Genomic DNA, 72,089 nt, shown 5'->3' with positions numbered 1-72,089 from the left:
TGAAGAGCTCTGACATTCGGAAGTTCCCAGCAGGTGGGGACAGAGAACTGCTTTTTATTAATAGCACAAATAGCTACCTATCTTCCAGATCCCTTCATGAAGGTATGAAAGGATGATTTCAACTAACCTCAAACAAGCAGCATCTGGCTCTTATGTCTGAAATTTCCTCTTATTGTTCAGAGTAACACTCGAGATTGCTAGAATTGAAAGCAGTTACAGAGGGTGGAGGCGGGGAGACACTTTTGGTTGTTTGTTTACTCTGTGAATAGTCAGTTTGCCTCTTTCCCCTACATAGTCAACAAGGGAGAAAAACAATTAAGTAATAATATTACCTACCTCCTGTGGATCACTCTTCATCAATGGATCTCAAAGAGCTTCACGATCTCTATTTATCCTCACCATACTCCAGATGGGGAAGCAAGACACAGACAGTAAATGACTGGCCCAAGGGCCCACACACAATCTGTGGCAGATCAGGGAACTGAACCCAGGTTTCATGCCCAAACCACCCTCTCTCTAATTAAATGTGATGGTAAGACTACAAACTGGGAGGGGATTTGAGGACAGGTGCAGGACCCAAAACAGCTTAAATATATTTTTTAATTGACTAGATTTTGTATGGATGGTGTCCCCTTAAATAAAACCCAAAACAACACTATACTTGTGCTACCTTCCAGTAACTCTCCCCCCCAGTTTGATACACTGCTGGTAACCATTGCTCTCTGTTTAGTCTCTCAGCCGCATTTCAGTCTTCATGGCCATGCTCCGGTCAAATCCAGCTTGATTTAGTTTTTTTCCGGGAAGGTTTGGTGAGACACAATGTAAAGTATTTGATATATTTGGAATTGATTACACCCTCTGCTTCCCTTCCTCTCTTCTTCTACGGCTGTCAATCTACTACAGTTCCTCACGGATTATGAGGAGTCACACGCTGGCATAGTGCCTACAGTCACCTCTCTGGATTGACTCAGACCTGCCAGTAGAACAGCCTACCTCCAACTAACAGATGAGGGAGGTTTTTCAAAGGCACAAACTTCAGTGAGCCGCCTAATCTCCATTGGGTTTCAAACCGCCTTTTGTGATTCCGAGGATCAGATCTTCAGCTCATGTAAATGTATGTAAATTTACATCAATATGTAAATGTTGTACCTCAAGGAGCGATAACAACTTACCCCAGCTGCAGATCTGGCCCTGAAAATCTCTTCCTAAAGCAGGAGGACCACTGGACTCAATACCCACTTCTGACTGGGATACTGGCGCACGCAGCTAGTTTGTTATAATATTTCCTGCTCACAAGGTAGGAGGGATGCACCGATGCCTGGACAGTGATGGAAGTGGCTGAGAGATGGAGGGACTAATTGTACACCCACAGGGCCAGGTTGCTAACAGGGGGGTTGCAAATATAAAGAAAGGAAACCAAGCAGCAAGGCTGGATGGAAAATGAGAAGCCGTCTTTACCAAAAACCAGTTTCAAAATAAACCCATTTTTCATTTTTATTACTTTCAATTTTCCTGTAATTTTCTTAATCCAAGGGGTCATCAAAGCCTGGTTTGGGGTAAATTAAAAAGCTCTCTCCCCGGTTTGTTAACATTTTCATTGTTTTCTGTCAAAGTCTTGCGGGAGACCAGGGAGGGAAGGAACATGTCTCAGTTTCCACCAAAAAAAAAAAAAAAAAAAAAAGCCAATTCTCTTGGGGTGAGGGAGGGGAAGATACTGTTCATAGATTCATAGATATTTAGGTCAGAAGGGACCATTATGATCATCTAGTCTGACCTCCTGCACAATGCAGGCCACAGAATTTCACCCACCACTCCTAAAAAAGACCTCACACCTATATCTGTGCTATTGAAGTCCTCAAATTGTAGTTTGAAGACCTCAAGGAGCAGAGAATCCTCCAAAAACTGTTGCTCAGTATTATCAAACAGCTGTCATATAATGCACTCCCTGCCCCCCAAGTCTGGGCTACAGGGGGCACGTGACACGTTAAAAACATAAATCGGAAGGTATTAAACAGCCATGTTTCAAAAAGGGCCTTGCCAGCGGGTGCCCTGCCCAGGGCTCTCCTTCCCGGAGAAACCTCTGATTATAAAACCTTTGGCTACAAAGTCACCACAGGCTGGCTGAGGGGGTCTGGTAATAACAGGGCTTTGCTAACAGAATGTGAAACTGCACAGTCTGGGCCCTGTCCAAGGTGTCTGATGGTATCTTGAAAAGAAACTCTGCCCTACTGCACAAAGGGGTGTGTGTATAAGATACACAATCTGCCATACACACTTCTTCTCTCTCGCAGATCCTGCTTAAATTAAAAAAAACCCTCTCCTAATGGTGTGGAGTCACTTTATATCCCGGGATCTCAAAGGATTTTTACCAAAAATTAAGCCTCACAGCATCTCTGTGAGCTAGGGAATTATTACCCCGGTTTTCTAGGTGGAGAAACTAAGGTAAGGAAGTTCAGGGACTTATACAAGGCCACACTGTGAGTTAGTTGCAGAGATGGATGTGAATCTAGGAGTCTCCTGATTCTTGGATCCCTGTTCCAACCAAGTTTTGGTTGTTTCTGACTTGTAGCACGGTAGCACCTAGAGACCCCATTGTGTTTGGTGCTGTACATACAGTGGGACAGTCCCTCTTCCAAAGTGATCAGTCTCAGAAAAAAAGGAGGAGAAGGGGGTAGTAATAGTTCCTGTTTTGCAACCGGGGAACTGAATTGCAGAGAGATTAAGTGACGCGCCCAAGGTCACACAAGAACTCTGCAGCTGGAATCAAATCCACACTTGAATCCAGTATCTTAATTACAAGACCTTCTTTCCTCAGCCACATCAAGCTTTCTGCTTAACCCCCCACCCCCCGACTGAGCATCACTTGCCCTATATGTGACTCCCTATGGCTCTAAAACTCCTTTTGGAATGCCTGAGCCAGAATCCGTCAGAGGCCAGGCTACACACACACACAGCTCGTTGGCAGTGCCGAGCGTATGATCATCCACCTTGAAACCAAAGGATGCTGTAATTAATTACTTGGAAATGACTTCCTGGAAGAAAGCAAGTCATGCCTTAAATTAAACTCTTTCCACTTCAGCAGAGATCCCTCTGCCCAGTGCCGGGGAGGAAACACACTCTGTAGTGGCTCACAGGAGTGGCTTAAAGTGACTGAGGTGTCATTTGTATGGGCTGTGCATGAAGAGGTTATTTAAATCAGTGCCCAGGTGGCCCAGGCTCTGAGATCACTGAAAATGTAACAACTGGCTAGGACACAACCACAACTAAAAAGATGCATGAGGCACTCGACAAAGCATGAGGCAAATACTTTGGCCGGGTCTAAAACACCTCTGGAAACAAATCTGTATTAGATCTTTGATTTTATTAAAGCTAAAGCTGGTAAGATTTCCCCCCCCCCCCCCCAAACACAGGTTAAAGTTGCTTTCATTTCAAAGGGTTAGAAACAGGCCCACTTTGCTCTTTAAAAAATGTTCACTAAATCTTTTAATACCTTTTTTTCAGGTGGGTTTTTTTTTTTTAAATCAAAATGGTTATTGAAACTTTTCACCCACTGAACCCAGTTTTTGGTAAATCTTTAACATTTTTATATAAATATTGAAATTTTTTAAAATAAAGGCATGAAATTAAAAAAACCCACAACCCTAAAATTATATCAACTTTTTTTTCCAAAAAAACCCCTTCATTTTAAAGGATAAAACCACTTTTGAATGAATTGGTTTTATCCAAAAGGGCTTGACCAATTCAAATGGGAAGGTGGTGGAATCTCCATCCTTAGTGGTATTTAAGGCCCGGCTTGAGAAAGCCCTGGCTGGGATGATTTAGTTGGGGTTGGTCCTGCTTTGAGCTGGGGGTTGGACTAGATGACCTCCTGAGGTCTCTACCAACCCTAATCTTTTATGATTCTATGAAATGCACCTAATCTTGAGTGTGTGTGTGTGTGTGTGTAGACTGTTTCCAAATACTAACAGAAATGGCGGACACAGCCCATATGTCATATGGTCACTTGCAGCTATTTAGCCACTAGCAATTTACAAGCTTTACTTTATCCTCTTTAAAAGATAATTGTGCTTTCTTTTAAAATTACTTCTATTCCAGTAACCCCACAAAGCCCCAGTGACAATCCAGACCCTATTATATTGGGTACAGTTCAGATATATTGTAAGACAATCCCAGGCCCACACATATTTGAAGTCTAAATAGACAAGACAGACAAAGGGTGGGTGAAAGGAATATTACCCCCATTGTACAGATGGGGAAGTGAGGCACAGAGAGAGTGTAAGATCTTGGGGAAATCTCTCAGGCAATCTGTAAACGGAGTCAGGAACTGAACCCAGATGCACAACCCCTTGTCCTATACACAGTGACTGAAAGTGTTTTGCAAAATTAATTGTCCTGGGTTCTCTATTTATTATTATTTGCTTTTTCTACAACCCGGCACCAAAGATACGAAAACCACGTTAAGAGCCCGACTGAATATTGATGAGAGGATTTGTCTCAATGAACATGTATCTCAAATGGAATTATTAACCATAAATAAGCATGCTTTTAATAATCCATGGGCACTTCAATGATAGACACTAGCTGTCCAACTAAACCTCAAACGCTCAGCACATCTGACTGAAATGCTAATTCTGTGCTAATTAAATACCAATGGATTCTTAAAGCACTTGATGATTTTTAACAATTATGAACCAGATATGTATCTGTATAATGAAAGACTGATTCTTAAATGCACTGAAGGGTACGGTAGGCATATTTTGCTGTAGCTGCTAAAACTGGATAAAAAATACAAGACACTCTTAATTTTTTTTTCAAATAAAAATTAAATTCAAACTTAATAATGCAATGACTTACTTATTTGTATTGAGGTAGCAGCTAAAGACCTTTTTATGCCAGACACTGCCCACATTTATAAAAAAGACAGCCTTTGCCCCCCAAAGATACAATCTAAGCAAAGATCATACAGTCTCTTCCAAAGTCCAACAAAAAATGCTGGCAGACAAACAAGAGGGTTTCTACTGGGTTGATAGCAAGGCCAAACCATTTACTTCCTGTGGTTAAAGCACTTGGTGGACCTGGGTTTAAGCTTTGGCTCTGCCACAGACTCCCTGTGTAACCTTGAACAATTCACTTAATCTCTCTGGCTGGGATTTCCAAGGACTTGAGAAGTTATGCACCCAACTCTATTGAATTTCAGTGGGAGTTGGGCACCTAATTTTGTTAGGCTCTTAATCCCAGCCTCTGTCCCTCAGTTCCCCCTCTGTACAATGCGGACAATCATCCTTCCTTTCCTCAACCCTTTGCCTACTTAGATTGTAAGCTCTCTGAGGTATGGACGTCCTCTTGCTATGAGTATATACCGCACCTTCACAATCGGGCCCTGATCTTGACTGGGGCCTGTATGTGCTGTCGTACTAATCAAGTGTCCAGATGCCTGCTGCCCTAATCCCTCTGGCTGCCCAGTCGTGCTCATGCAGAAACTCTGCCTATTAGATGGGGAAGGGCACATGGTATTTTCACAGCAGTGTTGGTGCAAAGAACGGTTAATAGAGACGCAAAGGAAAGGCATGAAATCCTCCCTTTCGCACAAGTTAGCATGCTGTCCCTCATCACCTGCAGCCGGAGGGACTCTTGGAAAGTTTCCAGAGGGCAAGGTTGCCGCACCAACCACTGGTGATATGGGTGTCAATGTGACCTCACTACTATCTTGAGCAAACAGTCCGTTCACAACACCACTGAGCTTCTACTAGGGGAAGAGATAATTTTGGCTTTGATTTAAACTCTGTGCTGCTGGCAGGTGACATCATTGCCCAGCAAACAAATGAAATGTTCAGTGACCTTTAATGCTGCAATGCCATACACAACGTGCTTGGACCGCTGCACGTGAGTTCTGTGCGTGCAGGGGTTGGCTAGATGATTAGAACTCCCCTCCCAAGCCCATTGCACCAGCTAACCTCTGAATGGCCAGATGTCAAAGGAAAGACAGGGACAGGAATCCCAAGCCAAGTGAAGTCACTGGGTTGAAGAGGACTGGCTCCCCGACAAGGCCAAAAGCCACCCATCATAAACAGCAGCGGGAAGAATGCTGAGGTCATGTCTGACAACTGATACCCCACCGACATGCCTGCATAGGGACAGGGTTCAGATTAGTCCCGTTCCTGGGAAAGTCCTCACACATCCAGAAGGGGACTTTGCCATGGCCTGACAAGTTAGCAAGGACACCAGCTGGGACGAACCCGTCATACAAGATCCCATCACTTTCATAGCACGTTAACAGAGAGCCAACTGGCTAGGAGGTAGAACAAACCTCTCAGCAGGCCCAGAGTCTGCCTTGTCCTTTACTAAGGTTTGTAATTAGACCCTGTTGGGTTCTGTAGGGTGTCTAAACAGAGGTGTAATTTTCCACTCGGGTAGACACACCCACACCAGATCTAGAGAGCTAAAAATAGCAGCATAGCCTCGGCTGCTCGGACGGTGAGATGGGCTAGCTGCCTCGGTAGGTGGCCATCCCCTCTCACCTCCCCCGCAGCTACACTGCTACCTTTTGTGCACTAGGTTGATCAGAGCCAGCATAGGCACGTCTAGCTGAGCTGGAAATTACACCGCCAGCTCCTCCGCAGAAACACCTTGGGTGTTAATGTGCGTGAGTTTAACAAGGGAGGCGATATCCCGGCGAACACTGAAAGAGTTAATGTCATTGGGACCTCCACCAAGGATAGAACCAGAGAGCTGCAGAGCTGAAAGCAGGAGTTGCCACCCCTTGAGCCAAAGACCCAGCCAACGTAGCTGGAGGCAACCTCCGGGGCTCAGGCCCAGACGGGTCAGTGCACGCTGGCCTGGGGGTTACATTACTGCAGGTGTTTTTGAGACACCCGGGAGTAGTGGTGACTATGTTGCATCACTTCCAGGGTGTCCATTTGTCTGTGCAGATTGCAAACCCCTCTGGGCAGAGACTCTCTTTCAGCAGCTTAGTACAGAACCCAGCATGATGGGGCTCTGATCTCTGCTGGGGCTTCTGGCTGCTATTGTAATAAAAATGATTGAAAATAATGTATCTTGCAATCAAGGTAGATAATTATCTTCCTTTCCTTCATCTTTTGTCTCTTTCTTCCCTCAACTAGCACCATTAATGGGAATTAACCTCTTCCCTTATTCACCACAGAGCTGTTTCTAAAGCCAGGGGTGACCAAAGTTCAGCCTGTTATTCTTTGTACAACACCACCGATGAGCTGAGTGCTTTATGGAACAAGCAGGAGTCGAAGTCCCTGCCCTGAACAGCTCACAGTGGAAATTTTAGACCTGACACAAGAACATAACAACGGGCAAACTGGGTCAGACCAAAGGTCCATCTAGCCCAGTATCCTGTCTTCCAACAGTAGCCAAAGCCAGGTGCATCAGAGGGAATGAACAGAACAGGTAATCATCAAGTGATCCATCCCGTCACCCATTCCCAGCTTCTGGCAAACAGAGGCCAGAGACACCATCCCTGCCCATTCTGGCTAATAACCAGTGATGGACCTATCCTCTATGAATTTATCTAGTTCTTTTTTGAACTCTGTTATAGTCTTGGCCTTCACAACATCCTCTGGCAAAGAGTTCCACAGGTTGACTGTGCACTGTGTGAAGAAATACTTCCTTTCGTTTGTTTAGAACCTGCTGCCTATTAATTTCATTTGGTGACCCCTAGTTCTTGTGTTATGAGAAGGAGTAAATAACACTTCCTTATTTACTTTCTCCACACCACTCATGATTTTATAGACCTCTATCATATTCCCCTTAGTCATCTCTTTTCCAATCTGAAAAGTCCCAGTCTTATTCATCTCTCCTCATACAGAAGCCGTTCTATACTCCTAACATTTTTGTTGTCCTTTTCTGAACCTTTTCCAATTCCAATATATCTTTTTTGAGATGGGGCGACCACTGCACGCAATATTCAAGATGTGGGCGTACCATGGATTTATACAGGGGCAATATGATATTTTCTGTCTTATTATCTATCCCTTTCTTAATGATTTCCAACATTCTGTTCACTTTTTTGGCAGTCGTTGCACATTGAGTGGATGTTTTCAAAGAAAATCTACAATGACTCCAAGATCTCTTTCTTGAGTGGTCACAGCTAATTTAGACCCCATCATTTTATATGTATAGTTGGGATTTATGTTTTCTAATGTGCATTACTTTGCATTTATCAACATTGAATTTCATCGGCCATTTTGTTGCCCAGTCACCCAGTTTTGAGAGATCCTTTTGTAGCTCTTCGCAGTCTGCCTGGGACTTAACTATCTTGAGTAGTTTTGTTTCATCTGCAAATTTTGCCACCTCACTATTTACCCCTTTTTCAAATCATTTATGAATATGTTGAATAGGACCGGACCCAGTACAGACCCCTGGGGGACACCACTATTTACCTCTCTCCATTTTGAAAACTGACCATTTATTCCTACCCTTTGTTTCCTATCTTGTAACCTGTTACCAATCCATGAGAGAATCTTCCCTCTTATCCCATGACAGCTTACTTTGCTTAAGAGCCTTTGGTGAGGGGCCTTGTCAAAGGCTTTCTGAAAATCTAAATACACTATATCCATGGGATCCCCCTTGTCCACATGCTTGTTGACCCAATCAAAGAATTCTAGTGGATTGGTGAGTCATGACTTCCCTTTACAAAAACCATGTTGACTATTCCCCACCAAATTATGTTCATCTATGTGTCTGACAGTTTTGTTCTTTGCAATAGTTTCACCCAGTTTGCCTGGTACTGAAGTCAGGCTTACAGCCCTGTAATTGCCGGGGTCGCCTCTGGAGCCCTTTTTAAAAATTGGCGTCATATTAGCTATCCTCCAGTCATTTGGTACAGAAGCTGATTTAAATGATAGGTTACAGACTACAGTTAGGAGTCCTGCAATTTCACATTTGAGTTCCTTCAGAACTCTTGGGTGAATACCATCAGGTCCTGGGGACTTATTACTGTTTAGTTTATCATTTTGTTCCAAGACCTCCTCTCAGGACACCTCAATCTGGGACAGTTTCTCAGATTTGTCACCTAAAAAGAATGGCTTCCTGCTTCAGATGTACTTAAAATATTTTTTTGCTATTACTTTTTGAGTCTTTGGCTAGCTGTTCTTCAAATTCTTTTCTGGCCTTCCTAATTATATTTTTACACTTCATTTGCAGAAGTGAAGCTAATCAAATAAAAGGGGGGTAGGCCACAGCAGTCAGGCTACTCAGTCTAGGCAAGCAAGTGTCATGGTGGCTGTGTTATCTTAAGGATGGCGGCGGGGAGGTGAAGTCATTTTCTGGAGGCACTCCCGAAAGAGGTAACATTTTAGGAGAGCTCTTCATAAGGCCAGGGTAGTGGCTGGGGTGTGGGCAGATCGTTCTGTGTGTAGGGGTCAGCATGGATGAAAGCAGGAATGGGAATGGGAGAAGGAAGCCAAGGGGCCATGTACATTCCAACTCATCTGCAACTTTGTTAGCACTTTAAATTCAAAATCCCTGCTGTAGATTGGAGTGGGTTGGGCCATTCTCCTACAGAGAAATTCACAGCAAGCCAATTCCTAGAAACACTCCTGTCTTTCGGCAAACTCGTAGATGTTTAGTACAGCCTCCTACATGTTCTTGTCTATCTCGGAGATCCCAGCTGCTCTGTGTGGTGGGCTGGGACTCACCTGCTTTGCTCAGTGCACAGTAACAGGTTAAGCTTGTTGCCAGCCAGAAGTCAGACATGGCTCTAGCCAGCTGCCAGCACCTCTTCTTGCCCTGCCATGGCTGAACTAATTTCATCTCAATTCCAAAAATAATTGGGCGGGTTGGACTCTGCCAAAGTAAACTTGGTCACTGTGAGAGTTCATCAGCCATTTGCATCTCGCACCGAAGTGGTGCAAACTTTTCAAACAAACCGTTCTTTTTCGGGGGAAGAGAAGAGTTTTAAAAAGAGCCTTTTTTTCAAAGTTGTAAATTTTCACCCCAAGAATTAAAAAAAAAATTTGTTTTCTTTTTAGTAAAAATTAGAAAAAATGGAAAAATTTAGTTGCTTTGTTTGGTTTATTGTTTTTCCCTTCCTTCCTTCTGGCTCCTTTTTTCAGTGGCAAACTAGAGAAAGCAGGTGGGTAATTGGGCACAGTGCGGGAAAAGGGAAGCCAAAGGGAGGTAGGAAAAATTCAAAAATGCATATTTTTTATTTAAAAAATGCATTCCCATTTTGGAATAAACACAAATGTGTTCCTTTTCTAAACCTGCGGAATGAAAATACCATCAATCCCCTCCTTGATCCCATCTAATCAAACAGTTCTTGGATCCCAGGGTGAAGAGCTGCTCTATAGAAGACCCTGAGCAGAAACCACGGATTGAACATTTCATCAAAATTTGAAAACCGTTGATCTGCTGTATGTGTGGGGTTATAATGTAATCCCAGTATTTACAAACGGCCAGCACTACCCCGCACATTCAAAAATCACGAGTCATCGTGCCCCCAATATCATGAGATTTTAAAAAATAATAAATTTGGGTTTCTTTTTATTTGCCTTCAGATATTTGAGCATTTAGGGTTTATAATTGTTTTTCCATCTTTTCTCTGCAATGATGGGGGTTGAAACCTTACTAAAAAAAAAAAAAGAAAGTCAAGATTCTCATATAATCACGAGACTCCAGCAGCTGGGACTTTAAGACAAACACTAGATCCCCCATGACTTCCATAAAAGTTGGCAGCATTGATTATGCTATCAGAAATGTTGGTGAGTAGAGAAATGTTGACAGTTTGCTGGGACCTTGGCTGTTCCTCTCCTCTGATAAGGAATCTCCTAGTTTGTGCCATCCAGGACATTATTATTAATCAGGTTTATTAATCTAGGACCCAACCAAGATCAGGGCCCCACTGTGCTCAGCACTGTACAAACACAGGGGAGGAAGTCTCTGCCCAAAAAGCCTATGACATGCAGCAAGGCTCATCTCTGGCCCAAAATGATTAGCTGGCCAGGGACTTGTTTGCAATTTTTGCCTCTCATAGAGGTGAGCTCCATTTCCCCAGTCAAAAATCCAACCTTGAGATTCCTTTTCTGATGGAAAGTGACATAAAAGGATTCCTGGAACTCCTGCAACTGCCAGTCTGCCACTTGGGTCCACGAGACAATTTCCCGTGCTGTATTGATTTTGACAGGGAGACAGGCCCGTACATTCAGGCCTGCCAGGAGACCTAGACTGGAGGTGTGTGCTGCTGGAAACTCAGTCATTCATGCTTCCCAGAGTGAACTGCGAGCCTGGGAGGAACACTGTGCTGCTCTGCATGGCGAGAGGTAGAAGTGAAAGGGGGTGGGAATGGCAGGAGTGGAAGCAAAAAAACATTTCCCCATGCTCTGGGGGGGTCCCATGAAACTTGTCATCCCCTGGCACTCTGTGTGATTAGGATGCAGTGGCTCCTTCCCAGAAGCATGCATCAGCCACCCCGACCAGCACACTCCTCTCTGAAAGCATTGGTGACAGCAGGGGAATTCTTGCCGAAGGGGTGAATAGTGAAAGAGCAGCCAATAGGGGCCCAGGTCAGGCAATCCCCTCCCTTGGGGGGGGGCTGTCCTTCCCCACAGATCCCTGGGATCCCCAAGGGAGGGCAGGGTTGGGAGTCAACACCCCTGGTCCTCCATTCCTGAATCCTTTCCTCCCAAAGGCCAATGCGCGGGTGCTGTTTCCCATGCACAGAAGAGCAAGCCGTGCTCCTCACATGGCTTTTCTTGTAGATTCAGGAAGAGAAAGAATGGAAGTCGAGCCTGCAGGAGACAGCGCGGGGCACATGTCACTTCTACCAACAATGAGGCTGCTGTTTCTGTAGCCGGGCAGCATTCTTAGAAACGTTTACAGGTGCAGCAGACAGAAAACAAAAGCATCAGAATTTCATAGCTCCCTTCATCGCGATGGAGAGCTCTGCAAAGGAAGCCTTGCGGAGTTTCTCTATCCATCTACGATACCGAAGGCCCCTTTCCAAGTCCTTCCTCCTCCACCCTATGGGACGTAAGAGAATGGCTGTATATCCCAGCTCCAGAATGATTAAAAAACCTATCAGACACCACACACTACTTTATCTCACAGGATGCTGTGGAATTTCAACAGAATGCTACCGGATTCATCCCTATTCAAATTCTATAGGTCTTTTCCTGTAAGGATTCTGCAGGAGAGTTAATCAACGGATGCAACGTGCTTTGAGATCCTCCAATGAAAGGCACCAGGGAAGATCTATGTATTATTGTATCTGTCCAAAAGGAGAGTCCTGGCAGGGAAAATGCTTTTGGCTGCCAAACCAGCCACAAGAGGCCACCTGGATCAAGGAGCGTTCTCTGGTCAGAGGATGAAAGAACTAGCACTGGAGAGGGGGGGTTGTGGTTACTCAGTGATCTCTGGATCATCAAGCTACATGGCGCGCGCTCTGAAGGCATGGCGCACTCCTCACCACCTTCGCTATTCCTGAACCAGCTCGGACGATCCCACATGCGGGGGTAGAGTGCCCCTTAGTGGTCACTCCCATAAGAGATCCCATAAGAGATGAAACCAAACAATTACGGGTTAAAACTGCTGCACTGAGATGGGTCTAACAGATCTTTAAGGCAAAAGACTCAGCAAGTGTTGATCAGTTACTTACAAGTAGGAAGCTCATCAGGACGATCTCATCGCAGCCGCCTCCAGCACCGGACAAGGCAGCTTCTACCTCCTTTTGTTACACACACTTAGGGATAACTTTTTAATCTTTTCATATATGTACGTTGGTCTCTCATTTCCCTGTTAACTCTCCTCCGTCAGGACAGATTTAATGTTAATTCAGACTGGTCTTTTCTAGCTTTTTAGTTACATGATCTTCTCTTTTCCTCACAAACATGATACTCAGCAATTTCTGACGCATGAGCAGTCCTACTTATGTTTACGCTGTTAAACATTATCAGAACAGACTCTAAAACATCAGAGCAGGTCTCTATGGGCCCTCAATATGCCTTTGCTCCCAGCTCCCCACCATAAAGCCATAGGATCCTTTCTAAAGTTCATGGATGCCTGTATGTCATGTACATCTCTTGTCTTTCCCACTGCCTCGCCAAGCTCCTAACCTTCCAGAGCAATGCACTTACCACTACTAGTATGGCTTGCACAATTACAAAGCCCTCTGATATCATGCGTAGCCAGGGATGTTCCCCAATATTGTACACTAACCCCCACCAGGAGCATTTCCCATTGTATTTAGGTCACGTTGAGTATTTTGACTCTCCTGTTTTAAGGTCAACAAATGTTCTGGGTGTCTGCTCATTAAAGCCTGCACATTTAAATGCAATGGTGGCATGACTCAGCTTAGCTGTCCCACAGAGTCTTGGGCAGTGCCAGTGAGAAAGGCATCAACTAATACACTGTGGATCACATGCTGGGGAATTGGAAAAATTACCTCATCCCCTATTTGGATAACCGTGCTTAGAACTAAACAGAACATTGGCCAGTCACAATTGCATGTTTGCGTCCCATATTGGAAGTGTCTGATCCATGAGGTTACCCAATATTTGCCTTCTCCAGCCTTTGCAGCTTTGGCTTGACTTTGTCCCCATTGCCTCAGCTGTACTGTACAATTTTGGGTTTTATTCATCCAAGGTGAACCCACATGCCAGTAATGCACTTTGCAGCAGTCACAATGACGTAGCCAGGTGCCATGCCTCTTGGACCAACATGAAGTATCTGGGGCTCTCCAGACATTCCCCCTCTCCCCACCCCCATCCTTACCATGATCAGAGGATGAGTGACACATTCCTTTAAAATATAACCCATGATGCTAGGGTCCAACATGCCTGGATACTATACACTCTCATTGCCCCACTTAGTCCTGGTACTGCTAGGAAGAATCCATATTTCATCAAGCTTGCACCTTTTACCAGCATAACAGAGCCATGAGTAGTGCCCTGCACCAATCTACTCTTATTTTTGTCCATTGTGCAAGCATCTTATTGGTTATGAATCCAGGCATTTCCCTGCCTTGAATTTCCTTTAGTCCTACCAGTAGCTTCTGAATCAGGAAGCTGCCATACCACAAACAGGTAATTCACCTTTGCTATATTAGTGTAACACTTCAGCCAGGTGGAGCCAGGGTGGAGCCAGCAGCAACAAGGGCCGGGTTCAGTATCTAGGGTTCCTTTTCAACAATACAACACAAAACCAGCTCAAGCCCCAACCAGTGACTTGGGACAATTACACACCACTCCCTGGGTGCTTCTGAGAGGCAATACTTCCCCTCTGGCAAGCACAGAGTCTGAGTGTAGCAAAACCTTTTAACAAAAGGAAGGAAGTAACTCAGCATTAATTTGGGAAAACACCGCAACTAGGGTTCATAAACACAAACCATGAGCAAAAGACCCACCCCCAAGTAAGTTGGGCAGTGTCCTTTCCTCCTTAGGTTCTTAAGTCCAGTAACCCAAAAGTCCCTTTAATGTGCCTGTCCCTTCTCTGTACTCACAGTTGCTGTCCTTGGTTAGTGCAGCCCCAGAGTTCAGAGGTTCATCCGCAGAGTTCACCTCCCACCCTGTGTGGAGGAACCTTACATGCTGCACTGCTGGGGCACTCGCTCGTCACCCCAAAGGCTGATTACCACACCTCTGTGGGGCTCTGCTCTGGCCCTCTCCACCAGCTTCTCTGCTGGCCGCTTGCCACGCCTCTCCACCAGCCACCCTGCTGGCCACTTGCCATGCCTCTCCGCCAGCCACCCTGCTGGCCACTTGCTGTGCCTCTCTGCCAGGTGGCCACTCGCCGAGATGTCTTCAGGCCCCCCACACTTAATACAGCTCTTCATGATTGCAGCTGTTTGTGGGGAAGCCTCACTGCTGGTGCACACTGGGCAGTCTCTTGTAATAGAGACACTGTCCCAAAGTAGGTCTAAGTATTAGGTATCCATGATTTCAGCTCTGCAGTATGTAACAAGACTCTCAGTTGAGTCTAAACTAGCTTTTTTATTATACCATGGAGAAAGGAAGGGTCAAATGGTGTCTAAGACCCTTAATCCAGTCCCGTCCAGTCCAGTCCAGTACCACCCCACACCACCAGGTACAAGTACCTATCCCCACCCGCTCTCAACCCATATCCCCTGCCTAGCAAGTCCATTCGGTTGAGGGTGAGTCCCTCCATCGGGGTATGCAAGGTACCATTCTGCTGCCCTTGGTTCACACAACAAGGATAACAACCCTTTATTACTCCTGCCCCAGTAACATGGAGACTGGGGATCCAACACCAGCCACAAGTGATCATTTGGGCAAGCAATCCCATCATGCTGAGCACCTAGGCAGGGTGGGTGTGTCCATGCAAACAAGATCAGCTTTTGAAGTCTTTTTCCACAGCTCACCACTAGATGTCAGTGGAGAGCTCATTCAGATTCTGCTTACATTAGGATTGTTCATGAGTTTTCCCATTTCATTGATTCCCTACACAGCTGTTTTGTTATCCTCACATCCTGAACACCCTTTAAAACCTCTCCTATATCCTCATTCTGTTGCTTATTTAACTTTGTTAACAAGTTCCATAATTGATTTCTCATTTTTTTGGTTTTCCTCCCACAATACTGTGACATCCATATGATTCCATGCTGATGTTCCCAACACCCCAACTAGTACTGTTCCTACATCTCTTTTATCTCTCTTTCCCTTACTCTTTCCCTTCTCAGGCCACCAAATTTCCTCCAATTTGACCCCACCTACTGATTGTCTGAACTTCTACACCACTTTTGCTAACATTTGCATATAGAAATGCACACATTTTGCAAAACAGAGCTGCTGCGGTAATGTAAAACTGGTTAAATTCACTACTACAGGTATCATTTGGCCCTATACATTATTATACATAAACTGACATTCACAATTTATCACTAGTCCATTGTCAGGTCCTGCTTCCATTTCTTGGCATGGTTCATCATCTTGCTTCAATTCTGGAGCAGGAGGCATCATAGCTCCAACATGTTCAGGAGTGGGGGTACTCTGCCAGTCCTTAATTGCATTTAGAGAGAAGGTCCAAGTCTCAGGCACTTTCCTGGCATGATAGGTGGACTCATGGGCAATAGCTCAATGATATTCTAAAGTAATTGTAATATTTCCCTTGCTTTTATTTCATTTGACTGAATCTGACTTGTTATGCTTTGACTTATAATCACTTAAAATCTATCTTTGTAGTTAATAAATCTGTTTGTTTCTTCTACCTGAAGCAGTGCATTTGGTTTGAAGCATGACAGAGACTCCCCTTGGGATAACAAGCCCAGTACATATCAATTTTTTTGTTAAATTGACGAACTCATATAAGCTTGCAGTGTCCAGCGGGCATAATTGGACACTGCAAGATGAAGGTTCCTAAGGTTGTGTCTGGGACCAGACATATTGGCTAGTGCCATTTGGTTGCACAATCCAAGGAGCAGCTTACATGCCAGAGGCTGTGCGTGAACGGGCCGGGAGTGGGGGTTCTCTCTCACAGCAGAGCAGGGTAAGGCTGGCTCCCAGAGTCAAGGATTGGAATGACCTAGCAGATCGCTGGTCCAGATAACACCAGAGGAATGTCACACCCTAAACTAAGCTGTGGGGGAGATTTAGGTTAGATATTAGGAAAAACTTTTTCACTAGGAGGGTGGTGAAACACTGGAATGCGTTACCTAGGGAGGTGGTGAAATCTCCTTCCTTTGAGGTTTTTAAGGTCAGGCTTGACAAAGCCCTGGCTGGGATGATTTAATTGGGGATTGGTCCTGCTTTGAGCAGGGAGTTGGACTAGATGACCTCCTGAGGTCCCTTCCAACCCTGATATTCTATGATTCTATGATTCTAAGCTGCAATTTTATGTTCAATTTAAGCTCTGAATACATTTTTCACAGGTGAGAATTTATCTTATCTTATCTTATCTGATTGATTGCCTGGGCTCTGTTATATGCTGTATTTTAGCCATATTCCATGTTGCTGCTGCTTTCATTTCTTCATTCTTTTCTGAGGCCTGGTCTGTACTACAAACGTAGGTCTACAAAAGCCACCTTAAGTTGGCCTAATAATGTACACTACTTTTCGCTGACCTAAGCTGCCTGTAATGTCTACTCCTGTACTCCACCTCTATGAGAGGTGTAGTGCTTAATTCAATGTTGATGGGTCAACATAGAGGTAGTGTAGATGCAGCATTGTGTAATTTGACTTAATTGGTCTCCCAGAGGTGTCCCACAGTGCTCCACTGTGACCGCTCTGGAGATTGTTTTGCAACCTTGTACACCAGAAACAGCCCCTCCTCTGATAAAGCCCCAGGAATGTTTGAATTCCCATTTCCTGTTTGATCTACGTGGGGAACTCACCAGCACAGCTGATCATGGAAAAAATCCCTGCTTGCAGCTTTCTGAACAGACCTGTGTTCCTAAAGATGTGATCATCATGCACCTTTCCTGACCATCCCTTGTTGATGTCAGTGAATTGCCCCCTGTGATCCACCAGAGCTTGAAAAGTAATACTTATAGTTTATGTTGATAAATGTAAAGTAATGTACATTGGAAAACATAATCCCAACTATACATATAAAATTGTGGGGTCTAAATGTTACCACTCAAGAAAGAGATCTTGGAGTCATTGTGGATAGTTCTCTGAAAACATCCACTCAGTGTGCAGCAGCAGTCAAAAAAGTGAACAGAATGTTGGGAATCATTAGGAAAGGGATAGATAATAAGACAGAAAATATCTTATTGCCTCTATATAAATCCATGGTATACCCATATCTTGAATACTGTGTGCAGATGTGGTCACCCCATCTCAAAAAAGATATATTGGAACAGATACAGAAAAGGGCAACAAAAATAAAAGGGATATGGAACAGCTTCCATATGAGGATGCTGGGCTAGATGGACCTTTGGTCTGACCTAGTCTGGCTGTTCTTATGTCCCTTTGGGGCAGCCTTTATCCCCAGTATTGTCAAAGAGGCCAAGCTGGGGCTCTGTGTCTCACAGGCTCTGACAAGCAGTAAAAAGGACTGTCCATTCCTTAGGGTCAAGTCATGACTGTATATCATAGCACAGTTGAAACCTCATCAGAAGCAAAGACTTTTTCCTCTCCAACTAATGTCCTAATTTCTCCCTCCACTAGAAGAACAAATTCCCGGGTAGATTGTCAGTGCAGTGGCTTGAAGTTTGAAGGTTTGAGTGTGGGACTCTGGATGTGTGTAACCAGGTTGAGGGACAGGTAACAGCACCCTTACCCTAGAGAGGCGGTGGATGAGATAGATCTGTGTGGTTACTGACAGCCTGAGACAACAAAAAGCAGCTGTCCTTAACAGGTTGTATCTGGAGTACAGCTTTTACAGACCAGCTATGAAATGTGCTAAGCTGAAAAATGAGTATAAACGTCACAGAGATCAGCTTAAAGCTGCTGAGAACTGTGCCACTCTGGGCGAAAAAAGTTTATAATCTCAGAATTTAGTAGCTAGGGAGGCCTTGGGAACAGTCCTATTTGACTATGAAAAACAGAATGTGAGTGACGTAAGGCTAAGGAATGTGAAGTTAAAAGTAGTTTTGCACAGACTAAGGGTATGTCTACACTATGAAATTAGGTCAAATTTATAGAAGTCGGTTTGTAGAAAGCATTTTTATACAGTTGATTGTGTGTGTCCCCACACAAATGCTCTAAGTGCATGTAGTCGGCGGAGTGTGTCCACAGTACCGAGGCAACCGTCGACTTCCGGAGTGTTGCACTGTGGGTGGCTATCCCACAGTTCCTGCAGTCTCCGCTGCCCATTTGAATTCTGGGTAGAAATCCCCTTGCCTGATGGGGCTAAAACATTGTTGCGGGTGGTTCTGGGTACATATCGTCAGGCCCCCGTTTCCTCCCTCCCTCCATGAAAGCAAGGGCAGACAATCGTTTCGCGCCTTTTTTCTTGAGTTACCTGTGCAGATGCCATACCAAGGCAAGCATGGAGCCCGCTCAGCTCACCATCACCGTATGTCTCCTGGGTGCTGGCAGACGTGGTACTGCATTGCTACACAGCAGCAGTTAATTGCCTTTTGGCAGCGGAAAGTGCAGTATGACTGGTAGCTGTCATCAACGTAGTCCTGGGCGCTCTTTTAACCGGGAGCCTGGGCAAACATGGGAGTGACTCAGCCAGGTCATTTCTCTTGTTTTGTCTCGTGGCGATTCAGGCCTACCGGCAGTGCACTGTCTTTTAACCTGCAGCTAGCAGAAGATGATGGCTAGTCGTCATACTGCACTGTCTTCTGCTGATCACCCAGGTGTTGACGATGGCTAGCGGTCGTACTGCACAGTCTGCTGCCAGCAAGATGTATAAAGATAGATGAAGTGGCTCAAAACAAGAAATAGACCAGATTTGTTTTGCATTCATTTTCTCCTCCCTCCCTCCCTCTGTGAAATCAACGGCCTGCTAAACCCAGTTTTGAGTTCTATCCTTAAGGTTTTGAGTTCTATCCTTGAGGGGGCCATTCAGTTTCTCGCAAGCCACCCCCTTTGTTGATTTTAATTCCCTGTAAGCCAACCCTGTAAGCCATGTTGTCAGTCGCCCCTCCCTCCATCAGGGCAACGGCAGACAATCGTTCTGCACCTTTTTTCTGTGCAGACACAGTACCACGGCAAGCACGGAGCCCGCTCAGCTCACTTTGGCAATTAGGAGCACATTAAACACCACGCGCATTATCCAGCAGTATATGCAGCACCAGAACCTGGCAGAGCGATACCGGGCGAGTAGGTGACGTCAGCACGGTGACAAGAGTGATGAGGACATGGACACAGACTTCTCTCAAAGCACGGGCCCTGGCAATGTGGGCATCATGGTGCTAATGGGGCAGGTTCATGCGGTGGAACTCCAATTCTGGGGTCGGGAAACCAAACACAGACTGGTGGGACTGCATAGTGTTGCAGGTCTGGGACGATTCCCAGTGGCTGCGAAACTTTCGCATGCGTAAGGGCACTTTCATGGAACTTTGTGACTTGCTTTCCCCTGCCCTGAGGAGCAAGAATACCAAGATGAGAGCAGCCCTCACAGTTGAGAAGCGAGTGGCAATAGCCCTGTGGAAGCTTGCAACGCCAGACAGCTACCGGTCAGTCGGGAATCAATTTGGAGTGGGCAAATCTACTCTTGGGGCTGCTGTGATGCAAGTAGCCAACGCAATCAAAGATCTGCTGATAACAAGGGTAGTGACCCTAGAAAATGTGCAGGTCATAGTGGATGGCTTTGCTGCAATGGGATTCCCTAACTGTGGTGGGGCCATAGATGGAACCCATATCCCTATCTTGGCACCAGAGCACCAAGCCGGTGAGTACATAAACTGCAAGGGGTACTTTTCAATAGTGCTGCAAGCACAAGGGACGTTTCACCAACATCAACGTGGGATGGCCGGGAAAGGTGCATGACACTCGCATCTTCAGGAACTCTGGTCTGTTTCAAAAGCTGCAGGAAGGGACTTTATTCCCAGACCAGAAAATAACCGCTGGGGATGTTGAAATGCCTATAGTTATCCTTGGGGACTCAGCCTACCCCTTAATGCCATGGCTCATGAAGCTATACACAGACAGCCTGGACAGTGGTCAGGAGCTGTTCAACTACAGGCTGAGCAAGTGCAGAATGGTGGTAGAATGTGCATTTGGATGTTTAAAAGCACGCTGGTGCAGTTTACTGACTCGGTTAGACCTCAGCGAAACCAACATTCCCACTGTTATTACTGCTTGCTGTGCACTCCACAATATCTGTGAGAGTAAGGGGGAGACGTTTATGGTGGGGTGGGAGGTTGAGGCAAATTGCCTGGCTGTTGTTTACGCACAGCCAGACACCAGGGCAGTTAAAGAGCACAGGAGGGTGCAGGGCACATCAGAGAAGCTTTGAAAACCAGTTTCATGACTGGACAGGCTACGGTGTGAACCTTCTGTTTGTTTCTCCTTGATGAAACCCCCTGCCCCTTGGTTCACTCTACTTCCCTGTAAGCTAACCACCCTCCCCTCCTCCCTTCGATCACCACTTGCAGAGGCAATAAAGTCATTGTTGTTTCACATTCATGCATTCTTTATTCATTCATCACACAAATAGAGGGATAACTACCAAGGTAGCCCAGGAAGGGTGGTGGAGGAGAGAAGCACCAGGAGGGGTGGTGGAGGAGCGAAGGACAAGGCCACACAGCACTTTAAAAGTTTAAAACTTTAAAACTTATTGAATGCCAGCCTTCTGTTGCTTGGGCAATCCTCTGGGGTGGAGTGGCTGGGTGGCCGGAGGCCCCCCCACCACGTTCTTGGGTGTCTGGGTGAGGAGGCTATGGAACTTGGGGAGGAGGGCGGTTGGTTACACAGGGGCTGTAGCGGCGGTCTGTGCTCCTGCTGCCTTTCCTGCAGCTCAGCCATACATTGGAGCATATTGGTTTGATCCTCCAGCAGCCTCAGCATTGAATCCTGCCTCCTGTCATCATGCTGCCACCACCTTTCAGCTTCAGCCCTCTCTTCAGCCCGCCACTTACTCTCTTCAACCCAGCACCTCTTCTCCCAGTCATTTTGTGCTTTCCTGCACTCTGACATTGTCTGCTTCCACGTATTCATCTGTGCTCTGTCCGTGTGGGAGGACAGCAGGAGCTCCGGGAACATTTCATCACGAGTGCATTTTTTTTGCTTTCTAATCTTCGCTAGCCTCTGGGAAGGAGAAGACCCTGTGATCCTTGAAACACATGCAGCTGGTGGAGAGAAAAAAAGGGACAGCGGTATTTAAAAAGACACATGTCTACACTATAAAGCTAAGTCAACTTCATGTAAGTCGACATCAAGCCTCTGCATTAATTAAGTCCATCGTATGTGTCCACACTACATTCATTGTCCTCACTAGCAGTGCTTGCATCAATGCACAGAGCAGTGCACCATGGGTAGCTATCCCACAGTGCCATTATCCTCAGGGTGTTTTGGGACGGGCTTGCAATGCCTCATGGGACCAAAACATTGTTGCAGGCAGGAATGGGAACATGGCTTTGGCCTCCCATGGTGCATTTTCCTCCCTCCCTCCCCAATATCAATGGCAAATAACCCATCGTTTTTTGGCACCTTTTTTCAAAAGCCTGGCTTAGCCACGCATCCACCCGAGAAGCCTGGACCCTGCTCAGCTGTGCACTCTTGTTATGAGCATTACAAACACCACACGCCTTCTCCTGCGGTTTTCCCAGAGCTGAGACAGAAGCTGCGGCGCGGAACATTGCGATGTCATGCAAGCAGCCCTGCTGCAAGCCACAGAACGAAGCTACTCCCGGTTGCTGCTGGGAGTCGTGCATCAGCTGAACGCAGTGGAGTGCTGTTTCTGGTCCTGGGAAACAAGCACTGATGGGTGGGACCGCACCATCATGCATCTGTGGGCTGAAGAGCCGTGGTTGCAGACCTTTCGAATGCAGAAGACCACTTTCCAGGAACTTTGTGCAGAGCTTTCCCCAGCACTGAGGTGCAGCAACACTAAAATGAAAGCTGCTCTGACAGTGGAGAAGTGAGTGACGATCGCTCTGTGGAAGCTTGCAAAGGCAGACTGTTACCGGTCAGTGGGGAATCAATTCAGACTTGGTAAATACACTGTGGGAGCTGTTGTGTGCAGGGCCATTAATCGACTTCTGCTAAGAAGGGCAATGACACTGGAAAACGTGCAGGACATAGTGGATGGTTTTGCCACAATGGGGTTCCCTCACTGTGGTGGGGCGAGAGATGGCATGCATATCCCTATCTTGGCACCAGACCACCTTGCCAAAGAGTACATAAGAATGGCCATACTGGGTCAGACCATAGGTCCATTTAGCCCAGCATCCTGTAGCTCACAAAAGCTTATGCTCAAATAAATTGGTTAGTCTCTAAGGTGCCACAAGTACTCCTGTTCTTTTTGTGGATACAGACTAACACAGCTGCTACTCTGAAACCTGTCTTCTGACAGTGGCCAATGCCAGGTCCCTCAGAGGGAATGAACAGAACACGTAATCATCAGGTGTTCCATCCCCTGTTGCCCATTCCCAGCTTCTAGAAAACAGAGGTTAGGGACACCATCCCTGCCCATCCTGGCTAGTAGCCATTGATGGACCTATCCTCCATGAACTTATCTAGTTCTTTTTTGAACCCTGTTATAGTCTTGGCCTTCACAACATCCTCTGGCAAAAAGTTCCACAGGTTGACTCTGTGTTGTATGAAGAAATACTTCCTTTTGTTTGGTTAGAACCTGCTGCCTATTCATTTCATTTGGTGACCCCTAGTTCTTGTGTTATGACAAAGAGTAAATAAGACTTCCCTATTTCCTTTCTCCACACCACTCATGATTTTATAGACCTCTATCATATCCCCCCTTCGTCGTCTCTTTTCCAAGCTGAAAAGTCCCAGTCTTATTCATCTCTCCTCATACAGAAGCCATTCTATACCCCTAATCATTTTTGTTGTCCTTTTCTGAACCTTTTCCAATTCCAATATATCTTTTTTGAGATGGTGCGACCACATCTGCATGCAGTATTCAAGATGTGGGCGTACCATGGATTTATACAGAGGCAACGTGATAGTTTCTGTCTTATTATCGATCCCTTTCTTAATGATTCCCAACATTCTGTTCGCTGCTGAAGAGATGTGGGCCACAAATGCTAACGCAAGGTCCCCAGCCCGTAGAGGTCACAGGAGCAGGCTATGGAAGAGGGCAAAGCCTCAGTGAGAAAATCTAACCCTGGGGTGCCTAGCATGTGTTATTTGGCTTCAGCACAGCTGTCTGATTTAAAAGCAATTTGTCTCCACTTAATTTTTCTCTGTACCATATTCTCTTTAATAGCTGTGCAGAGACACTGAAATGGCAGAGATGAGCCAGAGCACCCTGACCAAAGATAATGTGACTTCCAGAGCATCTTACGGGCCTGTACCACAGGGATTATGTTTACATCGCCCTGTCAATAGTATACACAGAGAAGCCCCTTGTCTGGGAAATCCATTCCTCTATAAGTCTGGCTGCTGTAAAACACACATGTGGTGCATGGCCACTTGGAATTTCACAGCGAACAGCAGGGCTAGAACTCAGATCAGATTCTCATGCTACAGTAACAAGTTGGCAAAAGGAGAATCACTGTGTGCAGTGTAGATCCTGTGACACACAGCTGAGCAGACTGCATTGTCCCTGAGATCAAGGCACCAGCAGAGGGGATTGCACACAGATGTTCTGTTGATAGCTAGATCACCAAATAAATGCCAGAACGAACTGGTCAGTGTAGTCAGAGGGTGAGCACATGGCCAGGGTCTCCAGCCTGTGGATTTGCTTGCACTGATGAGATCTATGAAATGCTCAGCTGTGGCGTTCATGTAAAATCCCCCTTGTAACAACACTCCGCCTTTCACAGTAATGAGACACCGGTGCTGTGGCTTCCTCCTGGAAAGCCCTGCTGACAACAAGCCATTCGGAGCTCTCAGTGAGACACTGATGGGCAGCTGGGTGTCTTGGCTCGTGTGTGTTTCATGTTCCAGGTCAGGAGGGGCATTGAAGAGCTGTGGGAGGTGAGGGAGGTCAGGAATCGAGCGGGGCTGCTGCCACAGCACAGGAATGGGATCAGTTACCCAACCGCGGAACTGTCCTCAAATCGGAATGCTTTCCCCATCGGGCTGTGCTACCAGCAGACATGCTGTTTCCATCTTGGGCCCCGCTATTTCGTTCGGATCTGGAAAAGAATCTAAGCAGCATTCACTAATCAGCTTTTACTCTGCAGGGCATGCAAACAACACTTTGCCCAGGGGGTTTCAGACAAACAACATGAGAATAAAAACAGCCAAAACTGCCAATCCTGAGCTGATGGGCCCGGTGTCAAATAAAGGAGCAGTCTGACCCACCTTGCAAACATCTCTGCTCCGAGCTCCTTTTCTGAAAATAAAAACATCTCCAAGGGAAAATGTGCCTTAGGGGATTGCAAAGTCTCTGCAGAAAGACTAAACTCTGCAAATTGCACAGGGTTAATGGATGCATAGCAGCCCAGGTCCCAGCCTGATGGGCTCTCTTTAATAGCTCAGGAGGTGAATCACTGAAGGAGTAGGAATTAGGTGGGCTGGAAAGGGTGAAAAGTTTGCTGTCACCAGCCACATATTTCCCCCAAATCTGTCTGTAATCAACTCCCCGTGAAAGCCTCAGCTGTTTCCTGACCAGTTGTGGTGACAGAGAGTGTCATTCAAAAGCCAGTGACCTGGGGACATGTGTGCCTCTAAAGCTTGTCTCTCTCACCAACAGAAGTCGGTCCAATAAAAGACATTACCTCACCCACCTTGTCTCTTTCATATCCTGGGACCAATATGGCTACAACAACACTGCATAGACTGGGACAGTCTTTCGTAGCTTGACAGTAGTCCCTTGAGAGGTTACAAGCTGCCATACTTTGGCTACAAGGATGGTAAGAGTAGTAGTTAATAGTCAGTTTTAAACCTTAATTAGCTGGTCAATCTGCTGTAAGTTTGTGATTTTTGGAAGGACCTCATGTGTAATCAAGGAAGTGTAGATAAGAGACACATTCCAGGGCCAAAGGAGAGTAAAATAGCACCACCCAGCCTCTTCCCATTCCCAAAGTAACTCTTGGACGAGCCCTTTAAAGTTATCAATATAGCAAAGAATGAGCCCAAGTTTACAGAGATCAGCCGACTGATTGTCATGGCCACCTCCATATCAAACTTATGCTGATGTCATCTCTGAAAGGTGTGTGAAAAAAGAGGTGAAAGTTACTGCCACCAGCAGAGATGCAGAGCTCTTTTGCTGACTCACCCTGACAAACAATTCTAGAATCACACATACAGATGCAAGAGCTCTTCTCTTGGTGATCTTCGGATTTCCTACATCACCCATCACCCTAGCATCTCAGCCCTGTGCTAGACTAGGTAGCTCCTATTATCTCCAGGAATACATAAGGGGCTTAAGTGTCTGTCTAAAGCAGAGTTGAACTAGAGGGAAAATTGGGGGCCTGTAAACAAAAACTCAAGCAATGGCCAGGCGTAGATGAAATCTTAGTGAAAGGCTTCTGCTTTGTTATTTAAATTAAGGCAAAGGGATAAGCTTGGACCATATCCAGAGTGTGTGATGGTAAGCTGTGTTGAGGGCAGGATTTGAATGGCACCTGTTTGCAAACTACTTTATAACACCTCTGATCTACATTCTGTCTTTCCACACACTACATTTGAAATGTGTGAGATAAAACTCAAGCTGTTCTGATCACTGACAGAAATGCTGAAAATATTTTTCCACCATCCTCTTGGCAGGAGCCTCTTAAATAGCACTGGATGTACTAGTACATTATGAAATTAAACTGTACGTGCAATCATCTTAAACATGATCTATGCTTATGATTTAATGCATGCAGATGGAGGAAATAGTTTTGAAAGGATCCATTTCAAGTTATTATATGATATGAATGTGCTAAATCAGAAGCAGAAAAGGCCACTGTATAACAGGCATAAAAACAGTTACCTAGAAATTGATCAAATGGGTTGGATATTTGTTCCTCCAAGCTCATGTGATTTTTTTTTTAGAACCAATAATGCCCATGACTCCAGCTCCATCTGCAGTGACTTGTAAATATGCACCTTTCACAAAGAAACAGAGGAGTTCTGAAAGGATTATGGAGAAATGGCAGGGACACAAGAGTAGGCAGTCACGGGTCAGCCAGCTGAGCCTTATGTCCATGTATAACTGAGGCCCAACATGAACCCTGCAGCATGTGTGAGGGATTACCACCAGGTGGCTTAAGGGAAGGTCACCTAGATTGTTAGAATCTACCTGTAAGCATTTTGGGGGCAGGAGCTGTCTTTTTGTTCTGTGTTTGTACAGCACCTTGCACAATGGGGCCCTGATCCACAACTAGGGCTCCTAGGTACCTTGATAATACAAATAGTAAACAAAGTATTATAAATGTTATTTGGCTTGACTCTGTTCCCATTAACAGAGGAGCAGTTAGCCCCACTTCAATATCTATGGTATTTTTCACTTCCTGCCCTCAACTGCCAGAAGACGTTGCAGTGCCCCATTCAATCCAAAAGGTTGGCTGGGCTTCAGCAGCCAAACACCACAGGAAAAGTCTCATCCCCAGAAGTTAACTGACATCCTGCTAAGAAAACCATTATAATTTTGTATTATGTCAGACGTTGTCAGTAGTTTAACCACCACATCTTTACTCATCATACACATTTTGACAGGTTTCCACACCCCCTTTTTATCCCACCCTACATTTTCCGTTTTGGGCATGTACACTTTTGGCGCAATGGCCATTTTGAAAAAAAACTTTTTTTTTCATTACGGGGTGATGTAGACCTGCTTGTGTGTATGTTTTTACATGTTAAGGGAAGATTTTCAGAAGAAAACAGGTTTTTACACAGTTTAAATAAAGTTTAGTAAAGAGAGCTTAGGCCCTTTTAAAATTTACAAAAGAAAGGAAAAAAAGAGAGAAAGAGAAAGGTTTAAAAGAGCAGGCAAGCCTCCCAGCTTGTTACAGAAAGTGAGAGAGAAAGGTTTAAAGGAGCAAAAAAGGAAAAAAGCACCTCACTCCAAGGGCTGTCCCAGGCAAATGCCAGAAAGTCCAGGGGGCTATAGGGGGAAGAGGTAGCCTCAGGCAAGCTGCGCCTCTTGGCTGAGCCAATCAGAAGAGGTTTTATAAAGCCATTGCCATGCATAGCTCTGTGCCAGGACCCAGCATTATGCTAAATCCCTGATCAGTCAGCCGTTTTCAAACAGCACCCCCGACCCCCTGTGTTAGAACTGGAGCTCTATACCTCAGTAACATTTTCTTTAAACAAGGGCTGTTTAGTAGCAATAGAGCTCTTTAAAGTATTGCCAGGGTGCCAAAGCAACCCCAAACTGCTCCAAAGTCTAACTTATGTAAAAGAGGTGATAACCCCTTTCACCAGAGATAAGAACCTGCTTTTTTTAAACAAAGCTTTTGACAAAAAAAACTTTTGAAACAGAGCATGGAAGCAGTTTTGCAGCTTTTAAAGGTACACTCCACATTTTACTTGTAGTGAAATAAAAACGTTTAAGATACACCACCCTCTCCTTAAAAAATAGTGTTTGCTTCTTTTTAAAGTGCCAAACAAAGGCTGCTCTACTTGGAAATTGTAAAGGAAGATTTAACATGTGGGGTACAGTGTAAAATCCCCAACTGATGGATTTTACAATAAAAACAGTAGAAATGTTAAAAATCAAAAGTCAGAGCTTTGCAACTGCATGAAGTTCAGAGAAGCCTCTGACACAGTTCTCTGCAGAAACAGCCTCACACGCCCACTCAAGCTGACCACACCCTGCTCCTTTCATGACTTTTTTTTTAATTTAAAATTGTTACCTGCTTTCGCTAAAGAAATACACTTTTAAAAGTTGATCATGTAAAATAGGACATGGGGAAAAGAGAGCAGTCCTGCATTTTAGGGGAATATTGATAAATCTTTTTTGCTTGAGAAGGGGCAAGCATTTGTTATACAGAAACTTTATGAGGCATTACTTCCCAACAGTCTAAGGAATAATACATAAATAAAACTAACAAAAATGTGGGAGGAATACATGCTTGGAGATATTTTGTACCAGTACCTGCAAAGCAACAATTACATTTTTGCTTTGTGTTTATTATTACATCCAAGGGCCCCTAAAGAATTATTATTTTGTTTCATACCTCAGTAAATAAATTTTTATTGTCTTTGAATAAGGGCTATTTTGTAGAAATAAAGCTTTACCCAGAGTACAAAAGTAACCCCAAACTGCTCTGAAGACTAATTGCTGTAAAAGGAGCTGATAACATTTTTTTTTTTACCAAAAATAAGACACTGCCTTTTAAAAAAAAAAGCCTTGCTTCAAAGGTAAAATAACTAAAATGAATGATTTAGGACTAGAATAAAGAAATAAAATAAATAAAAAATAATGAATAAAAAAATGACATTTGTAAATTATGGAGAAAGAAAAGCCTTTTGCTAAAGCAGTGGTCCCTTGGCCCGCGCCGCTTCCCGCAGCTCCCACGAGCCTGGAGCAGCGAACTGCGGCCACTGGCAGCCGCGATCGGCCGAACCCGCGGACGCGGCAGGTAAACAAACCGGCCCGGCCCGCCAGGGGCTTTCCCTGCGGAAGCGGCGGAACAAGTTTGGGAACCACTGTGCTAAAGAATTGAACTTCAGTGAAGGAAACACAGTTCCTATATGAAGAAATATAATCCCTGCATACCTCCTGTCTTTTAAAAAAAACTGTTATTGTCTGCAACAAAAGAATTCGTAATTACAGAATTGAAATGTAAAAAGCCTGTAAAATATAACATGAAAAAACAGCATTGATCATTTCTGACTGAGATGTAACATTACAAAAAGTTCTGTCTTAGGGTTGTTTTGTAGTGGTTTAATTAAATAAAACTGTTTAAGCTACACTATCCTATCCTTTCCCAATTGCATTAACTAGTTTGTAAAGTACCAAACAAAAACTGTTTTACTTATAATATGTAAAGAATGCCCGAGTGTAACATAAAAAATCCTCAGTGGATGGGGTGGACAATACAATTTTATTTAAAGCGAAGGGGGAAATGTCATGATTTACATATGTATTTTTTAAAAGAAATTAAAGTTTAAAGAGCAAAAGCCATGTGTCAGCATGAAGATTTGAGCAACTGCATGAAGGAGGGAAATGATGTAATGAAGCAGCGTGTTTCCTCACGCCCTGTCCTGCTTTTTAAAAAGCTGTTAACTTTGCAGTGAAATAATTTTAATCACAGGATTAAAATGAAATACAATGATTAAAAGCTATACTATCATAATTTTTTTTAAAAAAATAATGTACATCCTGAAGAAATGCCAAGAACAGAAAATGTCTAAGTCAATTTCCATAACTAAATAATGATCTCTGTGACACTTAAATAAACATTTTAGTATTTTTTGTCTAAATGACTATATAGTAAGAAAAACTGTCAAAATACTTTACAGGAATGTAAACTGTGAAGAAATAAGTTACCGAGGAACAGCAATATTACACAAAACCCTTCTGTAAAGAAGGGTTTTACAATAAAAAAAATGTAAAGACATGTCACAGCTTTCTAAATGTTTAAAGGAGCTCTTCAAAAAATAGGCTTAGTTTGCTTTTTTTAAGAGTTTTGCCTAAATGAATTGACACGAATACCAAACAAACAAGGAAACAAAACTGCTCTATTTATAAATTGTAAAGGAAGTTGTAAAATGTAGGGTACAGTAGAAAATCCACTATTGATGGGTTTTTAAAATTAAAAAAAAAAGGAAAATAAGTGACAAAGGCCATAGTTTTGTGAAGTTCAGAGAAACCTCTGACATGGTTATCTGAAGAAACTGCTCCAAGCCTAACCGCCAGCCTCTCTACCATTCCTACTTTCCTGACTTTTGGCAATTTAAAACTGATATAATCTTGTGCTAAACATATAATTTTTAATCATATCAAACTATCTTTTAAAAATTTAGCATGTAAAATAGAACATGGGGATTGTCCTGGGCGTTATGGCAAATGGTAGGTAGCCATTTGTTATTCGTTTTCATCCTTTAGCAGGAGCAAGCGTTATGAGGCATTATTTTCCCCTTACTAAATAGATATTCCCTAAAATGCAGGACCGCTAAATAAAACCAAGATTAACAAAAGCAATCTACCTAAACCAACATTTAGGGTGAGAATTTGCTACTTGTAACAAGTTTCTTTAGTATATTAAGCTTAGATTGCATGCTTGTTTTAATTTGCTAGATGATCTACTTGGATCTGTTTGCTAACCCTTATAATCGCTTAAAATTTATCTTTTGTGGTTAATAAAGTTGTTTTTGTTGTCTCTAAAATCAATTGGTGGAATTCCTAACTGGGGGTGGGCCAAAAAGCTGTGCATATCTTCCTCTACATTGAGGGAGGGGTGATTTTCATGGGCTGATGCTGTATAGTCTCTATGCAGGGTGAGACGGTACAATTTTGGGTTTACACTCCAGAGTTTGCACTTGAGTGCTGGGCAATTCCCATGCAGAGCTGATCTCAGCATGTGTGTGTCTAGCTGCAGCTGGGTGTGTCCCCACCTGTGTGTGTGCTGGCAAAACGCAGTCTGAAGCCTGAGGGAGGGCTTGGCTGGCATGCCTCAGCAGCACGGTGTAAATCACAGGGGGAACCTGTCACAATGTGAATTGTAAAATCAAAGATATTAGTAGCAATGTGTGCATGGGGAGTGTTTTAAATATCATTGTGATGGGATCCTTTTTTTAGTTCAGGAATATTTAACTCAGGAAGCAGAGCTGGTGGACAAAATGACAGGCAGAGGACCCAGATAGAGCACTGGCTGAAATAATCAAACTGACAGATGAAAGGTTAATGCGAAACACTGAACATCATCTTCGTTCAGCAAATTACAAAATCCTGGTGAGAAAAAAAACCCCTAAATGTTAGGGCACAGTTTGGGAACAAACCTGGGTGTATTGTAAAAATAAAATAAAAGCATGTGTGCTAAATAAAATGCCAACTGAAAATGACTATATATGGAGTCATTTTATATGGAGCTCCCTGTTGGGGGGGGGGTGGTCCCTGGGTCACACAGACAGATCAACACACAGCAACTCAACTGCTCATGCAAAGCTTATCGAAGCACAGCCCCCACCAAGCTCACAGAATTGGTGTTGTTGCTGCACTCTTTAAATAAGCACCACACCCCAAGGTGCAAATCAGTACAGGAAACCATTGTCTGTAAATGATGGCAGTAACGCGCGCTGGCCACGCATTCCCATTCTGTGCTCTAGCTTTTAGGGTAATACAGCTTTTAATCCTTGTATTTAATTTTACCCCTGTGCTTAAAAATTGTTTCACTGCAAAAGTTAACAGATTTTTTAAAAGCAGGACAGCGTGTGAGGAAACACGCTGGCTTTGTTACATCGTTTCTCTCCTTCATGCAATTGCTCAATCCTTCATGCTGACACATGGCTTTTGTCTTTTTTATTGTCAACCCCCTTCACTGATGTTTTTTTTTTTATTGTCAATCCCTGGCATTCTTTACAGTTTACAAATAAAACAGTTTTTGTTAGGTACTTTACAAACAAATTCATGCACTTTGACAAGGATAGGGTAGTGTGTCCTAAACATTTTTATTTCATTAAACCTCTCTAAACTGGAGGGTAGGGATAGGATACAGAGGGACCTAGACAAATTGGGGGATTGGGCCAAAAGAAATCTGATGAGGTTCAACAAGGACAAGTGCAGAGTCCTGCACTTAGGATGGAAGAATCCCATGCACTGCTACAGACTAGGGACTGAACGGCTAGGCAACAGTTCTGCAGAAAAGGACCTAGGGGTTACAGTGGACGAGAAGCTGGATATGAGTCAACAGGGTGCCCTTGTTGCCAAGAAGGCTAACAACATTTTGGGCTGTATAAGTAGGGGCATTGCCAGCAGATCGAGGGATGTGATCATTCCCCTCTATTCGACATTGGTGAGGCCTCATCTGGAATACTGTGTCCAGTTTTGGGCCCCACGCTACAAGAAGGATGTGGAAAAACTGGAAAGCATCCAGCGGAGGGCAACAAAAATGATTAAGGGACTGGAACACATGACTTATGAGGAGAAGCTGAGGGAACTGGGATTGTTTAGTCTGCGGAAGAGAAAAATGAGGGGGGATTTGATAGCTGCTTTCAACTACCTGAAAGGGGGTTCCAAAGAGGATGGATCTAGACTGTTCTCAGTGGTAGCAGATGACAGAACAAGGACTAATGGTTTCCAAGTTGCAGTGAGGGAGGTTTAGGTTGGATATTAGCAAAAACTTTTTCAGTAGGAGAGTGGTGAAGCACTGGAATGGGTTCCCTAGGGAGGTGGTGGAATCTCCTTCCTTTGAGGTTTTAAGGTCAGGCTTGACAAAGCCCCGGCTGGGATGATTTAGTTGGGGATTGGTCCTGCTTTGAGCAGGGGGTTGGACTGGATGACCTCCTGAGGTCCCTTCCAACCCTGATATTCTATGATTCTATGATTCTCTACAAAACATCTCTGAGACAGATCTTTTTGTTATGTTACATCTCAGTCAGAAATAATCAATGCTGTTTTTTGCTGTTTAAAACTTTTTAAAATGTTTTTGTTAAAACTTTAGTTGGTTTAGCAGAAATGTTAAAAGTGTATGTGTGGGGCGGGGGAGATAAGCACTATTTTACAGGTTTTTCAAATTTTAATCCTGTGATCATAAATTCTTTTATTACAAAAGCTGATACGTTTTTTTAAAAAAGAAGAGGGGATGCAAGGGTTACGTTTCTTCATATAGGAACAGTCTCTCGCTCACTCAAGTTGTTCAGTCCTTTAGCAAAAGGCTTTGCGCGTCTCCATAATTTCTACCCTAAATCATGAACGTTGGTTATTTTACCTTTGAAAACTATAAAGCTGCTTCAGTGCTCTGCTTTAAAAGTTGATTTATTAAAACTTTTTTTAAAAGGCAGAGAACTTATCTCTGGTAAAAAGTGTTATCAGCTCTTTTTACAACAATTAGTTTTTAAAGCAGTTTGGAGTTACTTTTGCATCCAGGGCAAAGCTTTAAAAAGCAATATTTCTACACGATATCCCTTGTTTAAAGACAATGTTACTAAGGTAATGAAACAAGGTAATAATACTTTAGGGCTCTTTAATGTAATAATAAACAAAACCAAAAATTGTCATTGTTGCTTTGCAGGCACAGCTACAAAATATCTCCAAGCATATAACCCCGCCCAAAAGTTTTTCTTTATCTTACAGCAGGTCTACACTACAAATTTACTTTGGTGCAGCTGCACTGCTGTATCACATATGGTGAAGATGCTCTAAGCCAAGGGGAGAGAGCTTTCCCATTGGCTTAATAATTCCACCTCCATGAGAGTCGGTAGCTATGTTGGCGGGAGAAGCTCTCCCGCCAACATAGGACTGTCTACACCGGGGGGTAAGGACGGTATTACTGTGTTGCTAAGGGGTGTGGATTTCACACCCCTGAGCGACGTAGTTACACCAAACAATGCCTCAAAGTTTTTGTATAACAAATGATTGCCCTCACTAAAGCATAACCACTAAAAGAATGCCTACTTACAAAACTGTTTCACTAAAAGAGATTTATCAATATTCCCCTAAAACCCAGGACAGCTCTCTTATCTCCATGTCCTGTTTTACATGTTCAACTTCTAAACATTTATTTAATATGAATACAAACTGTATGTTGAGCAAAAGAAGCTAACAGTTTTAAATTTTAAAAAGCCAGGAAAGGAGAAGGGATGGAATGGGGCCTTGGATCTCTTTCTGCAGAGAACTGTCAAGGCCTCCTCTGACCTTCATGCAATCACAAAGCTCTGGCTTTTGACGTTTGACATTTTTTTAAATGGTAAAATCCATCAGTTGGGGATTTTATACGGTACCCGACATTTTAAAGCTTCCTTTACAATTTCCAAGTAGAGCAACCTTTGTTTGGCACTTTAAAAACAAGCAAAACACTTATTTTTAAAAGGACAGGGTGCATCTTAAACATTTTCATTCCACTGAGCCTAAAATGTGGAGTTTGGTTATTTTACCTTTGAAAGCTACAAAACTGTTTCAGTGCTCTGTTTCAAAAGGGTATTTGTGAAAAGCTTTTTTTAAAAGGCAGGCTCTTATTTCCGCTAAAGAGGGTCATCAGCTCTTTTACGTAAATTAGTCATTAGAGCAGTTTGGGGTTGCTTTTGCATCCCGGCAATCAGAGGTGCTGACTTTCTAATTTCCCCAGGGGTGCTCGGCAACGGAAACGCAGTGGATCTAATTTACTTAGATTTTAGTAAGGCGTTTGATACTGTGCCACATGGGGAATTATTAGTTAAATTGGATAAGATGGGCATCAATAGGAAAATTGAAAGGTGGATAGGGAATTGGTTAAAGGGGAGACTACAACGGGTCCTACTGAAAGGTGAACTGTCAAGTTGGAGGGAGGTTACCAGTGGAGTTCCTCAAGGATCAGTTTTGGGACCAATCTTATTTAATCTTTTTATTACTGACCTGGGCACAAAAAGTGGGAGTGTGCTAATAAAGTTTGCAGATGATACAAAGCTGGGAGGTATTGCTAATTTAGAGAAGGACAGGGATACCCTACAGGAGGATCTGGATGACCTTGTAAACTGGAGTAATAGGAATAGGATGAAATTTAATAGTGAGAAGTGTAAGGTCATGCATTTAGGGATTAATAACAAGAATTTTAGTTATAAGCTAGGGACGCATCAACTAGAAGTAACGGAGGAGGAAAAGGACCTTGGAGTATTGGTTGATCATAGGATGACTATGAGCTGACAATGTGATATGGCTGTGAAAAAAGCTAATGTCGTCTTGGGATGCATCAGGAGAGGTATTTCCAGTAGGGATAAGGAGGTTTTAGTACCGTTATATAAGGCACTGGTGAGACCTCACCTGGAATACTGTATGCAGTTCTGGTCTCCCATGTTTAAGAAGGATGAATTCAAACTGGAACAGGTACAGAGAAGGGCTACTAGGATGATCCGAGGAATGGAAAACTTGTCTTATGAAAGGAGACTCAGGGAGCTTGGCTTGTTTAGCCTAACTAAAAGAAGGTTAAGGGGAGATATGATTGCTCTCTATAAATATATCAGAGGGATAAATACCAGAGAGGGAGAGGAATTATTTAAACTCAGTACCAATGTGGACACAAGAACAAATGGATATAAACTGGCCACTAGGAAATTTAGATTAGAAATTAGACGAAGGTTTCTAACCATCAGAGGAGTGAAGTTTTGGAATAGCCTTCCGAGGGAAGTAGTGGGGGCAAAAGATCTATCTTGCTTTAAGATTAAACTCGAGAAGTTTATGGAGGAGATGGTATGATGGGATAACACGGTTTTGGTAATTAAATATTCATGGTAAATAGGCCCAATGGCCTGTGATGGGTTTTTAGATGGGGTAAGATCCAAGTTACCCAGGAAAGAATTTTTTGTAGTATCTGGCTGATGAATCTTGCCCATATGCTCAGGGTTTAGCTGATCGCCATATTTGGGGTCGGGAAGGAATTTTCCTCCAGGGCAGATTGGAAGGCCCTGGAGGTTTTTCGCCTTCCTCTGTAGCATGGGGCACGGGTCACTTGCTGGAGGATTCTCTGCTCCTTGAGGTCTTCAAACTACAATTTGAGGACTTCAATAGCACAGATATAGGTGTGAGGTCTTTTTTAGGAGTGGTGGGTGAAATTCTGTGGCCTGCATTGTGCAGGAGGTCAGACTAGATGATCATAATGGTCCCTTCTGACCTAAATATCTATGAATCTAAGTCCCCACTCCACCCCTTCCCCCAAGGCTCCACCCGTACCGCACCGCTTCCCACCCCATTCCAACCCCTCCCTTCTCTCTGCCCCGTCCCCTGATCCACAGTGGGTGGGAGGCAGAGCAGCTGATCTGCGGGGCTGTCTGTGGGTGCTATTTTTTCCCCCGGGGTGCTCTAGCCCCAGAGCACCCACGGAGTCTGTGCCTATGCTGGCAATACTTAGAGCACTATTGCTACTAAAGAGCAGGTTTAAAGAAAATGTTACTGAGGTATAGAGCTCCAGGTCTAACACAGGGAGCCGGCGGTGCTGTTTGAAAACGGCTGACTGATCAGGGGTTAGTGTGATGCTTGGTCCTTGCACAGAGCCATAAAAGGTCATGGATCTGTAAAACCTCTTCAGATTGGCTCAGCCAAGAGGTGTGGCTTGCCTGTGGCTACCTGTCCCCAGAATTGCCGGCATTTGCCTGGGGACAGCCCATAGCGGGAGGTGCTTTCCCCCCACCCACTATTTTTTTGCTGCTTTAAACCTTTTCCTTTCCTGCAGTTTTAAAACTCTTGTCTTTTTTCCTTTCTTTGGTAAATTATTTTAAAAGGGCTTAATCTGCTAACCTTTATTTAAACTGTGTGAAAACCTGTTTTCCTCTGAAAATCTTCTAGCATGGACATATACACACACACACAAAGTCCTAATTCACCCCCTAAAGAAAAAATTAACATTTTTTTTCTAAGATGACTCACACACATCAAAAGGGCACACATCCAAAAATGAAACCAGAGGGCAGGACATAAAACAAAAAAGGGGCATGAAAACTTGTCAACATGTCTATGATGAATAAAGACATAGCAGTTAAACAACTCGCTTCATACAGAAAGTGTTAGAATCCAACTGTGTTAAGAATGGAGGAGAAACAAATGGTGAGGATAAAAATAGATGCATGATCAGTCTAATGCAGACCAGTCAGTTTTGAAAAGTAAAAAGACTCATGTATCCACCTTTTTAAAAGTCTGACACAACAGCATTCCCTGACCATTGCTGCCCTGTCATCTCAGAATAGCTGTATATTACAGTACCGCTTATTTTTAAAACCAGACTAAAGTAAAATGATAAATTCCTGCAGTGGCCACATTCAGCTGAAGTTATCAGTGAATATTGTTCGGTAAAAATCAAAGATACTGTCTTTAGAATGCTACAGGCTGAGATCCCATCTTTAATACTATGACCTGCCCTCACAGCTTCTATAAAACTTCACTTCCCAAAGTGATGTCCAAACTAGGAATCTATTTGCTCTTCGATTCATGTTTATTAGCTCCCAGTAGTACTAACTGGAGTTTATGTTTATAAGGGAAAGAAGACACTTCATGACCTAAACTGAAGCACGGATGTTTAAAGTAACTAAGGTTCAACACAGAATATTCATCTGACCATTACATGAATGAGAAAATCTCTCTTCTTCCTGCCACCCGCACCCCCAGAGTTGACAGTCTCTCAAAGAAAAATAAGATGTCACTCAGTTCACGTAAATTATTCACATCTTGAAGAAGTGATGCAGGGTTGTAATAATGCATACGAAGATCTAACAGCATGGTCCACAGTGAGTTTCCCAAGCCAAAAGCTTTAATATGTAAGCAGAATGTATTTAAGGCAGTGGTGCACAAACTTTTTCAGTCCTACCCCCCCTTACCACTAATGGAATCTGTCTGCACCCCCTCAGCAGCAGAATTTGGGATGAAGGTGGAGCTGGGGGGATTGGAGGAGGAGCTGGGGCTACAGACAGAGTGGGACCTGGGGGCGTACCTGGTTTGGAGGCAGTGCAGGGTGAAAGTAAGGTGGTACGGGTCGGTATGGCATACCGGTAAAAAGTGGCCGCCGGTATCGCCAACTTTAAAGGACCCTGCCTCTTTTGCCCACCCTCCCCCCCAGGGCTGCCGATGATGGCAGAGAGGAAAGGAGCAGCTACCCTGGGCCCTTTAAATCGCCGTTGGAGACCCTGGCAGTGTGGGCGGGCGCTCAGGCTAGCTTGGGGACACTGACCCCCCCCCTCGGCCCCACCCCGCCCCTTCCCAGGGTGGGGATGCAAAGCTGCCCCTCCCATTCCAGTAAGAGAGAAATGTTACTTTCACCCCTGAGGCAGTGGTGCTGAAACCATTTTTGTAGCAGAGGTGCTAAAAGCCATTGAACAAAACTGTAAACCCTGTATATGAGGGAAACCACTTCAAGCTGCCGCATCCAGTTCCATTTTTGTATGGCCTCTTGAGACCAAGCCTTTTGTGGCTTGTACTTCCTGCGCATTCACCTGTGGGTAATTAGGCCAGAGATCATTTTAGAGGAATTTTGCAAACTGAAGAAATGATGAAAAGTAAATGCAGTGAAATGAGTGGAGGCAGAGCTGGGTTTGGCAGAGCTGGTCTGCGGGCAGAGTGGGGCTGGAAGCATGGTGCTTTCTTCCCAGACCCCACCATGCAGCCCCCTGAATATTCCTCTATGCTCACCTATGGGGGTTGTGACGGGGCAAGGCCAGATGGCTATAGAAAAGTAGTGGGAGATAGCTATATTAGCTCCAGGTTAAACAAATCCCTGGTACCAGGATAAGTGAAATGGCAGCTGCTCCAGGTCAATTAAGACATCTGGGGCCAATTAAGAACTTTCCAGAAGGCAGGGAGACTGCTAGGTTGATTGGGACACCTGAAGCCAATCAGGGACTGGCTGAAAGTAGTTAAAAGCCTCCCAGTTAGTCAGGTGGGTGTGCATGTCAGGAGCTGTGGGAGGAAGTTGTGCTGTTGGAGAGGCTGAGCAGTACGCACCATATCAGGCACAAGGAAGGAGGCCCTGAGGTAAGGGTGAAGTGGAGCTTGAGGAAGTGAGGGCTGCTGTGGGGGAAGTAGCCCAGGGAATTGTATGTGTCATGTTTCTAAAAGGTCAGCTACCATAGCTGATACTATTAGGGTCCCTGGGCTGGAGCAGAAGGTGGGCCTGGGCTCCTCCCTTTTGCCCCCTCCTCCCCCACCGATTAATCACCGAGACTGGGAGACCACAGAGACTGTGCAAGGGAGGATAGCTTCTCCTCACCTCCCTTGCTGGCTTATGATGAAAATGGCTCAGTAGACTGTGACCCTTGTCTCTAGAGAGAGAAGGGTTACGTGGAGGGTCACAGTGAGCCTCTGAGGCTAGCAAAATCCACCAGGAAATGCAGGACCCACAGAGACAAGGACAGAGCTTTGTCACAGGGTGCACCCACAGTTTAGGGGCCACTGATTTAAGGGGTGGGTATATAGGTGTTTTGTACTAAAAATAGGACAATATGAAAATGAAGCCACAGAGCTTAGGAAATTTCAGTGATTTTTGGAAAGGAAAAAAAAAGACATGACATGGATCTATTTTTCTTTGAAAAATGTTAATTAAGACCCCCAGATGCTGTACGTCAACATGTGTGATATTTCTACAGCAGCCAATAGCTCAGACTTACATCCACAGAGGCTGCCCTTTTGTGTAAAATGAATTTCCTTTCTCCCCAGTTTGCATCACTTCTTCATGGATAGGCAAAGCAGGCAACTTTGATTAAGGACAACCTGTTTTTGAGTATTGGCTCGATCTAACCCCTTGCTTTTGATAGCAAGGGATTAGGACAAAGTAAGACCACAGGGTAGGGTGACCATATTTCCTGGTGCTGAATATGGGACACCTGGTAAAATTTCTTGTATTCAAGTGAGTTCAGCTGCAATCAATCAGAACTATGCAGTACAAATGTTCAAATTAACATCAAGTTGACTGAGCCCGTTAAAAAGAAATACTGTGTAGTTGGATTCTTTTTATTTACCTTCTTATCTTTAAGGCTGTAGGGTTCACACGGGGAGGGGTGACAAACACACCCCTACTCCCCCCCCACCGGACAACATGGGGAGAGGTCACACATACACCTCTCTTACATAAGGGGCTGGGGATGACCAACTGACCCGATGCTCCCTGCCCGGTGTTCTCTGCCCTCCATGCCTGGCTGGACCCCCATGACGGACCTGCCTCTCCTGATACCTGGCATCAGGTCTTCCCGAGGCAACATGTGGGGGGGGCAAAGAGGGTCACCCCTCTGCCCCTGATTTCTGCCAGGGTTCACACCAGAATGTGGCCAGCAGCAGCCTTTTGACACTGTGCACGAGGGAAGGGACAGGAGCTGCTTCCAGCCACAGGGAAGGGCCCCCCATGTGGCTAGAAGCAGCTTGTCCCTTCCTGCCTGCACAGTGTCAAAAGGCAGCTAACACCTCCAGGCTGCTGCTGGCCATCGATATAATCCAGCTGCCTCCTGTCCCCGGGCTGCAGCGTGGGCAGGAAGGTCTTAAGACTTAAAAGATGCATTGTGCATCAGGGCCCAGGGAACCTGGCCAGAGAGGTGGCTCAGCACAGGAGGGTGCCTAGGGAACAGAGCAGCCCAATGGCTCCCTATGGACAGGAGCTGGGTGGGGTAGGTGAAGAGGGTGCTAAGCCCCTGCCCTGGGGGCTACTGTGGAGCCTGCAGGTTTGGGGCAAGAACAAGCTGGACATTGCTTCCCCCCCTCCCCCTGTCCCACTCCAGAGCTTAGCTGAGGGGTGGAGAGGCTTCCCCGTGCCAGCACTGTGCGAGGCTTTGACACATGCAGGGCTTGGCTGGTGAGTCTTGGGCTTTCCCAGCCAAGCCAGAAGCAGTGGGGGAAAGCCAGAAGCCTTCTGGCCAGGCTGTTGATGAGCTGAGTGCTCCAATCAGGGTCTGGTTCTCTGCACAGCGCTGGGAGGATATGGAGGAGCAGCGGGATGGGAGGGGGCCAAAGCAGGGAGAGGACAGCGAGAGGGGGAGCATGTAAAGGGCCGAAGGGTGGGCAGCAGAGGTGACAAGTAACCGGCCGCCATCTGCTCACACTCACCAGCCATCGCAGCTTGCAGCACGCAGCCAGTGCTGGCCAGAAATGGGATGGGGGGGTGGGGCCCTGCGGGGCAAGAGCCAGCATGCAACGGGGGTTGTACTGACAGACCAGCAGGGGGAGCAGTTGGCACCACACGCTGCATCTTCACCCCACCACCAACCTTGCATAATCACCCCCATTGTGGGCCATGGGACCCCCCCACTCACTGCTGGTGGGGAGGGGGGTGGCTGGCAAGCAGGGATCCGGCAAGCAGCAAGACCCACCCGTACTGATGTGGGAGTGGGGGGGGGGAGAGAGACAGAAAATACGGGACAATTGACCCATTTTTAAGAAAGTCAGGATACCTGCAGTAGGGCTTAAATATGGGACTGTCCCTTTAAAAACAGGACATCTGGTCACCCTACCCTAGCCTCAAATGGCAGCCTTGAGGATTGCTGAATTCATTTAAATGGAATACAGGGCCAAAAGTGTTAACGTAACACCATCACTATCCAACATTAAACACCGTTAAAGAAGGTCCAGGCTTTGATATAGCAACCTCCGCCTTCCTAGTACCATGGCAAACTGTGATAGTCTATACGACTACGGTCACCACTTTTACAAGATTACAACTTTTGTACAAAACATGCCTTGTGAGGTACCATTTGAAAACTCAGTGCGGTGAGCATTATTATCCTGATAAAATGTGTATCAACATTGTCTGTAAAGTTGTTTCTACTGTATAACATTGCTTTAACGTGTTCCAGAGTTAGAAAAGTAGGTCCACACCAGTTTTTCAGAGACAAAGACACACTGGTACCCCTGGACAGGTATTAACAAAGTCAAGTGGGCTATCGCTTACTTAGGCAGCCATTCTCCAGCAACAGGAAGGTGTGAATAAGTAGTTTACATTGCATCACAGGAACGTTTCAAACCTCACATCCACAATGGACTCCATAATTCAGCAAGGCTGTTTCTGGTACAAGAAACTGAGTTATAAAGAACAAAAGTATTTGTGGCACCTTAGAGACTAACAAATTTATTTGAGCATAAGCTTTTGTGAGCGACAGCTCACTTCATCGGATGCATTCAGTTATAAAGGGGGAAGAATATACTTGACTTTGCCTCTCCTCCTGTGTCTCTGCTTATGATAACAACTCTCAAAGAGCTGAACTAAGGGCGTTGTCGTCCCAGGCTGGAAGGGGACCCAGCCTATGAAATTTACAGCAGCATATGGTGACAAAACCTTTGCTTTTAAAGACATTCAGCTTGTTAAGTTAGGTATTAGCTTGCGCATTATTCTTTTATTTATTTTTTGTAACCAATGTTGACTTTTTTGCATTATCACTTGGAATCACTTAAAAATCTCTCTAGTTAATAAACTTATCTTCGTGTATTTGGATTAAAATGTGTGGGAAGCTCCAATTAGGATAAGCAAGGCTGGTGCATATATAATTTTCCTTTGATGAAATGACAGACTTTCTCTGAGCTTACATTGTTCAGTAGTGTGTTGGACAGTACATGATGCATATTTCTGAGGGGAAAAGGCTGGGACTAAAAATTTGCGGGTGTTGCCTTGTCTGTAATTCATGAGTGACTGGTTAGAGTGCTCATGTATTGAACTGGGAGTGACTCTGCATGGTGAAGGCTGTGTGAGCAGGCCAGGAGTGGATGTTCTGACAGCATAACAGTGTCAAGGGCACCCTAAGCTAGAGAATTAAGGGGACACAGCTGTTCAACAGTTCAGATTGTACCCTGGGAATGTTAAACAAATATACTGTTAAAAATCCTTTTAACCTTTTTATTGAAGACACAGTAAAGAAAAACAGTTAAAGTATGTGAAATGTAAAGCATTAAATGAGGCCTCCATTTTTAACAGCATCCCTTCAGCTGGGGAGAGATTTTTAAGAAGAAAAACCCCCTTGGTTTGACCGTCTTAGATAATATCACAGATGGTAATAACAGTCCTTTGGGGAAAAAAGAAGTTAGTTGAGAGGAGCTGCTGCTGCAAAGGTCCAATCCCGTTTCATCACAGGTGGTGTTTGGGATTCAGCTGGAGCTGGCAGAGCTGGCAATGTCATCTCAGTCCCGGTCAGGACATCTCTCAGGATTAGGATGGAGAAGGCTTGGGGTTCCAGGAGACGGTAGGGATGGCAGCCATAATGGTGAAGCTCGCTTCAGTAACCTCTGTCTGTTCTACATTCTTCCTCCCCACCCCAAAGTCTCTTTCTTTAACAACCCACAAAGGGAATGGTGGGTGGAATAGCCCATCCCCTCATTATTTTATCTACTAATTAGGTCTAATATAACAGTTTGGAGCCATTAATTTCCAGTTCTACATCTTCTGTTTTTACCAAGTATGATTTTAACATAGTCCTTGAGTTATATCACTGTGGCCTTTTTTGTTTGGACTAATTTAGTGGCTGTCTGGTTCTTTTGCACATATTTATAATGTTATAACATTATTGAAAGCAACTTGACCTGCTTTCCATCAATGGGTATTATACGTTATTGTAACATTTTATGGACTTTCATATACTTTTCACAACTGAGCTTACAATGAGGGTAAATTGGCCACCCCAGTTATTACAACAGAATCTTAAAGTTGTTTGTTAAGTACAATTTAATTTTTAATAAAAACAATTTAGAGCTTTTAAAAGAAAATTAAATTCTTCTAGGTTTTGGTTGATTCTGTAATAAATTAGTGGAGTTCTCTCCATAAAGGTCCAGTAGCAAAGGCCTGAATTCACAGAAGTAGTGATGCATTGTGAACATCACAATGCTTAACTGTTAAGCACCTAGAAAACCACTGTGCTTCACAAAGCCTGAAGTTAGACCTTAGACTGAAATTCATAAAAGCCAGCATGCTAGGTGGAGTTCTGCCTAAGATAGACAATGGGAAATGCTGATAACATGGGTGTGTGCTAAGTCCAGCCTCTGTCTCGGTGATAGGCACCTATGTCTGGGCTGCAGGGAGGCACATCTCTCTGCTTGGGATTCTCCATTACAAACCCTCTCTTGGTGTTAGGGGCCTATGCAGTTTTAGCAAGAAGCAGGGGAGATGAGGAGCTTCCTCATAACTTTTAGCTCAGTGGTTAGAGTATTCACCTGGGCTGTGGGAGACACTCCTCCCTGCGCTTTTCATATCGCCCAACTCCTCCATCTGATGGGGAGAAGGGATTTGAACTGGGATCTGCCTAACCATTGGGCAATGGGATAGTCTGACGAGGGACTCCCTCAGTCTCTCTTGTTGAAGCTGTTGCACTCTAGATAAACTAGAGTGATTGGAGAGCAGGGGGGAGACAGTATCCTGGTTCTCCTCCCACACATCTGAGTGCTCTTATCAGGCAACAGTCATTCTTACACACACATGCTCTCTCACTCTTTCTCTGAGTTATTTGAGCTTACCAGATCAGGCCACACATGCAACTTAAGTGAGCAAATGCCCATCTTCCCCTGGGCTGTGAATAGCTCTGGGGCTTAGGGAGGTGCCTCTAGGGAACTTTTACTGCAAAAACTTGAGTGCCAAGTGAGTTCAGGCACCTACAGGATTCAGCGTGAATTCTGTGCATTGCATTGATGCCTGACTCCTTTTGTGCATTCAGGCTCAAGTGGCCGCCAGAAGTCTAGCTCTAATTACTGCGAAACTAGGTCAGTTATCTCATGTGTGTAACAAACAGCAAGAGGAAAGGAGAGGAGCAGAGTCACCTACGGTAACAGTTTTCTCCAGTAAAAAAGAGAGGTAGACAAAGCCCAAAGGAACATGTGTCCTGCATGAGGAACCAGATTTCTTTGTCAGGAAAGACCAAGCTAGCAAGCCTTAGAAGTGGGCCTTAACCTTTTGCCCCTATTAAAACTCATGTATCAGTCCCAGAAACTCCTATGTATGAAAATCAGATGTCAAGAATTATAATATTCATAAACCAGTCAGAGAACACTTCAATCTCTCTGGTCACGCAATCACAGACATGAAGGTCACTATCTTAAAACAAAAAAACTTCAAATCCAGACTCCAGCGAAAAACTGCTGAATTGGAATTCATTTGCAAATTGGATACTATTAATTTAGGCTTAAATAAAGACTGGGAGTGGCTAAGTCATTATGCAAGGTAGCTTATTTCCCCTTGTTTTTTCCTACCCCCCCCCCCCCAGACGTTCTGGTTAAACTTGGATTTAAACTTGGAGAGTGGTCACTTTGGATGAGCTATTACCAGCAGGAGAGTGAGTTTGTGTGTGTATGGGGGTGGGGAGGTGATAAAACCTTGATTTGTGCTGGAAATGGCCCACCTTGATTATCATGCACATTGTAGGGAGAGTGGTCACTTTGGATAAGCTATTACCAGCAGGAGAGTGAGTTTGTGTGTGGTTTTTGGAGGGGGGTGAGGGGGTGAGAGAACCTGGATTTGTGCAGGAAATGGCCCACCTTGATTATCATGCACATTGTGAAGAGAGTTGTCACTTTGGATGGGCTATTACCAGCAGTAGAGTGAGTTTGTGTGGGGGGGTGGAGGGTGAGAACCTGGATTTGTGCTGGAAATGGCCCAACTTGATGATCACTTTAGATAAGCTATTACCAGCAGGACAGTGGTGTGGGAGGAGGTATTGTTTCATGATCTCTGTGTGTATATAATGTCTGCTGCAGTTTCCACGGTATGCATCCAATGAAGTGAGCTGTAGCTCACGAAAGCTCATGCTCAAATAAATTGGTTAGTCTCTAAGGTGCCACAAGTCCTCCTTTTCTTTTTAAGTAAGTAGGATAGCCCTTATCAACTGTAGCTAGAATTTGGTGGCAAGGTGAGACTGTACACTTCCCCCACTCTTTTTATATAGATGATTATGGGACATCACTCACAACTCAATCCCATCAATTACAAACATTCAACCTTTCACATAACTCAGCAACTAGAGAAACTTGTACTTTAAGTATTAGATTCAGATAAACTGAAGGCTGCCTTTGGCTCCATTTCTTGAACTTGTGAAATAAAGAAGTGCTGGCACAATCTCAACTTCTGGATTCCACTCCTCTGAAGCATACAAATTTATTATATCTACACATAAATAGTATCTACAAATACACATATACATAGCGCACACTGTACAGTGACTGGAACAGGTATTTTCAAGACTGGCTCAGCTTTACAACTGACTCAAGTCACAACCTACCTTTAAAAACTTGCTCTCTGCAGCATATGATCACAATGGTGTAGTAAATGTGAATGGAAACAGGCCAAATGTGGTACTAATTAAAGGTGAGCTCATTCCTGGGCATTGCCTACTTTAAATAGGATAGCTATAGATTCAGATATGCAACATAGATTTTTAGTGTCCCAAATTCATCTTTACAACAAAACTGAAGTAAACAGAATTTCTAAAGAACACAAAAAAGCTTGTTTTGAAAACTCTGTATTTTTAAAAGCGTCATGAATTCAAGTCTTCTTTTCCTTTACATTTATGGACATAAGATTAATGCTACAAACATTCTGAATCTCATCTGTAAACAAATTGCAGGTTTACCTAGCACTATACCTAGCTAGAAGGTTGAACTATTAACTAAAAGGTTTCCCTTTAAAATGAATAACCTTTAATGACCATTGTCAAGTTTAAAAATAAAATGGCTCTTCTGATCTCTTAACTGTTGGTGGGAGAGGGAAGGGACAATCCCACCTTCCTACAATCCACAACTAGCTACCTCCACTAAGGAAATGATTGATTAATGTATACTTTGTCAATCCTTCAGTATGTGTCTAAGCACAAGGCTTTGTAATGTTGCCATGTGTTGTTTTCAGAAGGATACTCAGGCAGTAGGAATGACTGCATAGCATTACCAGCCCTATAGTGAGATTTTTTTTTCTAGCTTCTTAAATGCTAAAATTCAAGAATCCTATATATTTCTCATTTAATGATGCTGTAGTTTTACTAAATAATTTGGTACTGTCTCAAATAACCACACTGAATTCAAACTATAGTATTTAAACCCCAACTCTATTGCAATATATGTAAAGTTTATAATTTACCTGCTATAAGACTTAGAGCATAATGAACTAATTCAGCAGTTTCTCCCTGGTCCTCTGTCGGAGTTTGGAAACCAGGTTTGAAAAGGAGTTTCAGTTAATGTGGGCTACCCGGGAGTCAGAGCCAAGGATGTTAAACATTGTGGTCACCAGTTCAGAAAGATCAAAGTCATGTTTCCATCCCCAATCTCTCCGGGCATTGCTGTCATCAAAGTTCATCGGCCAACTGTCAGCTACAAGGAAGGGGAGGGGGGGAGGAGGAAAAAACCCAGAGCATGAGATTTATAGCAAAGATCTTTCAAAGTTTCATAAGTAAGTACCAGAGTAGAGTTTCAAATAGTACAGCAACACTTCCAGATGTCATCAAGATCAAAACAAACTGCAAGTGTCTAAGGAGAACACATAGGAGATGAGGGGGGGAAAAGGGAAATACTGTTCTGTCCCAGCATCTGACTTCACCCAGACAAGTTTGATACAGGATCACTGGAATGGAATGGAATGAAAAAGCAGATACTAACCAATGGCTTGCCTGACAGCATCCACATTGTAGGTCACCTGGAGCTCAGGAATATGCTTCTTGACCTCTTGCACCAGCTCCTCAGGAGAGAAGCTCATGGCACTGATGTTGTAAGTCCTCATGCTAAGTGAAGCAGCAGGCACTTCCATGACATCTAGCGTAGCCTTCAGGCAGTCATCGATATACATCATTGGGAGGTGTGTGTCTGATTTTAGGTTGCACTGGAATTTGCCATTCTTTATGGCATCATGGAAAATCTGGACTGCATAGTCTGAAGGAAAAAAAAAAGTTTCCTTGTACTCCCCCATCTGTACTCATCTGTCTTACACGTAGATCATAAACTCATTGGGGCAGGGGCTGTCTTTGTTGTTCTGTGTTTGTACACCAGCATAATGGGGGTCTTGGTCTATGACTTGGGCTTCAACATGCTATGGTAATGCAAATAAATAAAATATTAAACATTCTTTTCAGAATTCTAGAAATGCAGCCATCTCTGGGGTGGAATCATATTTCATTCCTGTTCCCTGGGGCCATTCAGCACCTCTCAGATTAGTTTCAGCAGAAGTATGCTTTGTATTTTCACCTGCATTTCAGGAGTTATTTAGATGAAGCAGTGTTTCATTTTACACAACCTTAGTCTCCTGAAAGTTCCACTTTTTCTCATGAGACCATTCTTTTAATTAGCAAAAATGTCCTCAAATGACTTTCACTGGACTATGTATGCAGGTGCACTCTAAGTTAGACATTGATAGGCACACTGTACAACACAGCACACAACATTTGGTATTAGAATACGATACAACAGATTTCTTGTCTGCAGGGCCGGCTCTACAGTTTTTGCTGCCCCAAGCAGTGAAAAAAACTGCCACCACGGATGGCAAAAGAGAGAAGCTGCTGCCGATTTGCTGCTGTGGCCGGCGGAATAGAGAAGCTGCCGCCAAATTGCCACTGCCGCATTTAAACAGCCGCCCCTTTCAAGCTTCCGCCCCAAGCACCTGCTTAGAATGCTGGTGCCTGGAGCCGGCCCTGCTGGTCTGTGACTACACCTATATATGATGGCCATTATTCATTTATGTGACTGCATTTCAAAGTGACTGGTTAGTTGTTTCTTGGCAAATGAAGTCACCAGACAAATTACACCCTGATGTCCCTCTCCATCTTTGCTATGTGGGGCAATCAGCTTGCACGCTAATGTTCTCACCTATAATACTGAGACATGGAAAAAGAGTTTCCTACCAGTTGTTCCCCCACCAGGCTGAGAGTCAGCAGAGATAATTCCAGGATACCTCAGACATCGGAAGTCTAGCCCATACCTGTAGTGGTAGTACTGTTGAAGAAGGAGACGAGCAAGACTTTAGACATGAAACTAGAGGGTTGCACACTTTGTTGCTTCTATAGACTAAACACACTGCATACACCAACAGTTCTTTGCATCCCTCCATTCCCCCCCGCCCCCCACACTCAAGCTCCTTTCCCTCTCTATTTCACAGATTTGCTATAAGCCCTCCATCACTTTTATCCTGCCAACAGCTCTGTATGCACCCATGTCCCCATGCCAGGGACTCTGTGCTACAACCCATTTCCACAAGCCAGGAGCTTTGTGTGACCCCCCGCCCGCATGTCCCGCTTCCTCATGCCATTGGTGTCATATGTCAGAGGCTCTGTGACCTCCATTCCCACATGGTGGGGCACACAGTGCCTCTGATACCATTCCTACCCTTTCCCTCCTCTACCATGCCAGAATATGCAACATGTAAATAACAAATATGAATTAAATAAGAACAGTCAGTTATTTTGATTTGATTTAATCCACCCTGATGATCGGTATCCATCCTGATCCCTGGAGTCATTAGAAAATATACTGTAGGAAGACTTTCCGGTACTAATGTGCCATTCCTCAGCTGTCCAAGCCATGCCGTGCTGGTAACTGAGGAACAGGGAGGCGAAATATTTTCCTAGGGTCACAAAGAGTCAGAAGCCAAAACAATACTAAAACTCAAGTGTTCATTAACTTCCAACTTCATGCTAATTCCTCACACAGAACTTATGATTTTCCCACCCCAAACCCCTCAGGCAAAGCATCAACAGTTGCCTCATACTACTAAGAAAATATGTCTGTAGGAAGAGAAGACAGGAAGAGGAAAGAACACCGCAGTGATCCACCTTCCATCGAGACTAACAATCCGTAACAAAGTTCTTACTTCTCCCATGAGCTCAGCATGAACCTTGGAGACTCCATAGATCGTCCTGGGTCTCTGAATGCAGAGATCCGGAGTTGGGTTTCGGGGAGAGGTGGGTCCAAAGGCTCCAATTGTGCTAGGGACAAAGAGTCTCAAACTATGCTCAGCTGCAATATCGAGAACGTTGTGCAAACCTGGAACAAACAGAAATTATCAGAATTTAAACAAAATCTCCTCCCAGAGATGTCATGTACTTGAAAGGCTAGTCAAACAGTGCTGTAATCACTTACTGTAGTTACTGCACTTACCAGTAATGTTTACAGCTCTGGCCAAAGGAACATTTGCTTCTCCAACAGCACTGAGCAAAGCACTATAATGAAACAGCCAAGTAATTCGATTGTTCACCACTATTTCACGGAGATTCTTGTAGTCCAAGATATCAGAGTAGATAAAAGGACCTAAAAGAGTGGACCAAATAGAAAACTGGATGCTAAGATGACACTTTGAGACAAAATTCAATAAAAAAACAACAGGAGGACCAATGAGTTCACAGGTTCTGGCCCATGTCTTTATTCAGAGATATCGTTCAGTCCACTTTATGCATCAGGTTTCTGCCTTCTGTAGGCAGCAGCCACTAGAGCACTCATACTCTCCCTCTCTCAAAGATTCGATCACAAAGGCTCTGCAAATTTTTTCACAGCGCGGGTCACATCTTAATAAGGACACTTTCTCATGGGCGGCTGCTCTTCCATGTGCAATCCCATAACATCCTTGTAGCAGCTTCGGCACTCCACAGAAGGGTATTTAATGTATTTTGTCTACATTTAGCATCTGAAGACTAGGATAGCTAACAATGTTTAATTAGCCATCTCTGCAGACCACAGGCCAGTTTGGGACCCTCTGTTCTATCAAATATACTCTATCAACTGCTGGCATACACCGATAGCGCAGTGGTTACCAGCCGGTCAATTGCATGTGATGGGACGATCCTAGAGGATCTCCCAGTCGGCCGCGATCTTGGCAGTACAGCGTGGCAACCACTAAGACAGGCGCCCTGACTACCCTGGCCCCACACCACTCTTGGAAGTGACCAGTGGGGTCCGGGGCAGACCTCCCTTTGCACACTGCTCCTGCCTGCAAGCACCGCCCCCCACAGCCCAGGAACGGGGAACTGTGGCCAATGGGAGCTGCGGGGACAGTGCTTGCAGAGAGGGGCAATGCGCGGAGCCACGTGCCGCCCACCCCCAGAGGGGCCTTCTGGGAGCAGCGCGGGGCAGGGGTAGCCAGGGAGTCTGCCTTAGCAGCAGCCATGCTGCACCACCAACTGGGAGCCGCCAGAGGTAAGTGCTGCCCAGCAGGAGATTGCACCAACCCCCAGACCCCTCCTGGAGCCAGCATCCCAAACCCGCTTCTGCACCCCAAGCCAGCACCCCGTACCCCCTCCTACACACCAACCCTCTTGCACTCAAACTCCCTCTGATAGTCTGCACCCCAACACTCTGCCCCAGCCCGGAGCCCTCTCCTGCACACAAACTCCCTCCCAGAGCTTGCACCCCTCACCCCAAACCCCTGCCCCCGGCTCAGCCCAGATCCCCCTCCCACATTGCGAACCCCTCGGCCCCAGCCCAGAGTCCGCACCCCCTCCTGAACCCCAACCTCCTACCCCAGCCGAATGAAAGTGAGCGAGGGTGGGGGACAGCGAGTGATGGTGTGTGTGTGTGGAATTAATAGGGCGGGGCCTTGGGGAAAGGGTGGGGCAGATCCTGGGTTGTCCTTAAATTCAAAAAGTGATCTTGGGCTCACTTGGTCAGAGACCAGCTTACATAATATTATTGAAATGCCTCTAGACTCGTTCCTTTTATAGTTTATTTATGGCAAAAGGGAAGGAAAGGAGGCTAACCAAGTTCCAAGGCAGTACTGCCACTATGTGAATCCATACTGGCAATCTTGTATGAATTTCAGCATATACCGCATATAAGAAAGTGATTTCAGTATGTACAAAATGTGGATTTCATTTCCCAGTTCTTTTGGGAAAATTTAAATTGCATCAACACTTACAGCAGAAGCAAGAGGGTTAAACCAACTGGGATGAAAGCCATAGCCAATTTAACTTTAAGATGTATTTTGGTCAACAAAAATCAGAAGGGAAGAAGATATTCAAGATGTATGTTAATGCACCTTACCCAAAGGAAAAAAATCCAATTTCTGGGAAGATTTCACAGAAGTCAGAATGAAACACCCAGGATTTTCAAGATCATAAAAATACTTTGAAAAGTGGTTTGATTAATTTAAGAACTATACATAGTTCAAATGCTTGGCTGTGTCTTGCAGGGGATGAGCAACATCAGAGGCAATATGAAGATTTCTCTATATGCTAATCCAGTCACTTACCATTATAAAAGACATGATCTGGTGGTTTTCTAATGTCAGACAGGATCACGTTGTTTTTTCCAAAACGCTTCCTGAAAAGGAAGGCACATGGTACAATTAGCTTGTACTCTTCAAGATAATGTGTCACTCACTGTTCTGCTACATTAGTTTTAATAGGAACTAATTTGGAGAAGTCATTTGGGCAGAGTAAATTTTATGGTATGACTTTGTCTAGTGCAAGCACTCATGCCAATCTATCTTTTTAATTCTCAAGGTACGTCCACATTACAGCCGCTGCAGTGGTACAGCTATTACTCCTGGGGGAAGTCTGAGCCAAAAAATTCTGCAACAAAAAACAAACTTCTGTGACCAATATTTTAAAATTCTGCAAAATTCTGCATATTTTGTCAAAATAACACAATATAATCAAACTGGTTTCAATTTATTTTTGGTCATTTATTTGAAAATACCCATCAGCAAGTATGTCTATAACAATACAGACAACAAAAAAGATTCAGGAAATGTTTTTTGACAAACAGATTCCTTACTAGGCATATTAATACAGAACTGTGAGTAATAATTCATTTAAACTACAGTACAGAACCGTATTTCCCGCACCCCTCAGTAGCAGTGCAAAGGCTTGTGGGAGTCAGGGGTAACCGAGGAGCTGAGGGAGAGGGAAGTAAAATTGCTGGGAAGGAGCCTGGGTAGGAACTTGGGAGGGTTGTTGGGTATGGGTGGAAAAAGTATGGAACAGGTTTTTTTGGGAGACGGGGAGGGATTTTTAGGGAGCTTCTCCCATGCAAACCCTGGCTGATCCCTAGCCTCTCCCATTCAGTCAGGTACATCTGCCCTTGTCCCTATGCGTTCCTGCACCTGTATGTGTTCCTCCATTCCCACTCAGACACCCACTCCCCCCAATCCCCATCGCTTCCGTGCCTCCACCTAGCCACCCCCATCCCTATGTGTCCCTGTCCCCCCCATGTGTCTGTGCCCCCACTGTCCCTGTCCCCCTCCTCCTGCCCCCATGTGTCCCTGTGCCCCCACTCAGCCATCTCCCAAGTAGCTCTGCACCCCCTCCTCCATCACCACATGGCCCTGCACCTCCCTCCCCGCTGTGGCCCTGCGCCTCCACTCCCATTCAGCCCCTGTCCCAGTCTGTCCTCCCCCACTAGCCCTTCTGAGCTCCCGTCTGACCCCCAGCAGCCCCAAGCTCTCTGCTTCCTATAGCACCCCTCTCCTGACCTGGCCTGACAGACTCTCTTCCCTAGCTGCTTGGATGCTGCTGCTGTGTTCTATCACCACAGCACCCTCTGGTGGGGAAAAGGCGGAATGGCAGCAACATTTCAGCAGAAGCTTTTTTCTGCACAAAAAAATAAAAAATGTGCACTGCTCATTAATTATGTGCATGCAGTAGTGCAGAATTCCCCCAGGAGTAAGCTACTGGGCTCCAGTTGTGTTGCTGTAGTAGAGTTGGTTCCTACTGTGACTAAGTGGGACAGTTCTTAATGTTTCCTCTGAATACTGTAGGGGTGTCTCAGTTTCTCCTATGCATTTCTTAAGTCTCTAGATGAGATAAGGGGGTGTAATTGTTGGAGAGCAAAGGCCCAGTGTACCTAAATGGCCGACACTCTGTCTACTGGCAACTGATGGCCTGGGTCCTTCCCCCTGCAAGGTGATAGCTAAAGGGTTGGAGAACAAAGGAATCAGGTGACCTCCAGGCCTGGGAAAGGGACAAACCCCAGAGGAAGAGGGGCTGGAGGGTAAGTCAGTTTGGGTCTGGCTGGGGACGAGGAGTTAAGTGCAGACATAGTTGTCTGACTCACTGCCCCCAAAATGGACCCAGCTGAGGGGTCCTGTTCTCTGTACCTACAAGCTCTGTTTTAGACCACGTTCCTGTCATCTAATAAACCTCTGTTTTACTGGCTGGCTAAGAGTCACATCTGACTGCGAAGTTGGGGTGCAGGACCCTCTGGCTTCCTCAGGAGCCCCACCTGTGCAGACTTGCTGTGGAAAGTGCATGGAGGGGCAGAGGATGCTGAATGCTCCGAGGTCAAACCCAGGAAGGTGGAAGCCGTGTGAGCTTTTTGCCTGAAGACAGTTTGCTCACAGAGAGGAGACCTCACCAGAGTCCCGCCTGGCTTCCTAGGGAGCAGTTCCAGAGCATCACCCGGGGACTCCGTGACACCTCTCTCAGTAGGAGGGGTTTTTCCCACTGATGTAATTAATCTGCCTCTCCAAAAGCCAATAGTTAGGTTGACAGAAGACCCAGCCACGTCTACACATGAGGTTAGGTTGGCCTAACTGTATTGCACAAGGTGCAAAATTTTTCACAGCCCTGAACAACACAGCTAGGTTGATCTAATTCTTAAATGTAGACCAGGCTTCAGACGTGGTGCCAAAATTTCTCTCTTCTCGGAAAATTTGCAAACAAAAACTAGGTTTAGTAGCAGTTAAAAGTTGCAGCAGCACACACTGTCCATACATGTTACAAAAAAATGCCAGTAAGATGTTAAGGGGAAAGACGTGTACATTGCCTAAGATACTCTTGATATCATACTCCAACACTTCCTAAGGTTTGCATTTCCATCTCCAACAGATACCAGGAAGCAATATGTAATCCTGCTTTACCAAACTGACACTCTAACACACAACCTTAATAGTGACCTCATATGCTTTTATATCAACATATCAGCACATCTGACATTTGGAAAGTTACTCTGCCTTAACATTGCTGAGGTCAATGCTAAGGTTTTGCATTAGAGTGCAAGTTTGACAAAGCTGGGATACATATTGCTTTCTGTTATCTGTTGAAGATGGAAGCGAAAGCTGCTCCCTCTTGCCCCCAACAGCATTCACGCCGCCACACTGTCCTCATCAAATTTGGAGGATTTGTTTTGGTGCTCCCATTATGGCTACAATGCTCTATAGACAAATACTGCCTCTGTGTATAGCAGATATCTAGGAATCAGCACATTAGATCAAGAATGTGGATGAACAGCTCCTAGAGTGTTTTCTTGTGAAAGCAATACAAAGAAAAAAGTGAGATAATCCAGTGAAAAAGTGCCAGAAGGGATCATTTTATGCTCTTATTATTCTCTCTGCATCAATTCACTTTACATCAAACTATCATGAAAAATTCAAATATCGACGTTTCTATCTTATGGCTTTTTGCCCATTCAACTGCAAAATAAAATCTTAACATTCCTGTTATTCGTAACTACGATGCAGCTACTGCACTATAAGAGATAGAAAAATTTATCTTTTAAGTTACTATCACTGAAATTCTCTTCAAGAAACACCATCAGTTATGGCAAGGTCCAAAAGTTTGTGTGTTTAGTAAGTTGGTGGGTTTTAGAAAACCCAAAGTGGGTTTCTAAAAAATGTAGTATCAACAGAATTCAAAAAAGATCATGAAAAGAGACATACAAATTAAACATTTGCTTGAGATATTGGGAACTCAAAGCCAGCAGCACTGTGATAGTGCATGAAAAACAAAAAGGGAAACTTACCACAAGCTAAGGCCTTAGATTCTCAAAATATATGCTTAACTTTATGCATCCAAGTAGTCTCACTGAACCCAATGACAAGTCACATGTACAAAATTACACACATTTGCAGGACTAAGGCCAAAAATACCAACAAAAGGAAGAATGACTGGTCATTTTTCAGCTCTAAAATGAGTAAAAGGTATAAGAATAAACACCACAAAAGGTGTAAAATTATGTTTTGAATCTTAATTACATCTTGGATTTCTGAAGTAATAGCAGGAGTTCTAAGGACATGTTAAAATATGGACTTTTAAATTTTAAATGTCCCATTCAGCATTCTAAGATTCTTAGCTTTCATAAGAAATTTTGGGTGCTCAACTTGAGACGTTCAAAATAACCAGTCACTTCTGAAAACCTTGGTCGTGGGATTTTTAACTTCTTAAGATGTATAAAATTACAAAATCAGAACATACCTCAAGAGTTTAGCAAGTCCCACCCCAAGTTGGCCCAGGCCCCCTAAAGAGGAAAACAGAGATTGTAAAAACAAAAGCCAAGTCAAAGAAAAGATAATGATATCGAAATATTTGACTGTTACTTATGTGTCCTTATAGACCAATAGAAGTTCAAAACGTAATACTTCAACTACATTGTTATGGGAACCAAAATAGAAGAGTTTTGTTTACACAGAAACAAGAAACTGAATACGCTGTTTTAAGGGAAAGGGATGCTTTTACTATATCTCTAAAATAAACTGGCCCAAAAAGCCACAATATTCTGCTAATCCTAACTGGGGGCTACAGGTACTTCTGCAATACAAAATAATACATCATAATAATGATCTAGAGAGATGCTGAATACTCAAAACTCCTGGTTGTTTACATGGAATTTGTAGATGCTCAGCAATTCTCAGGATCAGGCCTCGATAGAAAAAATGACTGCCAACTGAGAAACAAAAATAAGAATGAAGTAATTAAATGATGACTAACCTGTAATTAACACTCGAGGATGATCAGTCTCTGAAAAAGATACTGAATGAAAGTTGGCATCTGAGGTCACCTGACGTGGTGAGACACCAATACATCTAACTGGCACAAGGGAAGTCTGACATCCACAACTGGGACTCTGTAGCAACTGACTAAGAGTTCTGCTCAAGTTCTTTACAATTGCCATTTTTGTCTTTTAAATAAAGCTGTGAGAAGAGGGAAAGTATTAGTCACAAATTATTCTTTAAAAGAAAAAATACAGTCTCCCGACATTTAGAACTGTGTAGAATAGTCTGTGTTTAAGGAAAGTTTTATGCAACCCCAGTTTTGTCTGAAGTACCAAACCAGTGCCATGACCTGCTATATGCAGCTCATGAAATAGAATGAATAAGGATAGCATCACACGCATTAGCAGAAGAAAATATTCACAAGTATAAAGAGTCCAGTGTAGCAGACAGTTAGAACCCAAGGTGGTGTCATTTCAACATTCTGCCTAGTCCCTTTTGTGGTGAGTATCAGAAATCACGATACCTATGGCAAATGGAGGCACAAGCTTAAAAAGCAACAGTACCTACTATTATGATTGAAAGCTGTCACTACATGGGTTAAATGGATACATTCTAGAGACTACCTAAAGTCGAGTCAACAAACATTCTCATGGCCAAGTGAAGGGTTAAAATCCATTGCTGATGTAATAACCTGGTATATTGATTTGCGTACAGGCCCAAAGTCCAGTCAAGAGGTCAGAGGCCTAGCAATAGCTAAGAGAAAGCAGAATAACCAAAGATAACCTTGCTTTTGCTAAGATATGCCTGGTCAGCAAAACACCAGATGTTGTGGGCAATAATTGTGTCTTATTCAAAGTTGCAAACAGAACAAAGAAGCCCTGTTTCTGTTGTGTTAGTTTCTTCTGTAGGGAGCTGTTCCTCCCACACATCCAACCTTGGGTTTATGAAAGGTTCAAGCATGTCAGTATAAGATATGGCCTCCTCCCACCTTAGTTTCCCAGGGACCAATGCCTGCCTTAAAACACAAATGAACAACTTGAAAGACAATCTTTAATGCCATATACTTTCACTGTTTCTTTGCGTTTACCCCTAGATATGTATCTGTTGGACAATCAAAGGAGCTACTTCATTCCTATGGACCCCAAATCAGAATTCAATATATATATATTTCATACTAATACATTTGTTAAAGTACTAATTATATGTTAAAAGTTAATTTGTTAACTTGAGACCATGGGCAGAGACATTATGTAACCTTTGATGATTGGCTACAGTGCTATCATGTCTTGCTACTAGACCTATCCGAGGTTGTGGGACTGCCTACCCTGTCACTTTCCCCCGCCTGTGGAAAATCCATATATTCCATTATAATCAATTGATTGACAGTGTCTCTGAGCCTAATAAGCGAGGTGACACTCAGTCAGCGCTGTATGTAATACACTCCTGTGCTTGACCCCTACACAGTGTGGATTTATGTCCTTCACCTAGCTTTTCTTAACATTGCATCAAGAAGAAGCAATTACATCAGCGGAAACTGCAGTAAATCATCTGTAGGACATCACTGTCCCCAAACAAACATTTTATATATATATATATATATATATATATATATATATATATACACATACACACACACACAGAGCTGATTCTTTTACTTTTTCTTCATTTAAAATTCTTCTTTTAAGAACCCTAATTGTTTTTTCATTGTTCTTAAGATCCAAGGGTTTGGGTCTGTGTTCACCTATGCAAATTGGTGAGGATTTTTATCAAGTCTTCCCCAGGAAACGGAGTGTAGAGTTTGGGAGGATTTTGGGGGGAAAGACGTTTCCAAGTGGGCTCTTTCCCTGTTATATATTCGTTAGATGCTTGGTGGTGGCAGCAATAAAGTCCAAGGGCAAAAGGTAAAATAGTTTATACCTTGGGGAAGTTTTAACCTAAGCTGGTAAAAATAAGCTTAGGGGGTTTTTCATGCAGGTCCCCACATCTGTACCCTAGAGTTCAGAGTGGGGAAGGAACCTTGACATGGTTCCAATGCATCCGATGAAGTGAGCTGTAGCTCACGAAAGCTTATGCTCAAATAAATGTGTTGGTCTCTAAGGTGCCACAAGTACTCCTTTTCTTTTTACTATTTACAGGATGACTGGAACCAGAGAAGCAAGCAAAAAGCAGAACGATTTATTATACACAAGGTTGCTGTTTCCAGGGTTTATTTTTTTAGCATCTTTTAGTTTTATGTAGATGTGCAAAAACTGGGGGCTTTGAGGGAGCTCCCTCTTTGAATATATGGTAATAAGTAACATACTCTAGTATGCTTTAACATAATATTGTTTCAAACAACACTACATTAAAGCACACTTGGGAGTCTTTAGTGCACACTAATAGGATCTACATGGACCAATTAGCATGCAACACATTAGTGAACTAGATATCACCCCCCACAGACCGCATTACTGCTCCCTGTAGACAAGTCCTTAGATACAAGTTACCATTTCTAGTATTTTTCTGGTGTTTAACAAATTGTTTTTTTAATTAGGTTTTTATGTCTTTATTGGTTAAAGCCAAAACTCAGAAGCCCTATTTATAAAATCTAATCTACAAAATTGCTTTACAATCAAATACTGTTTCATGTCAAAAATGGCACACAGTGCATGTAGTTCTTGCTCAGTTAGAGGCACTTCCGCAAGCCTCTGGATTGCTTTCCTCCCCCTGCCCACCCCGTCCATATATTTGGAGAGGAAACAGGGGGGAGGGAGACTGAACATTGTAGCCTTCTTTATTTACTTGAATAGTTAATATTTACTTGATTAGCGTTCACCCCTAGACAAGCCACAATATGAGAGTTGTTAGATAGCAGACCCCCAAGAAATAACAAATCTTTATTACAGTCACTTGTGGTGAAACCCCTAATCAGGAGAATGGGCACATCCCAGTTTCTACTGTCTAGTCATCCAGTTCTTTTCAACTATGTTCTGGGTGTCACCCTCTCTTATATCACATTATGCTAACACCCATTTTATCCTATGTGTATTCATAATTAATTCACCCCTTTTCTCCTTATCTGATCTTCCACACTCCACTTATTTTAGGGTCCTCAGTTTTCAAAGGTTAATTATCCACCTATTTCACAATCATTAGCATTTGTGTCACTAGTTGCTATGGCTTTACTGTGGTTAATATTTGAGACTGTCAGTTACATATGCTCCTTAAAAGTATCCTAAAATATCAATAACTTGTTTGCAGTTTCTTATTTCATCCTAATCTACTGACTTACTGCATTTGTTTATCACCAGTCTTGCGACTCGCAAAGTCACTTCCCTGTCATTTACTTACGTCAAGCTACACTTGAGCCTTTCCACTCATGCTTACTCTCAATATAGGTACTTAGGCTAGGCCACTACTTGCATTGCAGCAGAAGCCACACCTTAAAGCATTACCTGAAATCCTACACATGCTACAGCAAGTATACATTACATATCCATTCTGAAATTATACTTTTTTGTTTTAATGAAAAATGTGGAGTTCAATCACTGAAGCCCTTCCCATCTCTCTCTCACACACCCCAATTCTCTGCCAGACAGGCTGACTCAGAGTAACCTCACAGATGGGTAAGTTGGTTTTATAGATGCTATTAAAGATGATTTCCTCCTCTCTCCTTCTCATATGAACTCTTAATGTTTGCACAGTAAGGAAAAAGGCTCCTGCTGGAAATTCAGACAGCAATCACTGTCCTAAAAACATTTCCAACACAACCAGTTTCCAGCAAAAGCTGCAGCATGACTCCAATATAAATTAGTAGCATCACTTAACAGAGAAGAGGCATAAGGCACAAACTCAGTTTTCTCAATATCCAGACCTTAATTTGAAAAGGCAACTTTGAAATCCATTATATTCTGTTATTTTATAGTCATCCGCATCACTTTACCACTTATTAGCAGCTTTGAAGATGGAAGGTGCTAAGTATTATTACGAATATAACAAACTCCTTTTTTCAGGTAGCCTTCTCTTTCCTGACCACCCCAAAGAGAAAATATTCTTGTCTCATTTCAAATGTCAAACGTCTGTTGCCATCTAGATTCTCTGACAAGCTTCTCATCCATTATATTAGCTTGTGAGGGAAATTAACAAAAGAATCAACAATTTGTTCACTATCCTAATTAAATAAAACCAAAGAGTTTCTCCAAAGAAGTGTGTGTACTGAATGTTAACATTCATTTTTTATTAAAAATGAAATGATAAACATTTAAGATGATTCAATAAATCAGAGTTGTTTCTATTCTATCTGAGCTTACCTTTCTTTCTGTTGGTGATTTAGCAGAAGGGAAAGGGATGCCTGCGTTTGGAATTTATAGAGCCCTGCCTCTTTGCTAGGCCAATCAAAATCCTACAAAGAGTAGGAGTTGGCTGGTAGGTAAGAGGAAGAGGGAGGGAGAGAACAGCAGCAGCCAGGAACATCTTAAATCAAACAAATGTGATTCTGTGAGGTCTTTACCAGGTGCCATTCAGTGTTGTTGTAGCCTTGTTGGCCACGGAATATTAGAGAAACATGGTGGGTGAGGTAATATCTTGTATTGGACCCACCTCTTATGGTGAGAAAGACAAGCTTTCAAGCTCAAAGCTCGTCTCTCTCTCTCTCTCTCCCCAACACAAGTAGGTCCAATACAAGATATTACCTCACCCACCTTGTTTTACCAGCTGATAGGTAGAGAATACTGAAAATATGTAACAAGATTTCTTAGCTAAAGAGAGTACACAACATATGATTATTGCTAAAACCATTTAAAGAGAATAGCTTTTAAATAACTGATAGTGCAAAGCATTAATAAAAAGCAAACAGGCTTGTGTTAAAATGCAAAGCAGCAATTCAGTGCTGAATAGCCGAGAATTTCCAAGTTTTGTAATAAGCTTGTGAAAAAATTACGCAATACCCTCACAACTGACAAGCATTTAACAAGTTAATCTTTCAGTCGACTACCCTTTTTCTGGAGTCTGGCAAATGTTACATGTGCTGATAGGGTAACATGAGCACCTGTTGCTGATGTAAAAGAAAAAAACATGTTTATAAGTTAGCTGGCTGCTTTCCCCAGTATCAGTTTGGATTAGGGCTGTCAGTTAACCAGAGTTGACTCAAGAGATTAACTCAAAAGAAATTAACTTGATTTAAAAAATTAATCGCTATTAATTGCACTGTTAAACAACAATAGAATACCAATTTACATTTATTATAAATATTTTGGATGTTTTTCTACATTTTCAAATATATTTATTTCAATTACAACACAGAGCATGGTGCTCACGTTATATTATTTTTATTACAAATATCTGCACAGTAAGAAAGATAAATAGTATTTTTCAATTCACCTCATACAAATACAGTAGTGCAATCTCTATCATGAAAGTGCAACTTACAAATGTGGACTTGTAGGCTAAAGTTTTATAGTTTTATTTTTGAGTGCAGTGATGTAAAAATAATTCTACATTTGTAAATTGCACTTTTACGATAAAGAGATTGCATTACAATACTTGTATGAGGTGAATTGAAAAATACTATTTTTTCTATTTTTTTACAGTGCAAATATTTGTAATAAAAATAATAATAAAGTGAGCACTGAACACTTTGTATTCTGGGTTTTAACTGAAATCAATACATTTGAAAAATGTAGAAAAAAAATCCAAAGTATTTAAATAAATGGTATTCAGTTCTTAACAGTGCAATTAAAAATTAAATCTTTTTAAAATCTCGGTATTAATCACAATTAATCTTTTTAATCGTTTGACAGCCCTAGTTTGGATATTAATGATTTTTATAGATCTTTAAAAAATAAGAAGATAAGGGAACTTATGAGTTTAATTTGTAATGAGTAAAGTTTTTGTAAGCTTCAGCAATAAATTAAACCGGAAATCAAGCCCAAGGTATAAAAAGAAAGGTCAAATCCCAGAATACAAAATCTCAGCTGTAGCTTCAGTGGGCTGGACAGCTGTTGTGTGACCCAGCTATGCTCATGCATACACTTATTTTTGAAGATGTTCATTTTACCAAGAATACACAGTGTCACTGGAGGAGTGGGTAGAAGAAACTTACCACAATCTGTGCTTTCACTATTAGAAAACATGAATATACTGAGAGAAAAGGGCGAAGCGATCTGGTGGGTTAAAGCAGGGAGTATGTGGGTGAACTCCAGTAGTCCATCCCTAGGGAAGAGAGGGGCAGTTCTCCACTACTCCTGCAACCTCAGACAGGAGAAAGACTAAAAAGGGGGATTTTACTACCCTCACCCCAGCATCATTTTTTTAAATCCCCCTCTCCCATATGTAGCTCCCTGGTGCTTGCCTCTTCTGCTGCAGCAAGGGTGTGAAATGGACATGATTTCTATTTTCATTGCTGTACAAAGGGTTTGTAATAGTAGCCGTGAAAGAGACATGAATCACAGTTCTAAATACACAGCAGTTTACAGCTTTCTTTGTCAACTGCAGAGGCACAATAATTCTTTCGACACACTTTGGAACACAGCTTTGAAGCATTAGGTCACATTCAGAAGTTTACCTTCATAACCACAGGGACCAGACACTGAATTATTTTAAAAGAACGTTTAAATTCTTCAGAAATTGATGGTTTAGTCTCTTTACTTACCTTGGTGAGATTATTCTTTTCTTGCTGGCTAATACTTATAAACTTGAGTTACAGCATTAGGCTTTATTCACTAGAGAAGTACCTACCTATTTTGGTATCTTTGTTAAGTTGCTTGAAGGTTATTGGGTTTTTTTGTTTGTTTGTTTTTTTGTTTTTGGAGTGGGTGATGGGACATTTGGATAGAAGGGGTTTCAATGACCCATATCTAAAGTCTACTTCTGGCCAGACTGGAAATTAGTTGGACGGGTTCATTCTATTCCAGAGGTGGGCAAACTACGGCCTGCGGGACCATCCTACCCGGCCCCTGAAACTCGCCCCTGAACCCTCCCCCACTGTTCCCCCTTCACTGCAGCCTCAGCTCGCTGCGCAAGCAGCGGGCTGCAAGCTCCTGCCGCTGTGAGCAGCATGGTAAGGGGGTGGATTTCACTACACCACTCAGGGGTGTGCATTATTCACACCTCTGACAGACATAATTAAACTGACCTAATTTGCTAGCGTAGACCAGGCCTCAGTCTCTGTTCAAGAGTAGCTCCAGACTAGAATAGTAAGGGTGTTACTGGACTAAAGTGTGCTAGGGGACCCAGAGGAGGAAGCTTGCAAAGCACCTGCCTCCACTATGATAGGCTTGCGTCCATCACATTATTTCAAAAAGGTCAGGAAGCCACAGTCAAGATTTTAGAATCTCTCTACCACAATCATAATATTTGTGCAAACCAGGTAGGACAATGGGAAAAAAAAACACCTGCAAGCAAAGGAACCTCAAATGGGGGTAGCCAGCTCCTACAACTCCCTCCTTGCTGCACCAGCACAAGGAACAAGTCAGGGCAGGGAAGACGAGCGGCAGGAGTGCAATGCACTCTGGTTATGTCTATAGCCCATACACTAGTTAAAGTAACAGCTGTTAGATCAGCCTCTCCAAAACACATTCCCCCTGTTCTTTTCCCACTACCTGCCCCAACCAGTCTGAACCATCATGGATGACACAACATGCCACGTTGCTGCCTCTTCCCCACCCACAGAGAGAGAGACTGAGGCTCAGTATGATTGCGTTTTAAAACAAAGAAAGACAGATCATATCTGAGTTACAAGTTACTAAAAATATTAAGAACAGGAGTACTTGTGGTACCTGAGAGACTAACAAATTTATTTGAGCATAAGCTTTTGTGAGCTACAGCCCACTTCATCGGATGCATAAAATGGAACATATAGTAAGAAGATATTTATACATACAGAGAACATGAAACAATGGATGTTACCATACACACTGATCACTCTCCTTATAGTGTGTATGGTAACATCCATTGTTTCATGTTCTCTGTATGTATAAATATCTTCTTACTATGTGTTCCATTCTGTGCATCCGATGAAGTGGGCTGTAGCCCCCGAAAGCTTATGCTCAAACAAATTTGTTAGTCTAAGGTGCCACAAGTACTCCTGTTCTTTTTGCGGATACAGACTAACACGGCTGCTACTCTGAAACCTAAAAATATTAAGCTCTTGAAGTGGGTGACCTGAGAAAGATCCTATCTCTACACTTGGACCTTCTTGGACCATGGTCTCTCCTGCCCCTCTGCAGTTCTTGCTTCCTTCCTACCCATAAAGGTAGTATAGGAGACTCCTACTGTACTTCTGCTCTGGAAGGATCTTTGAGTTGAGAGAGGTGATTACCATGGTTTCACCTACTCCTCTGCAGTCTTTTGCTCATCTGCTTGGGCTCTCTATAGCAGAGGTTCTCAAACTGTGGTCCGTGGACCACCAGTGGTCCGCAAGTTCCATTCAGGTGGTCCATGGATAGTTCCCTCTAAGGTGCATGCCTGGGTGGCCGCACATGAGAGAATGAAGAGCCACCCACCTAATTAGTGGAGCCACGCAGGTGTGGCTCCACTAATTAGGTGCCTGGAGCCTCGAGGAGATGCACATGTAAGGTGAGGAGGTAACCTTGGAGGGAATAGAGGGTAGGTGGGGTGGCAGTGGGGTGAGAATAGGGGGTGGGGGAATTTGGGATGTGCAGGGCTGCCGTGGCCAGAGAAAGAGGTGACTTTTCCCAGCTCCAGGGCTGTGGCTGCCTGGGAGCGATGGCCTTTCTTCCCAGCCTCTGCTCTGTGGCTGCTGTGGTGGAAGAGAGACCCCCCTCCTTCCCAGCCCCAGCTCAGGGGCTGCTGTGGCAGGGGAGAGAGGGCACATCCCTTGCATTAGAAAGGTAAGACTACTGATATTAAAATATAAGTTGTGTGCTTCTATTTGTAGAACAAAAAAAATTTATTATTAAGGGTTTTTTTTTATAGAGAGCTTTTATCCAATGCGCTTTATAATAGTTAGCTAATGGTACAAACAACATTTGGAAAGATCATTAAGTGGTCCACCAAGTCCCCCAGCAATTTTTAAGTGGTCCATGTAAAAAAAAGTTTGAGAACCACTGCTCTACAGCATGCCCTCAGCATGAAAGGAACTACATGGGAAAGCAGCACTTGACCCAAAGTTGGTTGCTGAAAGCAAGGGGAAAAACTAGATTCCTTCAGTAATCAACTGAAGCATTATTTTTTTTAAAAAAACATGCTACAGTAAGGCAAAAAGAAAAGCTGTAATCATTTGCCATGTTTTTCATAAAAGCCTCACTGTCACTAAGGTCTGCTTAGTACACTTACAGTATACTTAAAGAATACAAAAAAAAAAGAACAGGAGTACTTGTGGCACCTTAGAGACGAACAAATGTATTAGAACGAAAGCTTATGCTCTAATAAATTTGTTCGTCTCTAAGGTGCCACAAGTACTCCTTTTCTTTTTGCGAATACAGACTAACATGGCTGCTACTCTGAAACCTTAAAGAATACAGAAATAACAGAAACTTATTTCTGTTGTCATGATGATAGGTCTAAACTGACAATTTACAGAAAACAGGTATTCTTTAAAACTCAGAATTATTTCAGTCTAACCCATACAAGAAAACAGCATCAGACACAATGATTCACTAAACTAGGTAGGATTTTTTCCCCCAGGTTAAATTCTAGTAAATGAATGCTTCTAACTACCTTAATTATCAGAGACTATAAATGCAGTAACTGCATGGAGTATTAAATTCTTAACCAACAGGTTCGATTTTGCAAAATGCTTTTAGAGACTTGAATGACAAGCACTAGAGAAATATTAAGTATTATTAATAATACTTATCTGTAAAGTCAAAGTCTCTAGACTGCCAGTGGTGGCATTTAGAGTGACCCAAGTAGCTGTCAGAATTAATCTAACTGCTTTTTTTCCCCAGCTATTTGGCTACCTTCCTTGTCAAGACCGTGCCTCTTACATCAGTATGACGCCGCAAGCTTTTCACTTTAATTTTTAAAGCGACTGGATCTTCATAAGGCATTGGCGTGGCGCATAAGAGCAAAGCGCTGAGTTAACACTCGCCTTGAGGAGGTGCATTTGGCAAGAGCCTCAGCTTATGCCGAGGATGCAATGCACAGCACACAGCACCCCAGTCACTGATTTATAGGTCTTGCTTCACCCTTTCAGCAGCTGCAGGACCCAGCCGGGCTGGTGCAAGAACCTCAATCCCAGGCCAACCTGCCAACACAAACAAGATGTCCCCTTGACCCCTTGAGTCTGGGCCATGGAAAAGTGGCCCCAGCTCAGCTCCTGGCCTCTCCCCACACCCTTAAAATGTTATAACCCCGAGCGCCTCGGGAGCACCAGTAAACCTCAAAGCACCTTATAAAGGAGGATCCTGCTAGAGCCCAGTTCACCCCAGAGCGAGCTATGAACACACATCCCGCCGCCCCTCACAGCGCCCTCGGAGGAGCAGCCCCTGGACCTGGAGGGTTAATTCCCCCAAGACCACGCACCGACTGAGGGAACCCAGGCGTCCTGGCTCTCGCTCCGCCGCTGGGCCGCGTTGCGGGGGGATGCGAACGGGGGGGGGGTCTCTTCAATTCTCCCCCCCCCCAGTCCCAGCGCGTGCCCCCCCCCGCCCGCCCGCCCGCCTGCCTGCCTTCCTTCCTTCCTTCCTTCCTTCCTTCAGCTCCCGGCCCCAGACACCCCCACCCACGTTTCAGCCCCGCCGCTATTCGCGGGGAGGGGGAGTAGTTGCGGCGGCCAGGAAACGCCGGTAAAGCAGGGACGGGGGGGGGGTCGACCAACCCAAAGCTGCGTCGGCTCCACTGGGGATGGGGAGGGGCGGACCCCAGGGCGCGGGGAGCCGGAGCTGAGGAGAATCAGCAGCGGGGCCCGCCCGGGTCGCCCCGCCCCTCATTCAGAGGCAGCTGCCCGGGGCCGGACCATCTTCTCTGCTCCCCCACAACGGTACTGACCCCTCCAGCAGGAAAGCGATTGGTTCCGCTCGCTCGGCCCGCTGCCTTGACCCCCGCCCCCACCACGCGCGGCAGCCCAACGGTACGTGGTCTAAGGGCTCGCGCGCGCCGCCACGACTCCTCTATCAAGCCGCTCGCGCTGCCCCTGAAGCCCCGCCCCCACCGGGCAGCCTGAGCCTCCTGATAGGCCTGCTGCTTGGGGAGGCGGGGCCAGAGTGCTACCATCACCTCTGCGGTAACCTTGGAAACCGGCCACACGAGGAAAGATTTAAAGGCGTCGGGCCAGCCTCTCCCTGCGCCTCAGCTTCGCACCCCCCGAGAGTGGGGAAGGCCGGGTCAGCCCAGGCACCCCTGGGCTCCGGAGTAACAGCAGGTGAGTGGTGATGTCATCGGGTGACGTCCTGCCGTGACATCACAGGGCCTTGAGGTGGTGCCAGAAGAGACTCCTGGGTTCTGGCCCCACCTCTGGAGAGGCTGGAGATCAGGGTGAGGGGGAGTCAGGACTCCTGGGTTCTGGCCCCACCTGTGGGGCAGACAGGGGGTCTGGGGAGGCTGGAGATCAGGGTGAGAAGGAGTCAGGACTCCTGGGTTCTGTCGCCACCTGTGGGGCAGACAGGGGGTCTGGGGAGTCTGGAGATCAGGGTGAGGGGGAGTCAGGACTCCTGGGTTCTGGCCCCACCTGTGGGGCAGACAGGGGGTCTGGGGAGTCTGGAGATCAGGGTGAGAGGGAGTCAGGACTCCTGGGTTCTGTCGCCACCTGTGGGGCAGACAGGGGGTCTGGGGAGTCTGGAGATCAGGGTGAGAGGGAGTCAGGACTCCTGGGTTCTGTCGCCACCTGTGGGGCAGACAGGGGGTCTGGGGAGTCTGGAGATCAGGGTGAGAGGGAGTCAGGACTCCTGGGTTCTGTCGCCACCTGTGGGGCAGACAGGGGGTCTGGGGAGTCTGGAGATCAGGGTGAGGGGGAGTCAGGACTCCTAGGTTCTGTCGCCACCTGTGGGGCAGACAGGGGGTCTGGGGAGTCTGGAGATCAGGGTGAGAGGGAGTCTGGAGATCAGGGTGAGAGGGAGTCAGGACTCCTGGGTTCTGTCCCCACCTGTGGGGCAGACAGGGGGTCTGGGGAGGCTGGAGATCAGGGTGAGAGGGAGTCAGGACTCCTGGGTTCTGGCCCAATCTCTGGGGCAGACAGGGGGTCTGGGGAAGCTGGAGATCAGGGTGAGAGGGAGTCAGGACTCCTGGGTTCTGTCCCCACCTCTGGGGCAGATAGGTGGTGCAGTCACTAGAGCATGGGGTGATGAAGAGCCAGGACTCCCGAGTTCTTTCCCTGACTTTAGCAGGGATAGTCATTGGAGACAGAGGATCCTGGTTCCCTGTCAGTGATTTTACTCACCTGTTCTAACCCTGACACACAGATACTGGAACACTGGAACATAGCTTTTTGAAAATATATGCTGTTTAGGAGAGAGAGGAATAAACAGAAAGATGGCAGGGTAGCTTTGTATATCAACAAAGTGGTAAACTAAAGAAATAAGAAGTGGTAGTATGGTCAAAACAGAATCTATTGAGGTAAAAATCACTGTGGGGAAGTATGGTAAAAGAGGATCTGTCTGTTTGGATAGTGTTAGAGGTCTGCTATAGACCCACGGGGCAGACTTAGATATGGACAGAAATTTTTATAACAGTATTAGAAAAATACTTTTGGAAATTGTGTCATAAATGAAAACTTTAACTTCCCAGATATAGATTAGCAAACAAATGCTACTAATAGTAGTAGGGCCCAGTTGTTCTTGGAGGTGATAGATGGCAGTTTTCTTCATCAGTCACCAAAGGAACAAGAGGTGATCATAGAATCATAGAATATCAGGGTTGGAAGGGACCTCAGGAGATCATCTAGTCCAACCCCCTGCTCAAAGCAGGACCAATCTCTAACTAAATCATCCCAGCCAGGGCTTTGTCAAGCCTGACCTTAAACTCAAAGGAAGGAGATTCCACCACCTCCCTAGGTAACACATTCCAGTGCTTCACCACCCTCTTAGTGAAAAAGTTTTTCCTAATATCCAACCTAAACCTCCCCCACTGCAACTTGAGACCATTAGTCCTTGTTCTGTCATCTGCTACCACTGAGAACAGTCTAGAGCCATCCTCTTTGGAACCCCCTTTCAGATAGTTGAAAGCAGCTATCAAATCCCCCCTCAGTCTTCTCTTCTGCAGACTAAATAATCCCAGTTCCCTCAGCCTCTCCGCATAAGTCATGTGTTCCAGTCCCCTAATCATTTTTGTTGCCCTCCGCCGGACGCTTTCCAATTTTTTCACATCCTTCCCGTAGTGTGGGGACCAAAACTGGACACAGTACTCCAGATGAGGCCTCACCAATGTCGAATAGAGGGGAACGATCACGTCCCTCGATCTGCTGGCAATGTCCCTATTATACAGCCCAAAATGCTGTTAGCCTTCTTTGCAACAAGGGCACACTGTTCTCATATCCAGCTTCTCATCCACTGTAACCCCTAGGTCCTTTTCTGCAGAACTGCTGCCTAGCCATTAGGTCCCTAGTCTGTAGCGGTGCATGGGATTTTTCCTTCGTAAGTACAGGACTCTGCACTTGTCCTTGTTGAACCTCATCAGATTTCTTTTGGCCTAATCCTCTAATTTTTCTAGGTCCTTCTGTATCCTATGATGCAATTTTAGATTTGTTTTGTATATATAGTAAGGAAATCATAGAAGAGCTAATCATAGGAAATAACCTTGGGCTGAGTGATCACAAGTTGATTCAGTTTAAATTAAATGGAAGGATAATCAAAGTTATTACTACCTGTTAGTAAATATTAACATTTTTTCCTGCATATTAAATTTATTTGCATATTAACTATTCCCCCCAGAATCTTATACAACATTAACAAAGAGTTTGTCTGCATTCTAAGGCCCAGAGTATTGGCTCTTAACATCTGAGTGACCTATATACAGGAACTTTGTGTGATCATTTATTGGGCTGTACTGCATTATTGTGGGTTTCTCCAAGTCTGTGGGAATATAGATATCTAAAGGAAAGACCCCTCAAATGAATAAAAGTATCTACAAAAGTATTGTTATAAACAAAATTGGGTGATTAATAAGGGATACTTATTACTGAAGATGGGTTCTGAAATGGAGGAAATCCCATTGAAAAATGTTTTTAATTCATTAAGAACTGGTGATTGTCACAGCTGTCAGTAATAATGACTGGGTTAGGGATTCCTTTTTAATCATCTTTAAAAATCCATCTGTAAGTAGAAAAACAAATCACACAGTAAATTAATCATGGGAAAGTATTTTCCCTCAAAAAGGAGGTTTTGTTTGTCTCACCCTACGAAAGAAAAGAGGGTTGAAAAGTTAGTTTGGGGATGAACGCTGTCAGCATTCCACAACCATCTGCAGGAATGGGCAGGTACCTGTTCTTTCTGTATAGTGCTGTATTCATCTTTGAGATTAAGAAATGTTTGCCAACAAAGGAAAAACTCTCAAGAATTTAATAAACTATGTTATTAAACAAGGGACTACTGTATTTGCACTAAAGAGCAATTAATAAAAGCAATTTTTGGAAATACGTTTGCAAGTTGTTTAAAAAGGAAGCAGAGAAACAGTACAAATATGTATCTACCCATAGGAATATTTCATTTGCCCAGGCTGCAAAGTGTAAAAATAATTCTTGGGGTTTTGCTTGTCTGAATACGTGAGAACCGGAGAACAAAGATTAAAAAGTCAGGCTGCACAAAACCAACTTCTTCCTGACAGCCAGAAAATTACTGTAAAACACTCCAAGGACAGAGAGGAAAGAGAAACAAACACAAAGAGCAAAGGAAGGAGTTAAGACAACAATTGGAAGGTGTAAGTAAATGCCTCCTTGTCTTGTAATTCGCAAGAGGCAAGAAATAAAATTGGAGGAGTTCAGGAACAAATTAGAAAGCTTAAGAGAAGCCGAGGTGGAAAAACTAGGCTAGGAATCTCAAAAACACAACACAGGAGTACAATGTCCCATTACAGCAGTGGCAAGGCTGGAAAGTAAAATTAAATAAAAATATTGGAGGAACAGGTCAGAATGTTCAGAGGACAAACAGCCTCTAAATCCTTCTTTTCCCTCTCTCAAACTTATTTTCAGCTGTGGTTGATGCAGCTGCTCCTTCTGTGCTAATCTTGCTTGCTTTTTTCTTCTCTGGGTTGTGTAATGACCAAAGAGATTCCTTACTTTCTAAGCTTCTTCTTTAATGAGTACCCACTTGGTTTATGTATTCTTGTCTTATATTTGCAAAAAGAAAAGGAGTACTTGTGGCACCTTAGAGACTAACCAATTTATTTGAGCATGAGCTTTCGTGAGCTACAGCTCACTTCATCGGATGCATGCCGTGGAAACTGCAGCAGACTTTATATATACACAGAGAATATGAAAAAATACCTCCTCCCACCCCACTGTCCAGCTGGTAATAGCTTATCTAAAGTGATCATCAGGTGGGCCATTTCCAGCACATTTCCCACTGAGAGTTACCAAAAGCAACTACAGCATTTGCTCAAG

General features: G+C 44.1%; 1 protein-coding gene across 7 annotated transcripts; it reads right to left on the bottom strand.

Annotated features, from left to right (window-relative positions):
• Positions 1-21,015: 21,015 nt before the first annotated feature.
• Positions 21,016-67,680, bottom strand: LOC311518573 (L-threonine 3-dehydrogenase, mitochondrial). 7 transcript variants are annotated; one of them, XR_014711031.1, is made up of 10 exons: positions 67,547-67,680; positions 56,613-56,815; positions 56,100-56,142; positions 52,157-52,227; positions 50,074-50,223; positions 49,787-49,959; positions 48,822-48,912; positions 47,587-47,856; positions 47,072-47,301; positions 21,016-21,664 (listed from the first exon to the last, which is right to left on the bottom strand). XR_014711031.1 is itself a non-coding variant. In XM_084624497.1 (10 exons), exons 3-10 carry the CDS (start codon positions 56,794-56,796, stop codon positions 47,162-47,164), a joined length of 1,122 nt encoding a protein of 373 aa, XP_084480623.1. In that variant the 5' UTR covers positions 56,797-56,815; positions 66,648-66,803; positions 67,547-67,672; the 3' UTR covers positions 46,065-47,161. The 7 variants fall into 7 exon arrangements, 5 of the variants coding, with proteins under 5 accessions (XP_084480623.1, XP_084480622.1, XP_084480626.1 ...); XR_014711032.1 differs by lacking the exon at positions 21,016-21,664 and adding an exon at positions 21,671-25,343; XM_084624497.1 differs by lacking the exon at positions 21,016-21,664 and adding an exon at positions 66,648-66,803 and having other exon boundaries at positions 46,065-47,301; positions 67,547-67,672.
• Positions 67,681-72,089: the final 4,409 nt, after the last annotated feature.

Source organism: Lepidochelys olivacea (genome assembly GCF_965140295.1).
Source record: "Lepidochelys olivacea isolate rLepOli2 genome assembly, chromosome: 3".
Classification (NCBI taxonomy): Eukaryota; Metazoa; Chordata; order Testudines; family Cheloniidae; genus Lepidochelys; species Lepidochelys olivacea.
This window is presented reverse-complemented; position numbering and strand designations above follow the sequence as displayed.

Excerpts from the sequence above, each read along its gene's own strand:
- LOC311518573 (XM_084624496.1), bottom strand. The coding sequence starts at position 56,796 with ATGGCAATTGTAAAGAACTTGAGCAGAACTCTTAGTCAGTTGCTACAG. Across the intron at positions 56,143-56,612 it reads TCCTCGAGTGTTAATTACAG|GGGGCCTGGGCCAACTTGGG; the intron begins GTTAGTCATCAT and ends TTTCCTCTTTAG. Across the intron at positions 52,228-56,099 it reads GGACTTGCTAAACTCTTGAG|GAAGCGTTTTGGAAAAAACA; the intron begins GTATGTTCTGAT and ends CTTCCTTTTCAG.